This window comes from Panthera leo, chromosome A1 (genome assembly GCF_018350215.1).
Source record: "Panthera leo isolate Ple1 chromosome A1, P.leo_Ple1_pat1.1, whole genome shotgun sequence".
NCBI lineage: Eukaryota > Metazoa > Chordata > Mammalia > Carnivora > Felidae > Panthera > Panthera leo.
Genome location: NC_056679.1, coordinates 148,899,822 through 148,971,910, shown reverse-complemented (window position 1 = coordinate 148,971,910; position 72,089 = coordinate 148,899,822).

The following is a 72,089-nucleotide window of genomic DNA, read 5'->3' as shown; positions in this document are numbered from 1 at the left end:
TTACAAGGCACCATTTGCAGTTGAGAGAAATGTAAACAAATGTAAAGATGCAACATTAAGTCATAACTGCATAAAATTAGCTCTAGTAAACACTGTACTACTTTTGTAATCATTTTGTAGCCACCTCCTGTCACTATGGTGGTGAGATGAAGTTTTGCGAGTATTGCTTAAAATGCCAGGATACTAATCATCTCCATGTGAGCAGTTCATCTTTAGAGTAAATTGAATATTGCAGAAAAAAAAAAACAACTCTTGTGGTTCGAGTGTACGTTTTCATCATGTTTACTGCAATACCATAAATCTTGAATACTACCACGGGACCTATACAAAGTGCCACTAGTGATGCTGGAAGCACTCCCAAGAAGCAGAGAAAAGTCATGACATTACAAGAAAAAGTTAAATTCTTGATATGTTCCACAGATTGAGGTCTGTAGCTGCAGTTGCCTGCCATTTCAAAATAAATGAAACTAGTCTTAAGGACCATTGTAAAAAAAGAAAAGAACATTTGTGAAGTTGTTGCTTCAGCTACACCAGCAGGTATGAAATCCTTGCACTTTATGTGAAGTACCTTTTTATCTCATATTGAAAATGCAGCTTTTATTTGGGTGCAGAGTTGCTACAAGAAAGGCCTATCTACAGATTCCAATATGATTTGAGAAAAGACAAAGTCATTATACAACTTAAAGCAAAACGAAGGTGAAAGATCCAAGGCTGGAGAATTTAATGTCAGCAAAGGATGGTTTGATAATTTTAGAAAAAGGTTTGGCTTAAAATATATTAAAATAAGCCATTTCTGCTGTAAAGAGGTAGCAGATGAGTTCCCAGATGCCTTTAGGAAAACCATCGAGGAGCAAGGATATTTGCCTGAACAGGTTTATAAAGCCGATAAAAGTGACTTATTGTGGGAAAAAAAAATGCCACAACGAACATTTATTAGTAATGAACAGAAGCAAGCATCAGGATTTAAGGCAGGGAGGGATAGGCTAACTGTACAGTTTTGTACAAATGCAGTCATGTTTATGATCAGGACTGTCTCTATCTATAAAGCTACTAAACCCTGAGCACTGAAGGTCTAAAACAAACACAAGCTACTACTCTTTTGGTTGTACATCAAGAAGGCCTGGACAACAAGAACCTTTTCTCTGGTTTGTTTCATCAATACATTTTCCCTGAAGTCAGGAAGTACCTTTCCATTAAGAGACTGCTTTCAAAGTTATTTTGAAATTCTGGCCACCCCAAATCCCATGAGTTCAACACTGAAGGCATCAATATGGTCTATACGTCCCCAAACACAACATCTGTAATTCAGTCTCTATATCAGAGAGTCATAAGACCTTTATGGCTCATTATACATGGTACACATGGTACTCTATACAAGATTGTCAACACTATGGAGGAGAACCCCAATAAAGAGAACATTATGAAAATCTGGAAGGATTACACTATTAAAGATGCCATTGTTGTTATAGAAAAAGACATGAAAGGTCTCAGTCCCAAAACTCCATAGTTTGCTGGAGTAAACTATGCCCAAATATCATGCATGACTTCTTAGGATTTATGTTGGAGCCAATCAAGAAACTCATAAAATATGGCATAAAAGGAAGGGGTTGTGTGTGTGTGTGTGTGTGTGTGTGTGTGTGTGTGTGTGTGAAGGGTTTCAAGATGTAGACCTTGGAGAAATTGAAGCACTAATGGACACCACACAGGGAATTAACAGAAGACAACTTGATGGAGATGAATAATTCCAAAACAGTGCCAGACGGTGAAGAAGTTTGACAAGAAGCAGTGCCAAAGAACAAACTGACATTAGATAATCTGGTAGAAGGGTTCTGGTTATTCAGGACTGCTTTTGACTTCCTTTACCTCATGGACCCTTCAGTGATATGGGCACTGAAGCTAAAGTGAATGGTGGAAGAAGGATTAGTACCATATACAAACATTTTTAGAGAAATAAAGAAATGAAAAAGTCAGATATACATTATGGTATATCTCTGTAAAGTGCACTGAGTATGCTTGCCTCTCTTATCTCCTCTCCTCTTCCACTTCCTCCACATCTTCTGTCTCTGTGCCCCTGAGACAGCAAGACCAACTCTCCTTTCTCATCTTCCTCAGCCCACTCAAGCTGGAGATGATGAAAATTACCTTTGTGATGATCAATTTCCACTTGACGAACAGTAAGCAATCATCATGCCATGCAGTTAATAAACTCATCTGTTGTGTATGTGCGTGTGGGTCTTCGGGTGAGAATCTAATAACTTTATGGCAAGAACTGTGTGAGACTTTTTTGTGTCACCACCACCATCACCATCGACATCATCTTCAGTATAATCATCATTGCCTGAGTGGTCATTGTGTAGAACATCATGTGTAAAACTTGTATGCAATTGGGTAGCCTACCCCTCCATAGGCATAAGGAGAGCGATATTTAAAATAAAATTAATGTTAGTTTTCTGTCTTATAATTTTGCTTTTAAAGAAGTACATACTGTATTGTATGCCTTTCTCTCATAATTAGAGAAACTATGTATCAGTCTATCATCACAGGTAAGTGGTTTTTAAAGAAAATATAACAATGTTCCAGTACTGTCTTGTGAATATTACTATAATACTGTATGCCATAAAAATTTTATGTTCATTCATTAGTGTATAGGCTAGGCTACTATGAAGCAATTCTATCCATTGCACTAAGATACCATAAAGCAATCATATTATCTTTTCATTTTTGATGTTTAGAGTTAGCTATATGTATAGTAGCATCTACAGTATTTTATATCATATAAGACAATATTGATGTAGTTACTGACAAATGGTTCCTAATGTAAACAGATGATGTAAATTTATGATATCAATAAATACAGTACAACACTGTAAATGCATTTTCTCTTCTTTATGATTTACTAATATAATTCTTATGTCTAGATACTTTATTGTAAGCATAGAGTATATAATACCATATAACAAAAGCATATGTGTTAATTGACTGTGTGTTAGTAGTAAGTCTTCCAGCCAACAGCACACTGTTAGTATTTAAGTTTGGGGGAAGTAAAAAATGACACAGGGATTTTCAACTGCTGGAGGGGAGGAGGTGGTTGGCAACCCAACTCCTGTATTGTTCAGGGGTCAACTGTACATCCAGAGATAACCTCATCTCTGTGTTTTAGTCATATTGTTTTAATTTTCAACATTAATTCTATTAAAGATTATTGGATACTCCCTAGTTGCATTAGTTTAGATAAATTTTTTGAAAATGGTCACTTCATAAAGGTCATATTTGGATTTCCTTACTTGTAAATATCTGTTGATGCTGGTTTAGCCTATCAATAACCAATGTTGTGGCTAGACCAGCCTTTGTGGTCTTGTTATAATTCCAAGATAGCCTTCAGCAATAACCATCAGAACACTTTGAAAAAAAAAATGCTTATTGCTCACAGATCTCGGAAAGCACTTGGCTCATGTGGGGCTATGCAGAGAGGTAGTGGTGGTGGGCAGGGAAAGCTCATAGGCATGGGATTATGTTTTTACGGAGGTCCAGGGTGGAGGCCTAAGTTTTCTGGGCTCACTTTACATTGGTGAATTTAAAACGTACAGCAGGAATTTAAAGCCAGGGAAGAGAAAAACAAGTGGCACAAATGGTCAGTTATTGAAATTAACCATAGTAATAATAATAACAATACAAATTTGAAAATTAAAAAAAAAGTCAACCAGATCTCTAAAACAAAAGTGCCTCAGTGAGGGGTAGGTGGCCTGGCTCTGGCTGGCAAATAGCCATCTTTGAAGTGGATGGGTGGGCAAGCAAAACCTAAGTCAAGCACTAGCATTAAAAAAAGGAGAAAAGGGGCGCCTGGGTGGCTCAGTCGGTTAAGTGGCCGACTTCGGCTCAGGTCATGATCTCGCGGTCCGTGAGTTTGAGCCCCGCGTCGGGCTCTGTGCTGACAGCTCAGAGCCTGGAGCCTGTTTCAGATTCTGTGTCTCCCTCTCTCTGACCCTCCCCTGTTCATGCTCTGTCTCTCCCTGTCTCAAAAATAAAAATAAAACGTTAAAAAAAAATTTTAAAAAAAGGAGAAAAAAAAAACCCCAACAATTGTGAGGATTTACACTACCATGTCAAAGTCTATTTTAAGTCTAATTGAATAATTTAATTATTTTTAGATTCTCTGGTTTTATCCTGCTGAGCTTTAATGTTTGTCTTCCTGAAGCACTGAGTTTTATATTCTGTTAATTAGCTGCCTTGTTTCACAACTTAAAATAGATCTGGTATAGACCAGACCAGAGCAAAAAACTTTAAACGTCATAACATTCTGCCCACTATAAGATGATCTTTTTCAGCTAATGATTTTGAGTCTTTAGTCCTCTTTTTTCTCTAAGTATTTGCTACACTTTTGTTTATAAATTAGCATTGTAGAAGAGGTTATCTAGTCATATTTTTTTTCTTAAGGTAGCAATTTTTTTTTCTAATGTGAAAATTTTTTATATATAAAGCTGTAACATTATGACATAAAAAATGTAGCTGAAAAAGTTCCTTTAAAGACTTTGCATTCCTGCAAATCATTGATATTTGCATTTGCTCTATTTGTTGTTCATTATATAAGATGGTTGTATTTTAAATGGAAAATGATGTCTCTATAAAAATATTTTAAGTTTTAGTTTTAATTTTCAGTCTGTCATTTTCCCAATGTAGAATTTTTGCCTTTCCATAGTCAGTGAAAGCACATTTTGTTATTAATTCCATTTTGCATTTATATTGCAGATTTAACATTTTTTACATTGATACGAGCGATAACTCATTAGCAAACTATAAGCCTCAAATGAAATCATGTTAAAAATTAAAAGATATTTAGCAGATAATAAGAATTCATTAGTTTCTATTTTTAAGCATTTTACTAACAATACTTATAAAACAAAGTGTTCTGTTAACTTTATGGAAGTGAGAGAAGAGTCAAGTATAAATCTTAATTATATTGACTTTATTTTTATATCAATCATCTTTCTCTCTCTTTTCTTTTCTTAATGTTTTGATCATTTCTAAAGAGAAACACTAAAAGATGCACTAACTTAATGTAAGTTAACAGCAAGGATAATATGAAATTTCCAGTATTTCCAATAAAACTAGAGATATAGTTGGCAAACTGTAGTCCCTGGATACATGGAGTCGTTGATTCCTTTTCAAGAGATCTGTGAGGTCAAAACTATTTTCATAATAATACTGGGATGTTTGCCTTTTTTCTTTTGTTGGCATTTTCACGGACACTAAAAAGGTAATGAGGGGTAAAACTACTGTCCTTTTAGGATGGATCACTACAGTGGCAACAGACTGAACTGGTAGATAGCACCGTTCACGCTCATACGTACAAAATGTTCAAAAATGGCAGTTTTATTTAAGAATGACCTTGAAGAAGCAATAAAAATATTAGTTTTACTACATCCTGACTCTTAATTCCATAGCTCTTTAATATTGTTTGTGTCAAAATGAGAAATACACATAAAGCCATGCAAAGCACTTCAGTATTTAAGTCTGTGCTTATTTACAGGATTTCAGTTTTGTGCCAAAGACAACTTATGCTAGCCCACAAGAGCAGACTGTACACATTTTTGTCTGCTGTATGTTCACAAACATAGAGGTCCATGAAATAACCTATGATAGGAGAATTCATACCACAGAAAGTGGCAAACACTACACATCATTATGGCCTTAATTAAAAAGACAACACCAACTCTTAGCAAGGATAGAGCAACTGAAACTCTTATCCTTTCCTGATGGGAATGTAAAAAAGTGCAACCATGTTGAAAAACAGTTTGTCAATTTCTCATATGGGTCTTAAAAAGGCCCCAGCAATTATACCCAAAAGGAATGAAAACAAGCTTTCATAGAAAGAATTGTTCAAGAATGTTTTTACCAGCTTTGTTCACGATAGTTAAAAACTTGAAACACTGAATTTGTCCATTGTGAAAAATAAGCTTTGGTATATTCATGTACTCATTAATACTACTGAGCAATAAAACAAAATGCATTACTGACAGACTCAACAAAAGAATGAATTTCAAAAGTATTGTAGTTGAGTGCGTAATGTATGATTCTATATGAAGTTCAAAAATAGGCAAAATTAATCTACAGTGATGGAAACAAAGCAGCAGATGCCCACAGGTAGGAGGACAACCACCTTCAATCAGAATGTCCTACTTTTACATAGTTTATTTGTGAACATTTACTTAAGATTTCACTTAAAAGAAGTATTTTACAACAAATGCAGTTGTTAAAACTATGACAGAAACATGCAATCAAAATGTTGTAAACAGAGATGTGACACAAACAGACCTCAGAGTTAAGGCAAGAATAGTGAAGATTCTGCTTTTAGAGGCAGAAATTACATTGCATCCCTCCTTACTCAAAACTTGCATTTCCTGGGGGCACCTGAGTGGCCCAATCATCTAATGGTCCCACTTCAACTCAAGTCATGATCTCAGGTTTGTGAGTTGGAGACCCACATCAAACTCTGTGCTGACAGCATGGAGCACACATTGGATCCTCTGTCCCCTTCTTTCTCTGCACCTACCCCACTTGTGCTCTCTCATGCACTGTCTCTCTCTCAAAAATAAATAAACATTAAAAAAACAACTGCATTTCTTAAACATGCTGGGTTGAGCTATTGTTGAACATTAAGAATAAAATGTTAAGAGGCACCTGGGTGACTCAGTAGGTTAAGTGTCTGGCTTCAACTCAGGTCATGATTTCCCAGTTCGTGAGTTCAAGCCCCATGTTGGGCTCTGTGCTGACAGTGCAGAGCCTGGAGCTTGCTTTGGAGTCTGTGTCTCCCTCTTTCTCTGCCCCTACCCTGCTTGTGTTCTATCTCTCTCTCAAAAATAAATATTTTAAAAAATTAAAAAAATAAAATGCAAAACTCCTCCCTACAGACAGAAGCAGATGACAACTGATTTTATTTATTTGACATATGTAAGAATATAGTTAATATAAGGGCTGAAAATGTAAAATGGGATTTGAAATACATACATAGTCAATTATACCATGTTTCATTTCAGCATCATTGCAGTAACCATTTTATTGAGCAACCCACTTGATTAGAATGGTAACAGAATGTGTTTTATCCACTTGATATTTTAAACAGATAGCATGTATTAAAAATAATACTGGGAATAGTACTTTGAAAGTATTTTAATGTGATTCAATGTTTTCCTTTATGTGATAAAATTCAAAATGGAGTTTATTTTACAACTATGTTGTATACCTAGCTAAACTTGACATACATTGTGACCACCAATGTATCCTCTTTTTGTAAGGTTATTTTGCTCTGAATTTACATGTTAATTTTTTCTGCAATTCCTTTTGCTTCTTGCTTTAATGAAAGCCATGCATCATTGCATTAAGTGAAGTAAGGCACTGGATAAAATAGAACATTGCTATTAACCTCTAACATTAGTGTGTAGGGAGGCAGAGACAAGTTTAATAACTCAGAGATAAAATACTCACAGTGCAATTACCGAAGCCTGCTTTACCCTGACACATTAACATAGGGTAATAAACTTGAGTCTATTTTCAAAGAGGAATGAAATCATCATCAATAATCAATTTTATCCATTTTATGGCTAGTGAAGTGATTGGTCCTTTAAAATGGGGTCATCACCTGATGTCTGACTTTCGTAAAATGATGCAGTGTTTTATTTTATTGCTATATAAAGCAGATTTAGATGTCTGCCCAACGTTGCATGGAATTTAGAATATGCAAACTTAAATTAAGCATTTAGCTTTTGAAAAAGTCACCTGCTATGTGTTTAAGTCCATCGCATTCCAAACATTATTTTTTGTTATATATTTACATGTAAATTTATAGGTTAAGTGAAGGTCAGCAGTAAAACACTTATACTCTAGATTGTGTATAAAAGGTGATATGCTAGAATCCAATTTTAATTGTTCAATATATCCATGTTTTATATAAGCTTAAAATGTATTTTTGACAAAATTAGTTTTGCTGTTAAGAAGGTATGAAAATTTGTTTGACTATTTATACCTCCTTGGTCCATATAATTTTCACTGTTCCTCTGTAAAGAATTTAAAATATGTTTGAAATATATATGAATTCAAGTAAGGTAATAATATCAGATACTACTACCAAGGTTTAATTTTAATAATGATAATTGAATATGACTTTTACAGAAATGCTGAAAGCCTCTAAGAAAAACATTTGAGAACCATAAAATGTTTTTTTCTATCTCAAAATGCATTTAAAATGATGAATATTTTCAGAAATCATTTAGGAAAGCAGAGATTCTAACCTTAAATAAAATTAAGCAGTAGGCCTAAAGAAACTTATGACTTAAATTGGAATTCATAAGCAAACTTTTATTGAGTTCCTCCTATGGATGCATAGCCCTGAAGCTAGAAGGCTAAAACTATGAACTGTCTGTTTAGGTCATGAGCATGACGACGTTGCCAATTAATTATTGCATTCTTCTCAGGAGTTAAAAAAAATAAAGCTATATCAAGACATTCTCATTTGCATTTTAAACCCTTTTATGATTGTTTAAGGTTTCATTATTATTATATATTACTTAATGCAATGTCAAATTTAAAAAAAAAAAAAAGAAGAAAAATGTTCTGCAATTACACACCAAAGTAGCCATTCCAAAAGTCTTGAAGTTTCCAACAGTTTGTTATGCTTTGCCCAATCATAGGGCCTTCAAACAGGTTTAAGGAACTACTTGACATGGGGTGCCTGGGTGGCTCAGTTGGTAATCCGTCCAACTTCCATTCATGTCATGATCTTCTGGCTCTTGAGTTAGAGCCCTGCATCCAGCTTTCTGCAGTCAGCATGGAGCCTGCTTCAGATCCTCTATTCCCCTCTCTCCCAGCCTCTCCCTGACTTGGTGCGCACATGTATGCTCTCTGTCTGTCTGTCTGTCTGTCTTTCTCAAAAATAAATAAACATTAGAGGCACCTTGGTGGCTCAGTCAGTTAAGCGTCTGACTTCGGCTCAGGTCATACTCTCACGGTTTGTAGGTTTGAGCCCCACGTTGGGCTCTGTGCTGACAGCTCGGAGCCTGGAGCCTGCTTTGGATTCTGTGTCTTCCTTTCTCTCTGCCCCTCCTTTGCTCATGATCTGTGTGTCTCTGTTTCTCAAAAATAAGTATACATTAAAAATAAATAGACATTAAAAAAAGACTTAGAAGAAAAAGGGACAATTTGACATAGGTATAAGTTCACATAAAAACACAGAAACATGTTTTCTTGATGGGAATATAATGGACCTTAACAAAACTTATAATAAATGTAGAAAACATGCTCTAGGAAGTAAGTTTTAGGAAGACAATGAGATTTGATATAAAGTTAGGGAGGTTCCCCATGGCCAGATATTAAATTTTAAGCCCATTCCAGAAATCTTATAAAGAACAAGCACATGTGAAGCCAGAAGAACCATAGTAAAATGAAATCTATCAGAGAAACATTGCTGACCTCCACGCTGCTTAGCTTTGCTCACCCATGAGGGTAGGGGACTATTAGGAAGGCTGTTAGATTCAAGTGCAAGGTGGATTGAAAAATAGGTTTTAGCTGTTTTATATTATAATGGCCCAAAGGTGAAGGCATGTTCCAAAACTGTGCTTGTCGTTTTGAAGTATGTATGCCACAGGGAAGAGAGTATACAAAAAAAGAAAGCAAATTTCATTAGGTCAGGAATTCCACTGATAAATCAAAAAAGGGCCAAAAGTCACACTGCAAAATTGTAGAAGAGTCATGAAAAGCAAACCCCTTCTAATTTCATGCTAGAAAGGCTAAAGTACATTTTATGTGGAGCTTGGCAGTGATTTGAAAAAAATTCCCAAATGGCAAAGGTGTTAGGTGATTTCAATGATGTTTTTTAAACTCTGTGCTTGGAATATGCTATCAAAGATGAGAACTAATAAGGCAAATGACCTTTTCTTGTTCTTATTTTTTTCCTAATATTTTTTGTAATGTTGTTAAGCAGAGACCTATATGGATGGTTTTGTAATATATTAGAGGATTAGATGAGATTGTGTAAACTAGACTTTCCTAAATCAACAAGTGACATGAAAATTAATTAAAAGCATGAAAATATAATGGCCTATCAAAAACTGCAGTTAGTTAATTTTAATGAGCTGATACTAGAGCTATTATTGGTAGTGTTTGCTCAATTAATTTAAAGATTAAGGAGAATAAGACCAAATGTAATGTCTGATTACAAATACCCTCAGAAGCCGTTGTTTATTAAGTATGTGGCTTCATAAATAATTTTTCATAAGCTTAGTCAACCTTTCAAATCAAAAAGCCATAACTGATCCAAATTTTATTACTATTTTTTGGTCATTGGAATTGTTCATTTTAATGAATATGTATTCTTGGCATTACCATATTATCAAAGAATGTAAATAAAGATTTACTCCAAAAGATCATGTAGTCTCTTCTTAAAGGTATGCAGTAGCTGTGACTTTCTTTTCTTTTTTATTATTATAATGTTTGCCTTTGTTTTTATAATAATATCTTCCATCATTATGGCTAAGGTTTGTCTATTTATTCTCCTTTAAGAATACATGATCTCCTAAGCCATATATAAATCTTAATAGCAGCTCAGTATCATCCTTCTTTAAGTACTTGGAATAGTGGTCATCTAAGAATTTCATACTTGTTTTTTATTAATGATTTATTTTTATCATCAAATACTAAAACTATAACTATTACAAATTAATTGCATTTAATAAAACCACATTTTAATATCCTATCTTTTAAAAATTTATTATTCTATGGTAGCCTGAAACTATCAATTTGAAAATAATAAGTATCTTAAAAACAGATATTCAGATGGCTAACAGACACATGAAAATATGCTGAACATCACTCATCATCAGGAAAATACAAATAAAAATCACAGCGAGGTATCACCTCACACCTGTAAGAATGGCTAAAATTAGCAACTCAGGAAACGTCCGGATGTTGGTGAGAATATGAAAAAAGGGGAACTCTTTTGTGGTGTTGGTGGGAATGCAAACTGGTGCAGCCACTCTGGAAAACAGTGTGGAGGTTCCTCAAAAAGTTAAAAATAGAACTACCCTAGGGCCCAGCAATTGCACTACTAGGTATGTATCCAAGGGATAAAAAAATGCTGATTCGAAGGGGCACATGCACCCTAATGTTTATAGAAGTGGTACCAACAATAGCCAAATTATGGAAAGAGCCCAAATGTCCATCCACTGATGAATGGATAAAGAAGAGTTTGTATAAATATATGTGGAATACTGTTCAGCAGTCAAAAAGAATGAAATCTTGCCATTTGCAACAATGTAGATGGAACTAGAGGGTATTATGCGAAGCAAAAGAAGTCAGAGAAATACAAATATATGATTTCACTCATATGTGGAATTTAAGAAACAAAACAGATGAACATTGGGGAAAGGAAGGAAATAAGATAAAAACACAGAGGGAGGCAAACCATAAGAGACTCTTAAATACAAGAAAAAAAAACTGAGGGTGACTGGAGGGGAGGTGGGAGGGAAGGGCTAAATGGGTGATGGGCATTTAGGAGGGCACTTGTGTGTTTTATCTAAGTGATGCATCACTGGGTTCTACTCTTGAAAGCAATACTACACTGTATATTAACTAAATTGAATTTAGATTTTTAAAAAATGGAAAAAAAAGCCAAAAAACCATTTTCTTCTATTTGTATGGAGATGTTACTAGTTTAATTTCTATTTATTGACACATTTCAGTGTAATAAGTCTGCATGCATACTTTTTTATAACTTTGAAATAGCTAGACTGTATTATGTTCACACTGCATGGTGACAAAATGCAGAACAGTAACTACTGTTATATAATATTGCATAAATAATGTATATCTTCAACATTTAGAAAATATAATGTTCCTTTCCCCATTACTTGGTGTAATATTAATCCAATTAAAATTTGAATTGAGCATCAATTGCTTCCATTAATAAGTGTAGCCATGTGAGAGTCTCAGAAAAATTATCTCAAAGATGGCATTTATTGGTGCTATCTTTATCCACTTACTGGGGGAAAGCTCATACTATAGCCATGTCTTTGATGGACCAGTGACATCTTCACTCTGTAACCTGATCTCCTTGACCACCTCCCATAAAGCATATACAATGCTAACATGCCCCAAAATGACCTCTTCCTTTTTTAAAGTTTATTTATTTACTTTGAGAGAGAAAGAGACAGAGAAAGAGTGAGTAGGGGAGGGGCAGAGAAAGGGAGAGACAGAATCTCAGGCAGGCTCTGTGCTAACAGAGTTCGAGATTTGTAACTCTCACTGTTTAACTGTGGGTTCGAGAGATGGACCCTTAACCGACCGAGCCACCCAGGTGCCCCTGAATTACCTCTTGATAGGTACACTAACTTGATAGGTACACACCCACCAACTCCTCCTCCAACCTCTCTCTCAATGGCAACTCCACTTGGTCAGTTGCCTGGGTGAAAAACCTTGAGATGAGCCTTTATACCAGTCCATCAGCAAATTATATTAGCTCTACCTTCAAAATATACCTGGTATTTGACTATTTTTCTCCACCTCCATCATCCTGGTGCATATTTTCTAACCTTTCATTGCAATAGCTTTAATACTAGTTTTCCTGACTATACCCCCACCCTCTGCTCTTCCTCCCCCCAACAGTCTTGGCCATTCTCAACCTTGAAGCCATAGTGATTCTAATAAAGCATCCATGTGACTCCTCTTCTAACAATCCATAATGGCTTTCCATTTCATTCATTCAAAAGTTGAAGTTCCTGCTTACCTTAAGTAAAGTAAGCCAAAGTCTTAACTACCAGTCTGTATTCCTCCTCATCTCCCCACTTCATCTCCATTAGTTGTTTACTTATTTTAGTCATACTTCTTTCCACTTCCTATTTCTTATTCTATAATGCTCTTTCTCCAATATCCCTCACTTACTTTGGATCACCATGTCTAATTTAAACTTTTCTTGCTTCTGTATCTATTTCCCTGCTTTCTCTCTCTCTCTCTCTCTCTCTTTCTCAAATATATATATATATATATATATATATATATATATATATATGTGTGTGTGTGTGTGTGTGTGTGTGTGTGTGTGTGTGTGTGTGTATTGAGTGTTTACTTATTTTTGAGAGAGAGAGAGCATGTGTGTGAGCAGGGGAGGGGCAGAGAGAGAGAAGGAAACCGAGGATCTGAAGCAGGCTTTGTATTGACAGCAGAGAGCCTGATGTGGGACTCAAACTCAAGAACTATGAGATCATGTCCTGAGCTGACAGACGCTTAACCAACTGAGCCACCGAGATGCTGTCCTATTGTATTTTTTTATTGTAAAAATTCACACTTATTTAACATATATTTTACTTATTTATCTTGTTGATTACCTTCTCCTCTAGTGTTTAAGCCTTATGGACTCGGAGTTTTGTCTAATTTGTCACTGTTCTGTCTCCAGAACCTGGGAATTGTATCTGAGACATTGTAGGTGCTCAACAAATATATCTGAATGGGAAAATACATGAAGTCACTTAAAGCTTTTGTGTTATAATTTGTGGACATATGTGGGAAGTGAAGCAAAATGAAAACTGATTTGGGAGTACTGTTACTTTTCTCCTTAAAGGCACATGAAAATATCTTCTAAGAAGTCTTCATTGTGTTTTAGAAATTTATCTGTTTCAGGAAGAGGTGTGGCTAGTAAATGTCTCCCGGCTACTGGATTTATAAAAAATTGATGTGAATTGCAAAGAAAGCCACAAATGCAAACAGAAGGCTCTTAAATAACTGCTATTGGTAGTTTGAGTACCTGCTAAGAATGGCCAGCTGAATTCAAAACAGACCTTGGAAAATGCTATCAATCCTCCCTTGACTTCCACCATTAGTTGTTCCAGGGGTCACGGGCATACAGTCATGTCACATATGGTTCATAAGATACTCTCCCTGTCCAGTGATTTAGTAAATCTCAGATGACTGTACCACATAATGCACCTATAATATGGGGTTTATATGTAAGCGGTTTTCAAGCAGTCATGGAACAGAGTGCTTGCTATCCTTCCTAGTTTTTGTTATTCCCTAAAACAGGCTGTACATAGATGCTCTGTGTGCACCATGGCCAAAGTTCCAGTGAGGAAGGGACTACCAGAGCCAGCAGCCTGGGTGTAATACCAAAAGCACACCACAGCAGAACAAAGCCCACCCCTAATACCGCACATTCTCCAGGGCCATCCAGATTTGTCTCTTATTAGTCCTATCCCTTGGCTCTTAAAGGGCTCATTAAATCTAAGTATCTCCATCAATTCTGATTAATTTCAGATCACAATGGATTTCATAGTAGTATCTGGGAGTAGCATAGTTGTGGAAGGTTATTTAGGGAAGTTGGCCAAATTCTTAGTAGAAAGAGAGAATGACTCAAAATTTGTTACATCCTCTTGAAGGAGAGAAAAGCTGTTTATCCATTTTCCAAAATGATGAGTTCCATAGGGATGGAGAGGTTGCCAGGTGGTTATCAAATGTGACCTGCAGGCAGTGGGGAGACACTGGTGTCCAGAGGCAGATACTCTGAGGCAAAGTCAGTATCCATGTTCATTTCTGATCAAATACTATATTCATCTCTGGATATGAGCATCCACTTAGGTGAAAGTAGCGCTGTATAAACTACCATTCATCCTCAGATACCAGAATACGGACATACAAGGAAAGCACAGTATTATGAAAATGAGGGGGGGATTATTTTCTTTCTTATCACCTAAGGTAAAGTAGTAGTAAAGTGCTGGGTGAGGGGCACCTGGGTGGCTCAGTCAGTTAAATGTCTGACTTCAGTTCAGATCATGATCTCACAGCTTGTGAGTTTAAGCCCCGCACCGGGCTTTGTGCTGACAGCTTAGAGCCTGGAGTCTGCTTCAGATTCTGTATCTCCCTCTCTCTCTGTTCCTCCCACACTCATGCGCTGTCTCTCAAAAATGAATAAATGTTAAAAAAATTAAAAAAACAAAAAGTGGTAAGTGAAAGGAGAAGGCTGACTTTGTAGGAATGCAATGCAGTATTCATGCATGCCTTTTCTTTTTCCTGTTCTTTTCTTTCTTTTCATTTTTTATCCCACCTCCCATTTGAGGAGGAAACAGCAATGAGCTAGTTTCCCTTCCCAAAGTGAAAATGGAAACCCCAAAAGAATAGCTTTTCTGAAGTATGGCAATGCCTGAATTGCAGCCCCATGGACCACTAAGTCAGAGACTGGTGATCATAGACAGGTGAGATGACTGGCCAGAAAACAGCCTTTATTTTCCCCCCACCTTTTTACTCTGGTATGCCCAGGTTGTGAATTTCCCATAGAAGCAGTGGATATGTAGGGAAACAGTGGAATTTGACCCGTAACTGCTGCTGTTTCATATCTATACCCAAGTAAGTTGAGGTTTTTCATCAAAAGAGTTGTAGTTTAGGTTATAAGGAATTGATCGAACACCCAGAAGTTGAAAACCTTCCACTGTGTCCAATGGATATTTGTTATTTATTTTGTTAAAAGGTTGGATGAACATGTGTCCAAATATAATATACTTAATAGCATTAAGTCAGCCAAGGTTTATTTTATGGCAACATATCATATTATACTGGTATCTGTAACCAAAAAAATACATGTCAAATAGCAAATCCATTTGGTTCTTACTGATAATTCCATTGTCAATACAACTCTAATAATGTTCAATTCGAACTAAAACATCTTTCTTTAGAATTTGCCAGTGAGTAATATGTTTTTGATTTACTAAATTATGTTAAATTCTATAATCCAAAGTGCAGTTCATTTCCAGCAACGTTTTTACTTAAAAAAAAAAAAAAAAGACAACTTCACAAAAGAACGATAAGCAGAGTTGTAATTCACCAATGTGAGCAATAGGATCAATTTGGCTTGGATGTGATAGATGTATTATCATTTGCTTAGCATTTTTCTCATATGCATTTTCAGAAAAATGAGAAAGGTGCCTGCATTTATAAACACATAAGCCAAGATCCAATTTTCTGGCCAAATATAGCTTGATCTACAAAACAGATGATCACCATTGGGGGCAAATGTCCTCTCTTGATTTGGCAGAATGTGTGACGTTGAGGAAAAGCCTCAATGGCGGGCCAAATTTATCAGAGCATGCTAAATTTGTGTCCTTTTTGATTACTTCCTAAAATGTTATATTTTAAATTTCTTTAATGTCTTTATTTCAGATTATTCTTTGTAGAATAAATACTAAGAAACCCATGAGAGAAAATATAAAAAATATTTTTCATTTATAGCAAAATAATAATAGCATGAATATATGTTTACTCATACAGATGGAGGCAAACATTTGTTTTAAATTTTTAATGTGCAAAAAATGTGTAATGCAGACAGATGACTAAATATCACCATTTATTGATTTCTGATGGATTAACTGATTTTAAACACTTATATTAAATAACCTCACCCTACCATTATTCTTACTAGGTATTTATAATGTTTCTGCATTTTTTCTAAGATGTGACAAGCACTCATTTATACAAATCTTTATTCATATGCCTGAGGTTTTTTTTTTTAAATATTCCTAAAAGTGAAAATATAGAGACAAGTTATTTTAATTTTTCAAGGCTTCTGATTTATAATAGCTAATCACCTTCTTTAAAAATTGTAATTTACACTGTCACCAGTAGCACAGGTGATAATCTTTCTGTATTGAAAGATGTTATTTTTCAGTACTTAGAATTGGATAGGTATAAAATTAACTCTCATTGCTATTATAATTTGCAACTCTTTGTTTATTAGTTAGGTTGAACTCATTTTCATTTGCATTGCTTTTGTGAAATTATCTCTTCCTATTTCAAATGTTAAAGCATTTGTATTTTGTTATATTCAACAGCTTTCTAAATTTACCTTTTGTAATTACCTTATTGTTGGGTTGTTATATACAGAAACATTTTTTTATTTGATCAAATAGAAAAATGATTTTTTGTGTGTGTGATTGATTTCACTATTTTTGTTGTTAGTTCACTTAGAAAATCTTTCTTTTGGCTGCACCCTGCCCATAAAAAATAAAAGAAAAAAACCTGCGTTCTCCACTATGCTCTGAATACCCAGAATTTGATATTTCCTGGCCAAATGGCGTTGGATTGCTCAACAAGTCTGTACTGTAAATCTTGAACTGCCTTTCAAGTCCAAGACCAAAGGCTTAAGAATCAGGAGACCTAATGGTGTAAGTCCTAGTGTGAGGGCAGTGGAAGATAGATCCTTCTCAAGTTGTCAGGCAGAAAGAGACATTTTCCCTTCCTGTGCTTTTTTGTTCTAGTCAGACCCTCAACTGATTGGGTAATGTTCAACCACACTGGGGAAAGCAGTCTTTTCTACTCAGTCTATTGATTCAAATGCTAATCTCATCTGGAAACGCCCTCACAGAAACACTCACAAACAATGTTTAGCCAAATATCTGGGCACTCTGTTATCCCAGTCAAGTTGACACATAATATTAACTATTGGTTAATATTAGTTAATCATTGGTTAGTGTGCATTAACCACTGCATCAGTGCATTAAATATTTCAACTCCTGTGGCTTACCGGAAATATAAACAGAAAAGCATAGAGAATTATTATTCCACTGTCCACTATGCCACTAGGGCCATATCAAAAGAGACCAGGACATGGATTTATCATTATAAATATTCTTACATATGTTAAGGGAATAAAGTGTCATAACATTATGTAACCATCTAGATTATTTACATTAAAAATTATATGATGTAAGGAAATAGGAACTTTGGCTTGACTTTCTCTTTTTAGCTGACTGATTAACACTTGAGTTTTCCTTTTCATGTATAAGGCAAAATGTGGCATGATTTAATTCAGTCTTCGAATATAGACCCTTCCAAATCACATTACTAATGTTTGTAAGAATTTTACAACTTCTTAATTCCTGAAGAATTAAAGTATATTTAGAGAAGTCATACTCTTTATTTTTTTAATTTTTTTAAAATGTTTATTTAGTTTTTGACAGAGCATGAGCGGGGGAGGGGCAGAGAGCGAGGGAGACCGAATCAGAAGCAGGCTCCAGGCTCTGAGCTGTCAGCACAGAGCCTGTCGCGGGGCTCAAACTCACAGACCGCGAGATCATGACTGGAGCCGAAGTCGGACACTCAACCTAGTGAGTCACCTAGGCGTCCCCAAGAGAAATCATACTCTTTAAATTAAAAAAAAAAAATTTAATGTTTATTTTACATCTGAGAAAGTGACCGAGCATAAGCAGTAGAGGGGCAGAGAGAGGGAGCCAGAATCCAAAGCAGGCTCCAGCCTCTGAGCTGTCAGCACAGAGCCTGATGCGGGGCTCAAACTCATGGACTCCATGACCTGAGCTGAAGTCAGGCACTTAACTGACTGAGCCACCCAGATGCCTGAGAAATCATACTCTCTAAAATATACTTAGAGAAATTAAAGAATATACTGCCTCACAAAATATATATTCCTAAAACATTCAGGCTATCTTTGAAGCACAAAACTTAATCTCCCCACCTCTTTCCAATGACAGCCCATGAATATTATTCGTTATTTTAAAATCAGGGTTTTCCGTTGTTACTATAGTCTTTTGTATGTGTTTCACTAAACCTTGAACCCTTAACATTCTGTTCTGGGCATTTGTGTTCACAGATTGCATATCTGAGACAATTATTTCTCATGCCAATAAAAGCTAGTTGAGGGTACCAGCTATTTTACCAATAACTCAGTATTATGAAATACAATAAAACATCATTTGCAGGAAAGGACTTCTCACCTTTTGAGCTAGTTTCTAAAAAGACAGACTATCTTCAAAGAAATATATAGTTTATCAGAATGTACTATCTTTGTGTTTTTAATCATTTTAAAAAAAAGAAATACCAGCAAGGCAGTCTGGGAGTTTTCTCTATAAAAGAACTCAAAATAGAGACTTTTGTTTTTTTAAAAAATGATTTCCTAATCCTCAGTAAAGAATTTTCAAATGTTTCTTAGCTTCAAGAACCTACTGTGCTATTTTATAGAGAATCTCTTAAGAATGAGATACAGTGTCTGAAGCAGTTGCTGGAAGGATCCAACTCATTAATTGCAACTATGTTGTCTGCTTGCACATGATAGCTGGTTACTGTGTCGACAGCTACTAGAAATGATGAGGGGAAAGATTCAAGCTTCTAACAGTTCTGTAAGTAATTCAGAACATATTGCTCTGCTGTACAGATGTTTAATACTGATGTCAACTTTGCATCTGAGAAAGTAAATGATATGTAGAAAGGTTTGTTTGGAAAAATAGTTACAAGTTTTCATTATGTGCCAGGGGGGAAATGCTGTAGTAAAATAATTCTTTGATTTTATTGCAGTGGTATAAATATACGTATGTGTTGAGGTCTTCTCTATTTTATCCAACTATTTCAAAGACTAAGAGAATGAGCTGGTCCCAGATTATCATATTCAATTGCTACAAAAATGCAACCCAAGTTTACTACACTGTACACTTGGAAGGGTGGAAAAATATGCCATCCCCAAATGTCTCTTTGGCATAAGGATTTTTGAGCTAAAGGCACTTAACAAACAATAGATGTAGGAAGGGCATTCTAATCTCCCCTTTTCTTCCTGCAAACAGGAGATAAAAACTCCCGTGTATAAGATGCACTCCCTGTACCAGAGAAAAGGAATATTCTTCCATTGGGAGTTAAAGCTGAGAGAATTAGAATTTTGTACAAATAGACATTGTTAAAATAATTCTTATCTTCCTTTAGCCTCTGTACATATTTTATTTAGTTTTTCACAGTCTCCTCTCTTTGTTTAACCTAATATGAAAGTATGTAGACTTCGTCACTTTTTTGAGCCTTCATTTCCTTATAAGGGTGCTTGTGTCACAAAAAAATATACATTTGTATGTTCTTCTCCTATTAATCTGTCAAATGTTAGTTTAACTCTCAGGTACAGGTAAAAAAACTCTAAGAAGATAAAGGCATAATTTTACCTTCTCTATGACATCATTAAGAAAAATCATATTTAGTATATTTTGTAGCAAATTTACTTAGGATTAAAAAACAGCATATCAAATCAGCTTCAACACTTTGGTAAATTTGAAAATGAGATTTATATATGTATTTATATATGTACCGAGGAAGCAAAAGATGCATGTATCCTTAGAGCATTTCAGAAACTGAGCTGCACGGAAACACTAAGAGGAAAGACATGCTCGGAGAGCAAAACAGTTGAAATATTCTTTACCTTAAGTGGAATAAATCCAGTGGGTTTCTAAAAAGACAGAGTATCTTCAAAGAAATATATTGTGGAGTTCAAGAAAGTTTTGGCTATTTATACTAGGTCTGCAGTGTTGACTGCAGACAACATACTTTAACATGTCAGCACGTCATTATTTTCTTTTTCCATGTCCTCAGAGAGACTGTAATACCTGATTTAAATGCTTATTTAAATAATGTATCATTTTCAACCTATTCTTTTGTTTTCTTAAGCTTCATGTCGGCTCCTGCTGCAGTCTATCCTGTCTGGTTTCACGGGCTTCCAGTGGTTTGCCTGACCAGGGAGCCCCCTTGTTTACACCTTAAATTCCTAGTTCCATTTACAGAATTTAGAAAAGCCACTGTGAAGTTGGAATGATGTAGTAACTAACTCCGAAATGTGCTGCATAATCAAGGTACTAGAACCGCCTCTTTATTCCAGCCAAGCCAGGATTCCAAAAAATAATTCAAGAGTCTCCAGTATATACATTATTAGGTGTTCTGAGAGAAGTGCTGAGTCGTGGATCACAGAAGGTGATAAGGGCAGGGAAGTGGAAACAGTGGTGCTTCTTGGCAAACGAATAACATATCACTTCGCTTCAGATCCTAACCTCAACAAGGAATTGTGGAATTGTGTATGTGTGTCACTATAGGTCTCTGTGTTTTAAAAATCAAAACTGTTCCTCAAATATTCTAGTACATAAACATTATACAAAGAAAGTCGTTTACAATGATCTGGTGTTTATTTCACTAATATTATCCAGGCTTTTTCTTGCTGAGTAATGCATTCTATTCTCTATCATTACCATCTCTATCAGACAAATGCTTATTGATGATTGTTAAAATATTACACAAGAAGAAATATATACTAACAAAAACTAAAATTTGAATAAAAATAGTATAAGTAGCAAATATTTAAAACATTCTAAAATTACCAGTGGACTCCTTGTGACAAGCTAAGTGTTGAACAATGATACATAGAAACAATATTTTATAAAACACTTGATTTTCTAACATTTGTAAATCTTTTAAATCCACTCAATTAATTTTACATTCATAAATAAACAATTTTACAAAGTTCTTTTTCTATTGTACTGTGTCCCTGTTGAAGTTTTTAATCTAGTGTCTAATGTAGAGTCGTAATGAGGACCCTAATACAGAATACAGGAATCTCGGCAAAGTGACCAATGCATTAGCCTAATTCGGGACTACATCACATTCCCAAAGAAGAAGCCACTTAAGAAAACTTTATAACAGTGCAGATGAGATGAGGTCTAATAAGGATCAAGGGTTCTAAAGATGATAAAGTCTAATCTTCCTAAAGACGGGCAACTGTGAAAGAGTTTATAGTACATTTATTTATTTACTTATCTATATTTAAATTCAATTTAGTTAACATATAGTGTAGTATTGGTTTCAGAAATAGAATTTAGTGATTCACCACTTACATATAACACCCAGTGCTCATCACAAGTGTCCTCCCTAATGCCCATCGCCATTTAGCCCCTACCCCCACCCACCTTTCCTCCAGTAACCCTCAGTTTGTTCTCTGTATTTAAGAGTCTTTTATGGCTTTCTTCCCTCTCTGTTTTTTATCTTGTTTTAGTTTTCCTTCCCTTTCCCCTATGTTCACCTGTTTTGTTTCTTAAATTCCACATGAGTGAAATCACATATTTGTCTTTCTCTGACTGACTTATTTTGCTTAGCATAATACAATCTAGTTCCATCCACATAGTTGCAAATGGCAAGGTTTTATTCTTTTTGATGGCTGATAAATATTGGGGTGCATGTGCCCCTTTTGAGTCAGCATTTTTGTATCCTTTGTATAAATACCTAGTAGTGCCATTGCTGGATCGTAGGGTGGTTCTATTTTTAACTTTTTGAGGAATCTCCGTTCTGTTTTCCAGAGTGGCTATACCAGTTTATATTCCCACCAACACTACCAACATGTTCCCCTTTCTCCACATCCTCGCCAATATTTGTTGTTTCCTGAGTTGTTCATGTTAGCCATTCTGACAGGTGTGAGGTGGTATCTCATTGTGGTTTTGGTTTATATTTTCTTGCTGATGAGTGATGTTGGGGTTTTTCTAGTACTTTATGATAAAACTATCAAAAATACATGAAAGTCAAAAATACAGCTTTAAAGAAAGTTTATCGTGGGAAAAGCATTTTCCAGGGAAGTTGACAGAGTAGGAGAATGCTAGGCTCACCTTGTCCCACAGATACTCCCAGAAAACATCCACATCAGTACAAATAACCTGGAAAATAACCTGAAGACTGGCAGAAAAGACTCTCCACAGTTATAGGTGGAGAAAGGGCCACATCAAAGAAGGTAGTAAGGGTGGAGACACAGTGGAGAGCCAAACTGACCCCTGGCAGGCACAGAGAAGGAAGACGAAGAGACCCCATGTGGGGCACCCAAACTGGGAAGACAAATCCACATAACATCTGGCTTTGAAAATCAAAGGGACCTAACTTCATGATTTTTTATAATCAGTGGGGCTTAACATCTGGAAGTTTTAAAAAATTGGCAGGCTCAGCTCTGACAGAGCCATAGGAAACTGAGTCCCTGCCCTTAAAGACACAGTACAATCAACAGCCCTGCTGAGATACAACATAGAAGCAGCAGTTTGAAAAATGCTTGGAGTATATAGGAGGTAGACTGTTTACTAATCTCAGAGTATGTGCTGGAGGGACAGGGATTTTTGGGAGACTTCTCCAAGAATAAAAGAGCTGGCAGTTGCCATTTCCCTCCCCTCTACCCAAGCCTAGATACATGTTCAGCTGCAGGAACCAGTGCAGAGCAAACAGTCTCCCCCCTACCTTGCTAACACTGTGCACCCCACCCCAGGGTTCTGTCTCAGACCTGTCCCCGTCCCCACCCTTTCCTGGCCTCAACAGTTTTCCAAAGCTGCTGAAAGTCCCCTATCAGAATGGACCAGTGTAGATCTTCTGGAACCATGCACCCTGTCCCTGTGACCTCCCGTATACCTGCCTTGCCAACATGCTCTTGGTAGGGGTCCATTCAAAGCAGCACCACAAGTGTGGTGGTGTGCAAGCAGCCCTGACAGGGGATAGCACCACCTCAAAATGACTCCAGCCCTGGGAAGAAGGAAAGAAAACCACAGTTACCAGTTCAACATTGGTCCCAGAAGTGGGCTGGGGCAGATAGTTGGTCGGACTATAGACTTTGACCGCCAATGAAAGCTTCTCAGAAATCAAAACAAGGAAGTGTCCTGCAGCTCAGTGCGATTACAGCTCTAGCAAATGTCTGGTCTGACAACTCAAGCCCAGTGTGGCTCCAGAGTGGCCCACTAACAACACAGGGAACAAACCCTGCCCACAACAAATAAAGAAAGCCATTTCAGATGACTGGACTGAAAGCAAACATGGCTTAGCCACAATGATAGGGTGCACATAGGAGATACCCTTGAAGTGCCAGGTGAACAGAGGACTTCACACTATAGGGCACTATAGGACCTCTTTTTCATAAGGCCAGTACTTTTAAGAGCAGGAGATATAGCAGGCCTTCCTAACACTCAGAAACAGACATAGAGCATTAGACAAAATGATGAGACAGAGGAAGATGTCTCAAATGAAAGAACAGAACAAAATCAAAGCAAGAGAGCCAAACAAAATGGAGATAAGTAATATGCCTGATAGAGAATTTAAAGTAATGTCATAACGATAGTCACTGGACTTGAGAGAAGAGTGGAGGACCTCAGTGAGACCCTCAACAAAGAAAAAGAAAACAGAAAACAGAACAAATCATAGACAACTAACACAATAACTAAAATTATAAATAGATAAATAGTGGACTAGTGGAAACAGAAGAATGTGTCAGTGACCTGTAAGACAGAGTAATGGAAAGCAATCAAGCTGAACAGGAGTGGGAAACATAAATAAATAAATAAATAAATAAATAAATAAATAAATAAAGATTAAGGAAACACAGCAGCACCATCAAATATAATAACATTTGCATTACAGTGTCTCAGAATGAGAAGTGAGACAAAGGGGAAAAGAAAATGTATTTTGAATAAATAATACCTAAAAACTTTCTAAATCTGGGGAAGGAAACAGAAAGTCAGACCCAGGAGGCACAGAGATCCTCCAAAAAAATCAACCCAAGGAGGTCCACACCAAGACACATTGTAATTAAAATGGCAAAAACTAGTGATAAAGAATTTTTAAAGCAGCAAGAGAAAAGAAAACAGTTACATACAAGAGAAACTCCAAAAGGCTATCAGCCGGTTTTTCAGCAGAAATTTTACAGGCCAGAAGGCAGTGGCACGGTATATTCAAAGTGCTGAAAGAATAAAACCTGCAACCAAAAATATCTAGTGAGGATATTATTCTGAATTGAAGAGATAAAGAGTTTCTGAGACAAACAAAATTGAAAAGAATTCATCATCACTAAGACAGCCTTATAAGAAATATTAAAGGGGATTCTTTGAGTGGAAAGAATATAAGCAGGAGTTAGAATAGTAGGAGGCACCAAAGCAGTAAAATTAAGAATACTATAAAAAGCAGTCAAGAGATTTATAAAATAGAAGGATGTAAAGTATGACACCATATACCTAAAATGTGGGAGGAGAGAAATAAAAATTTAGTGCTTTTATAATGAGTTCAAACTTAAGTGACCATCAACTTAATATAGACTGCTATATGCATAAGATGTTATATATAAACCTAATGGTAACCACAAATCAACACCTGGTAATAGATATGTAAAATAAACAGAAAGGAACTGAAGTATATCAAAGAAAGCCAGAAAACCATGAGAGGAAAACAAGAAAAGAAAAGAACAGAGAAGAACTATAAAATAAGTGACAAAATGGCAATAAGTACACAGTTATCAATAACCACTTTGAATGTAAATGGCCTAAACACTCCAGTCAAAAAATGTAGAGTGATAGACTGGATAAAAAAGCAAGACCCAGTGGTATCTGGGTGACATAGTTGGTTAAGCGTACCACTTAGGCTTGGGTTATGATCTCGCGGTTTGTGGGTTCAAGCCCCGTGCGGGCTCTGTGCTGACACTGTGGAGGATCCTGCTTTGGATTCTCTCTCTCTCTCTCTCTCTCTCTCTCTCTTTCTGCCCCTTGTTGATTCGTGCTTTCTCTCTCTCTCAAAATAAATGAATAAACATAAAAAAAAAGGAAGACCCATCTATACACTGCCTACAAGAGACTCATTTCAGACCTAAAGACACATGCAGATTAAAAGTGAAGGTACGGAAAAGTATTTAGAATGCAAAGGAAGTGCAAAGAAAGCCAGGGTAGTAACATTTATATTGGACAAAATATAATTTAAAGCAGAGTGTAGCAAGAGACAACGAAGAACACTACAAAATCATAAAAGGAACGTTCTAACAAGAAGATACAGCAATTGCAAATATTTATGCACCTAACTTGGAACACGCAAATACATAATGAGCTAATAACAAACATAACGGAAGTAACTGATAATAACACAATAAGAGTAGGGGACTTTAACAATGCACTTACATTAATGGGTAGATATATTATCCAAAAAGAAAATCAACAAGAAAACAATGGGTTTTCATGACACATTGGAACTATATGTTGAACATATACATTCAGAACATTTCATCCTATAACAGTAGAATACACATTCTTTTCAAGCACGCATGGAACATTCTCCAGAATGCATCACATGTTAGGCCACAAAAACAAGTCTCAACAAATTCAAAAAGAATTAGGTTATACCATGCATCTTTTCTGACACAATGCTATGAAATTATAAATCAACCACAAGAAAAACTCTGCAAAGAGTACAAATACATGGAGGTTAAATAACATGCTACTAAATAATGAATGGGCAAACCAAGAAATCCAAACAATAAACGGAGACAGATGAAAATAAAAAACACAATGGCCCAAAATCTTTGGGATGCAGAAAAAATGGTTCTAACAGGGAAATTTATAGCAATACAGGTCTCCCTTAAGAAGCAAGAAAAATTTCAAATAACAACTTAACCTTAAATCTAAAGGAGCTAGAAAAAGAAAAATAAACAGAGACACGTGGGTGGCTCAGTCAGTTAAGCGTCCAACTCTTGATTGCAGCTCAGCTCATGATCTCACAGTCTGTGGGTTTGAGCCTTGCATTAGGCTCTGTGCTGCCAGTATTGAGCCTGCTTGAGATTCTCTGTCTCCACCCCTCCCCCCACCTGTGGTTTTTCTCTCTCTCTCAAAAATAAATAAATAATCACCACCAATGAAATGTTCTCAGGAGACAAAATAAGCAAAGTATCCTGTGGCTCAGTGCTGTCATAGCTCTAGCAAATGTCTGGTCTGATTCAACTCAAGCCCAGTGTGTCCCCTTGAGGGGTCTACCAACACCACAGGGACCAAACGCTGCCCACGACCAATAAAGAGAGCTATTTCAGCTGACTGGACTGAAGGCACACATGGATGAACCATGACAGGAGGGTGCACACAACATATAGGAGACACCCCTGAAGTGCCAGGTTCTAGTGAACAGGGCACATTGCACTGCAGGGCACTACAGGACCTATTCTTCACGTGGCCACTAGTGCTTCCGGACGTAAACTTTGTTTTATAGCAGTTTTTAATTTCTGTCATATACATGACATAAATACTCTGGCTATGACTCATTTCAAACTATCAATGTGGTGACATTGAACAGAGTTGGGAAAAGAAGCATACAACTGGCTCTTGTGAGCTAGTGGTAGCCAACTCTAGCATATCTCTAGCTTAAGTATATATTTTATTTATTTTGAGAGAGGGTGAGTGGGGGGGGCAGGGGCCAAGAGAGAAGGACAAAGAGAATCCCAAGCAGTCTCAATGCTGTAGTGCAGTCCAATGGAGGGCTCAGTCTCACAAACCTCAAGGCCATGACCTGAGCGAAAATCAAGAGTCAGACACTTAACTGACTGAGCCATGCAGGAGCCTTCTACTTTTTTTTTAAAGAAAATTCTGTATTGTACTTTTTGTTCCTCTCTCCTGTAAACTATTAACATGCAAATAAGGTGTACTTCATAGAATATTCATAGAAGATTAATATCTTTTTATTAATTAGTGTGAAATGTCAAGTTTTATGAATATTGTCAAAATAACTTTCCATGTTAGTAAAAGTATATAAAATGATGGTTCTATATAGTCATAGAAATACAGAAATTGATTCTAAAAGAAAATATACAAAACTCCAAAACTGAAAGTAGGCAACATCAAGGCTACAATATTTGTTGATCTTTTGTACCCAGCACTATACAAGATATAACCAGGTAGAAACCCTTATTTGTTGCTTTAATATGTCAGAAATTTATCATAAACTTACACCATGTAACCACCTCAAAAATATTTGATGAAAATGTTCTCATTTTACAGGTGATGGAACTGAAGCATAGCAGTGTTCCTAATTTGTCCAAGATTATAAAATAATCAGTTGTAACCTGAAACCAAATTTCAATGGTGTTAAAATCTATTCTTTTCCCACTGTGTTTGTATGATTAGTTGCCCTCAATAAATACTTTTGAAGGTTGTATAAAGCTGCACATATTTAGAGATGGACGAAAACACACTAAACATTCTTTATAAACTTAAAATACAGAAGAGAAGAGACACATGTGGACAGAAAACTGAACTTTATCTTGGTGGCTTGGGTTTCTCAAGCTTAAATAATATATTTAGAACCCAATGATGGACAATCTAGTCTGAGAGAACAAAATCTTTGGACAATGGGAAACATGGAATTTTAAGGAGAGAAAAGAGTCCATGTTCTATGCAGATAACTGACCGCAGTGTGAAAGGCTTAGTGAGAGGAGTTAGGAGACTATGGCAGTTGTCCAAGAGAGAGACTAATATAAGGCACAACCATGGAAAAGATGAGGTTAGATCAAGAAGTATTTGGAAGGTATAAATGATAGGGTTTGCCCTGATTTGTTGTAAAGGACAAGACAGAGTTGTAGATAGTATTGTCTTCTCTAGCTGGGAAGTACAAACGCTGGAAGCTGTTACGGTTTTCCTGCCTGACAGCTGTCTTCTTTCTCTAGAGATGGCTGTTGGCTGAGGATAAGAAAAGGCTGATTCTCACTTTAAAGAAGGAAAACTGAAATTCAGTTTATGCTTCTGTACCAGGCCAATGCTTTATTTGAGGACACATTCTAGTCTTTCCCTTTTTTTTCTCTACTTTATTTTCCCCTTATACTCTCCCAAGAAATATTCATATCTGATTTCTTATTCCATACTCTGTTCCAAGGGGACATGACCCAAGACAGGCATTAAGGGTATATTAATTTCATTACTGAGAAGTGAAGGTATTATTTACACATTGATAGCTGTATTTTGTTCCCAACATTTCAGTTGTGATCTTAGTCTCCAATCTTTCCTGCAGGATAGAGCGAGACTTTAGAAGAGAGTTACCCCTGTTAATGGGTTTGTGATTGGGTTTCTCAAACTCTTTGTGTTTTAATTAAAGATGATTAAATACTTTATTATCCACAAATGTAGATACTTAACATGTAAATAAATGAAGTATTCTTGCATGTGTCCCTCTTGTATGATTTAGCTTGAAACGACATGATAGTCTAAGCATTTTTCATATGTCTAATGCAAGAGTTTCCTTATCAGGAATCAACACAAAATAGATAGCCTAGTTGTCTAGTTTCTTCTCCTACCTCTTCCCTCCAAAAATAAGATGACACAGATAATACAGATTATTTTGTTTTTAATGGAAAAGATGTAAGTCTTTCATAAGCATTCATAGATAGTGACTTTATAGAGAATATTCTCATACTTGTTTAAATTTTCTGTATTTTGAAAATTTTATTTCATAATACCTCTTTTTTAGTTTTAAAGAAAATAAGATGTTTACAAATACATAGGAGTATGATTAGTGAAAGATTACTGAAAGTATATCTTTAGTTTTCATGGCTTCATTACTGTGTTGAGAGCAGGAATTTTCATATGCTTAATCATTTGCCTTGGTTGCAACTTATCTGTGAATTTGTATTTATTATCTGCATGGAAGGTTTGTAAAACCCACTATGATTGCCTTATGTATAGAACATTAACTTCCTCAAAACATTAAACATCACTAGGACTTGAAAATTTTGTTATGATCTAAGAGGAAGAACCCACTTTTCTTTCTGAATTAATAATGCAAACAATGGAATTAAAAGTGATTGCCATTTTGTCCAGCCCCCATTTGTCACTTAGAAACTTTATGCTATTTTAATGCTAATATCAATGGAGTTCTATATTTTAAAGAAAATTTACATATTACTCAAGTAGAAAATATAATCTTATTTGGTCAGATATTTAGTTAATTTGTTCCAGTAAATAAAATTATATTAATTTTGCATTCTACTATTAACTGAAAAGTAAAATCTCTTGGAAAAGACATTCTTGGCAACAAGATAACCCTGTTTTCTCCATCTGTTAATGGTATTCACTGAGATGTTCATGGGAATCATCTTTTTTTCTCCCTTCTCCTTTACCTTGAAACATGGAATATAGCATACATTGCTAAGTACTAATTATTTTACCTTCAAAAATTATCTTGAATCTATATACCTTCTCTTTATGTTACTGCTAATACTCTAGCTTGAGCCACTATCATTGCTCATTTAAAATGTGAAAACAGAACTCTAAATAATTAGCTTCTTCGGGGAGCCTGGGTGGCTCAGTTGGTTGGGTGTCGACTTTGGCTCAGGTCATGATATCACGGTTCATGGGTTTAAGCCTGGCATTGACCTCTGTGCTGACAACTCAGAGCCTGGAGCCTGCTTCTAATTTTGTGTCTCCCTCTCTCTCTGCCCCTCCCCCTCACACTCTCTGTCTCTCTCTCTCTCAAAAATAAATAAACATTAAAAAAAATTAAAAGAAAATAATAATTAGCTTCCTCTCTTGCATTTTCTGGTGCCATTTTTCTAGCAGCCAAGGGGTTACTTTTACTAACTTATATTGAGAATTTTTTAGTTTTTTGCTTATGAATTTTCAACTTAAACTACTCATACTACTTTGAATAGTTTGGAAACCTTACTGTCATGGGTTGAATTGTGCCCCCAAAAGATATATCCAACTCCTAACTCCCTGTGCCAGTGAATATGAACTTACTAAGAAATACGTTTTTGTAGATGTAATTAAGCTAAAGATCCACAAATAAGATCATTATGCATTCAGAGTGGAACCTAAATCCAATGATTGGGGTCATAAGAAGAAATTCACGACAAAGGGAAACAGAGAAGAAAATGATAAAATGATAGAGGCAGAGATTAGACAATCAGAAGACAAAGAATACCAAGAATCTCTTCAATAGTCACTAGAAGCTAGGAACAAGGAATGGAATGGATGTTTCCTGGGCACCTTTAGTGGGAGCAAGGTCCTGCAGTCACCTTGATTTCAGACTTCTGTTAATCAGGATTGTCAGAGAAAATTTCTGTTGTTTTAGTCACCAAGTTTGTAGTTATCTGTACCAGCTACCCTAGGAAATGAATACATTCTTATCAGCCTACAAATTTCAGTGAACTCTGGCCCTTGGTATACAAACCCAAACCTCATCTTATACCACTCTCCCTTTTCATTTATTACACTCCAGCCACACTGGCTGTCTCTGTTCTTATAATGCACCAGAATATTTTCACTGGCTATTCACCTTGCCCAGAATGCTCTTTCCCCAAATCTTTTCGTGTACCGTTTGCCATACTTCAGGTCCTAGCTTAAATTTAGTCATCTCCCAAGTAAGAATACCTTCATCAATATAAACGTTTCCTTTTTTTTTCATTTTTAAATGTTTATTTATTTTTGAGAGAGAGAGAGAGAGAGAGACAGAGACAGAGCATGAGTGGGGAAGGGGGAGAGAGAGAGGGAGACACAGAATCCAAAGCAGGTTCCAGGCTCTGAGCTGTCAGCACAGAGCCCCATGTGGGGCTTGAAGACCTGAGCTGAAATCACTTAACTGACTGAGCCACACAGGCACCCCTAAAATTTTGCTTTTTATGTCATCATCAACTGTCATAGCACCTAGTTGATGTCCTTCTAGCAGTTTCAACTTTTGGAATTTTTGTTATTTGTTTATTGGTTATGTTTCTGATCATCCTGTACAATTCTTGAGAGTAGGAAATGTGTATTTTCACACACTACTCTATTTCCAATGCCTGGCAGAGGGCCCAGCATAAAATACCCAACAAATGTATGCTAAATGAATGAATGGCTGAAAGAATGAAGTTTCTCAGTTATTGAGGAAAGGATTTAATATGTCTTAAGGACAAATGTGCATTTATTTTCGGACATACTAACTGCAAGTGGAAATTTACTTGAAACATTTTATTAAGTTAACAAAGCAGCTTTCATCACTGCTCTCACAATAGCTTTTTCCAGTTCTTAGTTAAAAACATAAACCTAGGAAAACTTGGACTTGAAATATTTATATCTTAGAACTCATATAACTCTTCTGCTGCCAGAAAATTTCCTCTGTCTCACAAAGTTGTGCTGCAATGTCGCATTTCAAAAATAGGTGTTGCAATTTTGCATATTGCATAATTCAATCTGAAATCAACCTTAAGGGATATCAAAAAAATTGAGAATCCAGCTTTATCAATACTTACACATTGCTATTTGTCTTAGAAAATAATAAGCCTCTTAGAAGAATAGTACTTCATCAGGAAGGAAAACTAGAGCCATTTCATGACAATAGATAATCTTACCTAGTTGTGTTAAATTAACTTATGTCAATCATTTAAAGTTATTTGCTGAGGTATAAACTAAAACATTCTTTGACTTATGTTAATGATAGTTAATGCGAGAATAAGAGGTTTGATAAAAATGTAGTTAAACAATCACAGGAGTAAAACAAATGCTATACTGAGGGAAAGAGTGTTAAGGCCAAATGTCTACATTTTGTGACATTTCTTTGGGTATATAAAGCCTCTTGTTTGAAAGAGTTAAACTTATTTTTCTTTTTAAATTGAGCTAGATTAATATAAACAATAGGTGTTTAAAGAATCACACAGGGTAAAGCTAAGTAGGTGAAACTTTCATACCTAAGAGACATGTAATTTATAATTTATACATTTTTAATGTCAAAATTTTAAGGTCTTACTGATTTATTTATTTAATATTTTACTCAGATGGACTTGGTGCCATTTCTGTAGAATGATGATGTAAGCAAATGTACTGTTTTGCCTTTTCTCTAGAATCAGCATATTCTCAGAACTAACCATCCCTGTAAATATCACTTGAGACTAAAAAGAAGCAGCACAGAATACAAGGTAGCTTCAACCATCTAAGTGAATTTCATTGTCTGTATAATTATGTATTGTATCATGGGATTTTTTGTGCCATTATCATGGAACTAACTGCAAACTCAAATAGCAATGTGTTTCATTATTCTTTGACCATTTCCTGACCTGGAAACTATTGGTATTTACATTACTTGATGTCTGGTGAAATATATACTGATTTAAAAATTGCATGAGGTGCTAGCCAATCTCCAAGAGGCAAAAGATCTCTACCTCCTGAAATTCATTCCTTTGTGTTGTCCTCTCTTACACAATGTCAGTATTGGCCTGTGTGACCAATAAATATGGTAGAAGGAATTGTATGTTACCTCTCACATTATGGCTTCCCTGTCCCACTTTTCTTTTTTTTTTTTTTTTTTTTTAATTTTTGTTTTATGTTTATTTATTTTTGATAGACAGAGACAGACAGAGCACAAGAGGAGGAGGGGCAGAGAGAGAAGGAGACACAGAATCTGAAGCCAGCTCCAGGCTCGAGCTGTCAGCACAGAGCCCCACACGGGGGCTCCAACTCACAAACCATGAGATCATGACCTGGGCAAGCCTGAGGCCCAACCGACTGAGCCACTCAGGCGCCCTCCCCCACCCCCCCTTTTCTTTTTATCTCCTTAATCCCTTGCTCTAGGAAGCTTCAAAGTGCAGTCAGCTGCCATGTTCTGGGGAGAGGTCCATGTAGTAAGGCGCTGAGACCTCTTGGTAATAGGCAAGATGAAAATGTAAGCTTGGAAGAAATCCTTTAGCACAGGTTGGGCCTTCAGATGACTGCAGCCTTGAACAACATCTAGACTTCAACTTCATGAGAGACTCTGAACTAAAGCCGTTCAACTAAGCCACTTTAAAATTCCTAAGTCACAGAAATGATGAGATAATAAATATTTGTTATTTTAAGATGATAAATTTTGGGGTATTTCATACACAATAGATAACAAATACATATACCATGTACATAGCCATCTATACCAGATTTTGTTTAAAAACAAAATTATCATGATTTGGAATAAGAAGCAATTGCAAAAAGTACATGAACTAACTATATAAATGTTGAAGATTTAGAGGAAACGCGACCTAACCTCAATTAACTTGATCCAATTAATTTGCCAGTCAAATAGAGTTAAATAAAATGGCTTTTATTATGTTAAAAACTTTAAATATGAGAATGTATGGATAACTATCAAAGGAGATTTCATTAATGCTTAGCTATAAATAGATTTCTAATTATGAACCATAATTTATAATATTCCAATTTTTGAATTAATACCTTTAATTTTAAAACTATGCCTATTAAGAGAAAGAGAAAATATTCCTTAAGATGTTTCACTTATTTTACATTTCAGTTATTCTAAAACATTGTATACAGGACCTAACTTTCCTGCTTATGGGTGTCCAATAGCAATTTGTAAATATTTCAAAAATACAAGTATTATATGTAGGTAAAAACAAGCTGACAAACATATAAAAACTAATAATAATTTGTATTTTGATTATATCACAAATATTAATATGCTTTTTAAAAGTTTATTTATTTATTTATTTATTTATTTATTAGAGAGAGAGAATGTGTACATAAGTGAGGCAATGGCAGAGAGAGGGAGAGACAGAATTCCAAGCAAGCTCCATGTTGCCAGGGCAGAGCCTGCTGAAGAGCTTGCACTCAGGAACCATGAGATCATGACCTGAACTGAGATCAAGAGTTGTATGCTTAACCATTGAATTACTCAGGGGCCCCAATATGCTTTTTTACTTAGTTTGGTGTAAGTAAAATTATGCCATAACGTGTAAGTTAAGTAATGATTATGTTTCTATATAAAATAAATATGAGTGTGGTGGGGTGCTATCTTTGTTGCTGGTTTATATAATGAAACTACAGTTTGAAGAAAATGTAATATTTGGGGAAATCCCAGTAAATACTGTTCATATGAAGGATCATTGCAATATTTTGTAGTAGAAAAAGAATGCATGATGTGTCTCTCCTATTCCTTATCACATTCCAAAGTTGCATTGTTTAATGAGAACTAGGAAAGTTCTGGATAAACAGAAAAAGAAATACAATCAGACAGTTATTTAAAAAGAAGCTCTAGAGTGTAAACTAAAATTTATTAAGTTTTTAAAGGCTCCAGTGTTTTCTGTATCTATACAATACTGATACTAAGTCACTGCAAGAAAAAAAAATCAGGAAAGAGTACGAGAAGTCAAAGGACGAGTGAAGCACTCAGGCCAAGGAATGACTAAGAAACTATTTCCATCACTAAGTGTGAAGTGACCAGCCTAGGGAGTAGTTAATTAATCCAAAACAAATGACTCTAAGTGTGGGGGGAGGAGCATACCCACAGGGAAAACAGAAGAACACACCAACTTCCTGTTCACTCAGGTGGGAGAGAGCCAGCCTCTTCCTTTGCCCTTTGCCCTTTGCCCCCTCTCCTCCAAGTGTATGCCTTTGGCCACAAATGCAAGAGCAATCCAGAAGTCAAGAAGCCCACTGGCACAGTTTGTGAAGACCCTGTCTCCCAGGGCCAGGGAAGTGTGAAGAATGAAGATTGGATCTGGACGGAGCAACTAGAAATAAGCAGCACATATGCAGTCACTGGTAAAAGTTTGTGATATTCAATAAGCTTTCTTTCTCTTTCAATAAGCAGGAAAATTTTCTATTCTTTTGTGAATGGTGACAGTTAATAGCAATGTTTAAAGCATGAGGGTCTCTGTAGTTTGTCTTCAGTAAGTGACAAAATCCAACTGACTACATTCTGCATTCCTTAGTAATCGTAACCTTTCCTTTGCACCCCTTTTTTTAGTTTTCTACCATAATACTGTGTGCAATTAAACACAATCCTTTACTGAATATGTTATTATTCTGTTCTTAGTAATTATACTGAATACCCTGTCATTAGGCAAAAAGGTAGGATGTTAATGATCTAATTTTAACATTATCATTCTAATTATTCAGTATGCTGGTCATGTCACTGATTAATTCTGTCACCCTGCTACGTATGCAATTAATAAAATTATACCGAATAAATACACCAGATGTTGAGTTGTGATGTTGAATATCTACATATTACCGAAGTATTTGAAACACTCCTAAATTCTGAAAAAAAAATAGATTTTTTTTAACTCTTACTTAACTCTACTAGTAAATATTTCAAATATTTTATGTCATTTTCTACTTATGCTAAGTCCAAAAATAATATTTCAAATTATTAGAATTTTATTTTATACTACCACATTCTTTATAACCTTAGTTCCCTTATTTCCTATTAAGATGCCAGTTACTTGAAGGCAAGACCTGTTTTTAGTTTTTTTATTTGTTTTAGATCTCCTCAACCTAAAACAGTTGCCTGGCACATAGTAATATCTTAATAAATATTTTTATGAATGAACGTATTACATTTCATGTAACATTTATTTCTCTTCTTAAGAGTTGAAATATCCCGAGTAATTCTAGCTATCATGTTGTAACAAAAACATGATCTTTGATTAGCTACAATGAAATTCAGGGGAGATAGGGATCAAAACATACATAATTATTGAGATATACTTACTATGTATTAACTACTATCTATTAAAAGATTAAAATAATCCCTTAATCATTTCTAAAATCCATGTTTCTGTACAGTATTTGTCACACATATTAATACCTACCTAACATAAAACTTCATTAAACAATACTGTTTTACTTCATTAACCACATATGCATTCTTGTATTGCTTTTCACATGGTAATTTTTTTTTAAGTAAAAGAAGTATCTGGAAGGTATGGATTCCTGGCGTCAATTGTTTAGGGAAGAATTTTTTGGCACAACGCTGAAAATAAAAATTTCAACTTTTAGCATTTGAGAGAGAAATCCAACTACTCTTGCTTGGGATCATGATTTATCAGGTGCAGACATTTGAGGATTTAGTAAGTAACGCTGGAGTGGTTTCAGGTAGTAAAGATTAAGATGAAAAGTTCTCTAACAAGGCAACTCAGAAGTTGAGTGAGCCAGGCACCCGATCCTCTGAAAGTTAATCTAAATCTATACTGCTTTCCCTGCCTTTTGGGCGCCAAAATGAAATGAAAGTCCTGTTTAAATATGCATCCTTACCCCAGCTACGAAAGGACGGGACCCTATGGACAAAATGTTACTCATTTTCTTAGAAGATCACATGACCGAAATAGTTAATAAAAGGTAAGAAATCACACAGGAAAAGAGAAATTTAGGGGAAATGATGGTGCTTTCACTTACATTCTCCTTATATTGCTGATCTGGGAAAATCAGGGCTTGACTGCATCAAGGAAAGTGCACAAAGAAAATTAATTAATTGATTAGCTTAATTTTTTTCTAATATTCTCATGGAAGTCAAACCTGGAAAGAAAGGAGGAGGATGACCCTCAATGAGTAGCCCACACTGCAGAAATCTATAAACATAGTTATTTTAAAAATTCTCTCTAGATACCTGCTTGTCCTTCTGTTTCTGACTCTAGCCCTAACCTTCTTCTGATGGATTATTTCCCATTGGATTAAGGATTCGGACATTGAGTTTATAATCTGACTTCTTTATCTCTCAGACTCAGGATCCATATCTGTAAAATTAACAAATTTGATTATCTGGAATTTCTGCCCAAGTGAACCAACTTTGCTCGAAGTGTTTAGTTCATCCAAAGATACAGGAGGATGACCTCTCAAGAGTGCTTGGATTAAAAACTGAGGCCAATGGGGGCACCTGGGTGGCTCAGTAGATTGAGCAACTGACTCTTGATTTCAGCTCACCTTGGATCATGGTCCCAAGGGTTGTGAGACTGAGCCCCATGCTGAGCTCCATGCTGAGCATGAAGCCTGCTGAAGATTCTCTCTCTCTCTATCTCTATCCCTCTGCCTGTCTCCCCAGCCCTCTGTCTCTCTCTCTCTAACATAAAAAAAATAATGAAAATAATTAAAGAACTCCTTCCACAAAAAATTTGTCAATAGTAATTTATTCTAGCAACCAACTTAAGTGTTTCCAGTGAACTTTTAAACTGCCTTTAGTAACCTGGAACTATTGTAATCTCAAAGAATAACTAAACACTGAAGTTTAATTTCTGGTTCACTGGACATGAGCTCAGCAAAAGATGCTCTTTGAGTATACATAATTACACCTTATGTTCATTATAGATTAAACTGAACATCTGACATTACTAGCAAGGGAAATGAATAACCCTGAGAGTTTATCTCTTAGTCCTCTTGGTTCAAAATTCAAATTTCTAGAAATACACCTCTTTTCTATTGCATGTATTACTTTTTTCCTGGTAGAACCTAATAATAATTCCACTAATTTTGTTGATGTCAAGACCACTAATAAATATAAGAAAGAAATGAACAAACTAAATAAATCAGTTTTAACTTTTAAATGTTGCTCTGCTCTTAAAGTTTTATTTAAATTTAGTTCCATCCCATTCCATAGAGACCTCTTCTAATACATGAGACCTATGTCTCTGACTTGTTTGGAAATGTGTCTTTTGAACTAATCTTATTTTTCAAGCATTAATTTGGGCAGCTAACAGAAAAATACGTTTCAAGATCTACTATAGCATCCTATCTGATGCAAATTATTTTCTTCCATACTATGTCTGATGTCTATAATTGGGTTTCTATGAATTTTCTAGAAAAGAAAAAAGTCTTTCACTTATTTGGAGAAATGTAGAATTTGTGGTGATGATAGCATATGTCTTTCTCTTTGGTCTGGTGTGACTCTGTAAAGATAAGGGTCCAAGAAACACTACACTTAAATTAGGATGAGTTTTTGATTTAAAAATTGCAGTATAAAATATTTGGCTCTGTTAAAGTTTGCATATTCAAAACATCATAAAAATAAATAACGGTATATATAGTGGGCAAGATAACACAATGGGAGCTGGGACTCCTGGGTTTTAATATTGGTTTTGCATATAAACAATTATATCACCTCATATATATTTCAAAGCTTTCTGGATTTTTTACTCAGTGTAGCAATAAAAAATTGGGACTGATTCCTCATGAATGGATTTACTGCCCTTCTAAAAGAATTCTCAAAGAGAATGCCTCTTCCCCCATGTAAGAACATGGAGAAAAGACAGCTGTCTATAAACCAGAAAGATAGACAAATCTATAGGCACCTTGATATCTGATTTTCCAGACTCCAGAACTGTAAGAAATAACTGTTTGTTCATAAAACAGTCTATGGTATTTTGTTACAGCACTCTGAATGGACTAAGAGAGAAATTATATGCAACTTAATTAAAAAATAGTATGTTAATTGTAGAATTTTTTTTAATTAAGAAGAAAAGGTGAAAATAAAAATCATTACTTGTCCTAAACAGAAAACCACTGCCTCCAGATTGATTTTGGGGATTGCAGTTTATCTGTCTGCATTTCTCTCTTTCTCTCTAAAAGAATGGAATTCTCTCTATATCTCATGGTAACCTAATATATTATAAATTTAACTGTAAATAGTAGACAATAAATCTACCTCTACATCTAAGTGTTTGAAAGTATAATTTTATGATTAGCTCATTGTTAGCATTTAGGTAACATCCACTATTTTTATACACTAAATCGATGCTCTTAATCAATGCTCCGTTGTTGTTGTTGTTGTTGTTGTTGTTGTTGTTGTTGTTGCTGTTGTTTTGAAGTAGTATAAACTTATTTTTTATTTTTTTATTTAATTAAAAAAAATTAATATTTATTTGTTTTTAAGAGAGAGAAAGAGACAGAGTGTGAGCTGGAGAGGAGGGACACAGAGAGGGAGACACAGAATCTGAAGCAGGCTTCAGGCTCTGAGCTGTCAGTACAGAGCCCCATGTGGGGCTCGAACTCACGAATCACAAAACCATGACCTGAGCTGAAGTAGGCAGCTTAACTGACTGAGGCACCCAGGCGCCCCTGTTTATTGTTTTCTTTTTTAAACTAAATCCAAGTTAGTTAACATACAGTGTAAAGATGATTTTAGGAATAGAATATAGTAACTCATCACTTACATGTAACACCCTGTCCTCATCCCCAAAACTGCCCTCCTTATTTAATGTCTACTGACCATTTAGCCCAACTCCCACCCAACTCTGACAATATAGTTTTATAGCTAAACATATTCTTATGTCTCATTTTTTTTAATTTGCAAAATCTGGAAGAAAATGTTCATAAGTATTACACCATGTGATATATATTTTTCAAGTACTTTTCAGAAAGGTCCTTCATCAGGGTATTGGAAGAATATTTCATAATATTTTGCTATTTGTACATAGAGGAATATTTTTAATTTCAATCAATATTTTATATTTTTAATTTTGAAATCATTTTATGTTCACAAATGTTTGCAAAGACAGAACAGAGAGGTCCCAATGTACTCTTCAATGGTTTCCCCAATGGTTACAACTTATATAATTCCCGGATAATATAAAATCTGAGAAACTAATTTTATTATCATATGTGCATACAGCTTTATGGCTTTTTATAACATACGTAAATTTGTGTAATCATGATCAAAAACAAGATACAGAATTACTCCATCAGAAGATCTCTCTAGTGTTACTCACCTACAGTCATGCCCATTCCCCACCTCTTCCCTATCTAGCAGCCACTAATCTGTTTCTCAACTCTATAATTTTTTTCACTTAGATAATATTCATATAGCATGTGTCCTTTGAGACTGGCTTTTCTCACATGGCATAATTTACTTAAGAGCCATCCAAGTTTTGCATGTATAAATAATACCTGCCCTGCCTTTTTAAAAATATTCTCAGTAGTATCCTCATTGTATTGATAGCATTTTGATTATTACAGCTTTTGGCTATTACAAATTTGTTATGAAGAATCACATAGAGGTTTTCTATAGATACAAGATTTGACTACAAAGTTTGAGTATATGTGTTTATTATTCAAACAAGCCTTTTCTAATACTTCAATGTAAAAAACTTTCTCTGAAATAGAAACCCAAGAGTACATTTGCTGGATCATATAGTAGTTACATGAGTAGTTTTTTTTTTGTTTGTTTGTTTGTTTTGTTTTCTTGTTTTTTTTTAATTTTAATTTTAATTTTAAAAAAAAATTACATCCAAATTAGTTAGCATATAGTGAAACAATGATTTCAGGAGTAGATTCCTTAATACCCTTACCCATTTAGCCCATTCCCCCTTCCCACATCCCCTCCCATAACCCTCAGTTTGTTCTTCATATTTATGAGTCTCTTCTGTTTTGTCCCCCTCCCCGTTTTTATATTATTTTTGTTTCCTTTCCCTTATGTCCATCTGTTTTGTCTCTTAAAGTCCTCATATGAGTGAAGTCATATGGTATTTGTCTTTCCATGACTAATTTCACTTAGCATAATACCCTCCAGTTCCAACCACATAGTTGCAAATGGCAAGATTTCATTATTTTTGATTGCTGAGTAATACTCCATTGTATGTATGTATATATATATATATATATATATATATATATATATATATATATATATACCACCTTTTCTTTATCCATTCATCCATCAATGGGCATTTGGGCTCTTTCCATACTTTGGCTATTTTGATAGTGCTGCTATAAACATGGGGGTGCATGTGTCCCTTCGAAACAGCACACCTGTATCCCTTGGATAAATGCCTAGTAGTGCAATTGCTGGGTCATAGGGTAGTTCTATTTTTAGCTTTTTGAGGAGCCTCCATACTGTTTTCAAGAGTGGCTGCACCAGCTTGCATTCCCACCAACAATGCAAAAGAGATCCTCTTTCTCTGCATCCTCGCCAACATCTGTTGTTGCCTGAGTTGTTAATGTTAGCCATTCTGACAGATGTAAGGTGGTATCTGATTGTGGTTTTGATATGTATTTCCCTGATGATGAGTGATGTGGAGCATTTTTTCATGTGTCAGTTGGCCATCTGGATGTGTTCCTTGGAGAAGTGTCTATTCATGTCTTTTCCCCATTTCTTCACTGGATTATTTGTTTTTTGGGTATTGAGTTTGATAAGTTCTTTACAGATTTTTGGATAATAACCCTTTATCTGATATGTCATTTGCAAATATCTTCTCCATTCTGTCGGTTGCCTTTTAGTTTTACTGATTGTTTCCTTTGCTATGCAGAAGTGTTTTATTTTGATGAGGTCCCAGTAGTTCATTTTTGCTTTTGTTACCGTTGCCTCTGGAGACGTGTTGAGTAAGAAGTGGCTGTGGCCAAAATCAAAGAGGTTTTTGCCTGCTTTCTCCTCAAGGATTTTGATGGCTTCCTGTCTTACATTTAGGTCTTACATCCATTTTGAGTGTATTTTTGTGTATGGTGTAAGAAAGTGAGGTCCAGGCTCATTCTTCTGCATGTTGCTGTCCAGTTTTCCCAGCTCCACTTGCTGAAGAGACTGTCTTTATTCCATTGGATGTTCTTTCCTGCTTTGTCAAAGATTAGTTGGCCATACGTTTGTGGGTCCATTTCTGAGTTTTCTATTCTGTTCCATTGATCTGAGTGTCTGTTCTTGTGCCAGTACCATACTGTCTTGATGATTACAGCTTTGTAGTATAGCTTGAATCTGGGACTGCGATGCCTCCTGCTTTGGTTTTCTTTTTCAAGATTGCTTTGGCTATTCGGGGTCTTTTCTGGTTCCATACAAATTTTAAGATTATTTGTTCTAGCTTTGTGAAGAATGCTGGTGTTACTTTGATAGGGATTGCATTGAATATGCAAAAGATTGCTTTGGGTAGTATTGACATTTTAACAACATTTGTTCTTCCTACCCAGGAGCATGGAATCTTTTTCCATTTTTTTTTTGTCTTCTTCAATTTCTTCCATAAGCTTTCTATAATTTTCAGTGTATAGATTTTTCACCTCTTTGGTTAGATTTATTCCTAGGTATTTTATGGGTTTTGTTGCAACTGTAAATGGGATCGATCCCTTGATTTCTCTTTCTGTCACTTCATTGTTGGTGTATAGGAATGCAACCGATTTCTGTGCATTGATTTTATATCCTACAACTTTGCCAAATTCATGAATCAGTTCTAGCAGTCTTTTTGTGGAATCTTTTGGGTTTTCCATATAGAGTATCATGTCATCTGAGAAGAGTAAAAGTTTGACCTCCTCCTGGCCCATTTGAATGCCTCTTATTTCTTTGTGTTGTCTGATTGCAGAGGTTAAGACTTCCAATACTATGTTGAATAACAGTGGCAAGAGTGGACATCCCTGTCTTGTTCCTGACCTTAGGGGGAAAGCTCTTAGTTTTTCCCCATTGAGGATGATATTAGTATTGGGTCATTCATATGTGGCTCTTATGATCTCGAGGTATGCTCCTTCTATCCCGACTTTCTTGAGGGTTTTTATCAAGAAAGGATGCTGTATTTTGTCAAATGCTTTCTCTGCATCTATTGAGAGGATTATATGGTTCTTGTCCTTTCTTTTATTGATGTGATGAATCACGTTAATTGTTTTGTGGATATTGAGCCAGCCCTGCATCCCAGGTATAAATCCCGCTTGGTTGTGGTGAATAATATTTTTAATGTATTGTTGGATCTGGTTGACTAATATCTTGTTGAGGATTTTTGGATCCATGTTCATCAGGGAAATTGGGTCTATAGGACTCCTTTTTCATGGGGTCTCTGTCTGGTTTTGGAATCAAGTTAATGCTGACTTCATAGAAAGAGTTTGGAAGTGTTCCTTCTACATGAGTAGTTTTTAAAGAAAATTCCAAGTTATTTTCCCAGAGTGAATGTACCAGTTTACATTCCCATAAGCAATGGGAAGGTATTCCAGTTTCTCTGCATCTTCATCCATTTACTACTGTTGTTGTTATTATTATTATTATTATTATTATTATTTTAGCCATTTGTAACAGCACTGCAGGCAGTCTTAAGGGTTAACTTGTCTCAAGTAACACACTCCTTGCTTACTGACTTAAGACCCTTAATCTGTAACAGAACTAATTTGCTTTCTTTGAGATTTGCGGACCATTGGCATTAGGAAATGTGAGACCAAAACTTTCCCAGGTCACAGAGGCCAGTAAGTCTGCTCGAAGCCACTTCAACTTTCTGATTAGCCCAGCAATATGTCAGCAAAATGTTTTTTTTTCAAGATCACACAAATGACTTTACTGACCTCCCTTTGTGCATCTGTAGACCTTGCCCTCCTTTGCAGAAAGAACAGAGTACTCTTGCACAACCACCCCCAGGTACAAAGGAACCAGACTTTCTTGTACAACCACTGAGTACCAAAATAACTCTGTAGCTGGTATCTTCAAGTCTGCATGAAATGTCATAAACCATTGTACTCTCTTAACTGATTCAACCCCTTTAAAGTCTCTGGGCCAGGCAGAGAACTCAGAGCTGGCTTTGGACAAGAATCTTCCTTCTCCCCAGATGGCTGGCCTCCTGAATATAGTTCATATTCCTTGCCAATCAAAACTCATCTCTTGGGGCTCCTGGGTGTCTCAGTCCATTAAGTGTCTGACTCTTGATATTGACTCAGATTCTGATTTCATGGTTCATGGGATTGAACCTCACATTGGGCTCTGTGCTGACAGTGTGGAGCCTGCTTGGGATTCTCTCACTCTTTTTTGTCTGCTCTTCCCTTGCTCTCTCTCTCTCTCTCTCTCTCTCTGTCTCTCAAATAAATGAAAAACATTAAAAATAAAATTTATATAGAGAAGCAAAAAAAACAGTATAGCCACTACAATACTGTAGAATAACAATGTTGGAGGACTGACAATTACCAACTTCAAAACTTACTATAAAGCTACAATAATCAAGACAGTGGTATCAGCAAGAGAATAGATAAATTGATTATTGGAACAGAACAGAGCCCATAAATAGACCCACATAAGTATAGTGAACTGATTTATGGCAAAGGACCAAAGGCAATGAAATGGAACAAAGATAGTCTTTTCAGCAGATGGTGCTAAAATAAGTGGATAGCTACATGCAAAAAAAAAAAAAATTAATATAGACACAACCTTACACCCTTCACAAAAATTAACTCAAAATTGATCATAGACATAACTGTAAAATGCAAAACTATAAAAAACATCCCAGAAGATAGAATAGGAGAAAACCTAGAGGACCTTGATTATGGCAAAGATATTTTAGATACAACAGTAGAAGCATGATCCATGAAACAACAATTTGATAACCTGGACTACATTAAAATTGTAAACTTCTGTTCTGTGAAAGACCATGTCAAGAGAATAAGAAGACAAATTACATCCAGAAAGAAAATATTTGCAAAAGATACATATTATAAAGGTTTGTTATCAAAACTATACAAAAAATTCTTAAAACTCAATACAAGAGGGGCGCCTGGTGACTCAGTCATTTAAGCGGCTGACTTTGGCTCATGATGTCACGGTTTGTGAATTCAAGCTCCGCATCAGGCTCTGTGCAGTTAGCTCAGAGCCTGGAGCCTGCTTAAGATTCTGTGTCTCCCTCTCTCTCTGCTCTTCGCCCACTCACACTGTCTCTTTCTCTTTCTCTCAAAAATAAATAAATATTTTAAAAATTAAAAAGAAAAAAAGCCTCAATACAAGAAAATAAACCATTTGACAAATGGACCAAAGATCTTAACTGACACCTTACTAAAGAAGATACACAGTTGGGGCGCCTGGGTGGCTTAGTCGGTTGAGCATCTGACTTCAGCTTAGGTCATGAACTTGGGGTTTGTGGGTTCAAGCCCCACTTTGGGCTCTGTGCTGACAGCTCGGAGCCTGGAGCCTGCTTTGGATTCTGTGTCTCCCTCTCTCTCTGCCCCTCCCTTGTTCATGCTCTGTCTCTCTCTGTCTCTCAAAAATAAATAAATGTTAAAAAAAATTTTAGAAAAGATACACAGTTGACAAAATAAGCATATAAAAGGATGTTCCGCACAAATGTTTTTAGAAATTAGCAAATTAAAACAGCAATGACACTACTACACACCTATTAGAATGTCTAAAATTTGGAACACTGGCAAGGAAAAATGCTTTTGAGGTTGTGGAGTAATTAGAACACTCTTACATTAATTGTGGGACTACAAAATGGTACAGCCTCTTTGGAAGGCAGTTTGGCTGTTCCTTACAAAACAAAACATACTCCTACCATATGATTCAACAGTCATGCTCCTTGATAGTTACATGAAGGAGTTTGAAACTTATGTCCACACAAAAGCTTGCACACAGATGTTTTTAGCAGTTTGATTCATAATTTCGCAAACTTGTAAGCAACCAAGATGTTCTTTGGTCGGTGAAGAGATAAATTGTAATACAACCAATCAATGAATGCTATTTGGCAATAAGAAAAAAAATGAACTACCAAGTCATGAAAAGATATGGAGCAAAATTAAATGCATATTTCTAAGTGAAAGAAGTCAATTTAAAAGACTACATATTATATGATTCCAATGATATGACATTCTGGAAAAGATAATAAACTATACAGACAATAAAATGATCAATGATTGTCAAAGGTTGGGAGAGGGGGAAAAGAGAATGAGTAAATGGAGCACAGAGGATATTTAAGTGAAAATATTATTTATGTTTACATAATGATGGAAACATGTCATTATACATTTGCCTAAAGCCACAGAATGTACAACAATGAAAGTGAATCCTAATATAAACTATGGATTTTGGATAATTAAGAAGTGTCATTAATTGTAACAAATGTACCATTCTGGTAAAGGATGTTGATAATGGGTGAGTCTATCCATGTGTGAGGGCAAGGAATATACGCAACCTTATTCTCAGTTTTGCTGTGAACTGAAAACTGCTCTCAAAAAAAGAAAATCTTTATAAAAATGATGTTAATTTTTTTCTGCCCATCAAATTTACAGTTTATTCAAGCCTACCATATTAGGTATTTCTCAAGTACTTGAAAGAGTCAATGTTCTAAATATATGTAATGCAGATTCTAATTGAGATACTGAATAAATTTGAAATTTCAGGTATTTCTCTGAATCATGTCTTGCCCTATTGCATATAGTACATATTCATTGAATATTTCTAATTTGTTAGAACAAACTATAAACTTGATAGAAGTTTTTGGAATAGGAAAGAGTCTTAACTATTTTAAATGTTGCCATTCCTCATTCATGTTGGTTATCTTAGAGATGAGTCTATCATATCGCTTATTAGATTTGAATAATCGAAATTATTTTAGTGTTAGCAGTCCTTATATTGAATGGATGAATGAATGAATAATTCTATGAAGAATTCATTCTCTATGAATGAAGAATTCTATGCTTCCTAACTTCACTATATACAATTGAAATAGTGGTATTTAGATTTTTTGGGAGGGAAAAAGACCACTTTGGAAGATATAAAGGCTCCAGTTAGATAGTAAAGAATTAATTTGGTTGTGAGGTAGAGATGAAGAAGAAAGAAAGATATTCTAGGCTGGATAAGAGGAATAGGCAAACCTTTGCTTGAGTTGATTGAAATTTAAATGTAAAAAAAATATGAAAAATAATGACAGACTTATTGTGGCATAATTTGAAATAAATATGTGGTTCCTGTTCCATCCTATTTTTTTCTTGCCTCATAGCCCCTAAAAGCCTTGGAATCTTTGACGAATGTCTCTGTAGGCTCCTGAGAGGACTATGGCTGGGTGCTCCTGTATAGCCACAGGGGAACCAACCAAGTGATAATGAGTAGAGTCTAGAAACTTTCAGCTCCACCCCCTTAATCTCCAGGGAGGGGAGAGGGGCTAAAGAAAGAGGAACACCTATGGCCAAGGATTTAAGAAATCATGCCTCAACTACTGGTTTTGAGGGAGATTCTGCATTGTAAATGCATGAAGGTTCTGTGAGGATGGCCCATACAGTGAGGGCATGGAAACTCTAACCCTTCCCTCCATACCTTGACCTATACATCTCTTCCATCTGCCTATTCTTGAGTTGTATCCTTTTATAATAAACTAGTAATCTAAAAAGTAAACCATTTTCCTGAGCTCTGTGTGCTGTTCTAGAAGATGATCAAACCTGAGGAGGGGGTCATGGGAATCTCACATTTATAGCCAGTCAGATGCACAGGTGACAGTCTTGACTTTCAACTGGCATCTGAAATGAGGTGGTGTAGTCTTGCAGGGCTGAACCTTCAACTTGTGAGATCTGGCACTAACTCCAGGTAGATAATGTCAGAATTAAATTAAAACATGTAAATGTAAGACATCCAACTGGTGTCCACAGAGAGGTGGAGAATTGCTTGATGTGGAAATGTTATCCCCACACTTACAGTGAGAAGTATTAGAGTAGAAGTATGAAGAAGAAACAACAGCTTTTCACCTGTGGGTTGGAATCATGAATCATTTTCAAATTCAAGTAGAAAAGTACTGATTTGTTGCAGTGGGCTATCATTTTAAGTTATAGAGTAGTCATTTATAATTTCTGTCAATTCTGCTATAAGCCAGCATTTCAAATATATATATCTATATATATCTATATATCTATATATGTATATCTATATATCTATATATCTTTGGATTTGATGGATTTGAGATATATATATATATATATATATATATATATATATATATATATCTTCACCAAATCCATATTACCTTCCGCCTAGACTTCTCCCAATATTCTAAATTTTATCTCATCCTTCTGGCTACCACCTACTGTATTCTTTACACTGATTCTCAAGAGCTTTTGTTATCCTCCCATTGCACTTAGTATAAAACCGGTCATCTCTAACATGGCCTCCCAGATCCTACACGATCAAGTATCTGCTCATGTCCCCAGGTGATATCTCGTGACATCTTCTCACTCTATGATCTAGGAGTCTAGTCATTGTTGACTTTAGAATTCGCCAGCAATTTCCCTCTAAGTTCCTATACATATAATGATCTACCATTCATTTCATTTACTAGATTTTCTTTCCTCATTCTTCAAGTTTCAGTATGAATGCTGGTTTGTCAAACAAGCCTTTTCTATAGCCCCAATCCAAGATGGGCCCCTTTCTTTCATGGCACTCTGTTCATTTTCTTCATAACAGTTATCGGAGCTCATATTTGCATATTTGTTTGGGTAATTATTTGTTAACTGTTTCTTTCCAGTGAACTTGAAATGTCAGTGAGGCCAAGATCATTATGCTTCATGCAGCATGGAGCACAGAAGTCAAAAACTAATTGATGAATAAAACAACGAATATGTGAAATAGCACTTTATGAGGATTAGCCTGAGATAATTGTGCAGGATGTATTGGAAAAGAGGAATCACCAGGTAAGAAACCAGTTGAAAGGCTCTGGTGAAAGGCCTGGTATGTCCTTAGAGAAGAGAGTAATATGATGGTAGAGAGACTAGAGAAACAAAGAATTTGAGAAATATATAGAAGGGAAATGAGGATTTTTTTTTACATTAGATATTAGGGTGCCAGAAAATATCAGTTATTTCTAAATGTTGTAATACTATTTAGGCATTTTAAGGTATTTTATTATTATCTGTAATTTGTTTTTATTTTCTAAGTTCTCATATTTGTACATTTATTTTTTATTCTCTATTCTGCATTTGTCTCTGTGTAGCTTAATCAAAATCAGTGACTTGGCAAATTAGACTGTTATTAATAATCCTACAAGACATCAAAAATATAAATTATATAAGCAGTTGCATTAGAAGTTTTAGAAATACTGATTATGAATCATTTGCTACAAAAGCAATTTGAATATATTGTGCTTTATCTCTAGGAAAGGATAGATTTAAGTTTCCATCCTAGTTTATGCCTAATTTCCTAGAATTGTTTTAATAGCATCCACTCTTCAGTCTTCCCATCAAAAGTGAGACTGTCCAGAATTGTGTGTATGTGTGTATATGTATCTGTGTGTGTGTGTGTGTGTGTGTGTAAAATTACTAAATTTTCCTAATTACCTTAAGTACATTTTCAGAAATAGACTGAATAGGTGTGGATTTTAGATAGTAGAATAAATCTAAAGTTTATACCCCACCCCCAGAAGAAACATTGTTAAATTAAGGCCCTTATGTGAAATATAAAATTATTGCTGAATGAAGTTATTTTATATAAATAAAATACATTTATGTTTACATAATTATGAAATATTTGCAGAGGTATGAATGATGCATCATGATATTTAATATAGTAACAATAGTGATATTTGTTTAACAGTATTCTTTTGTGATGGAAACATAAGTTATTTATGTTTTAAGTTTTAAGATTCTTACAAAATATTAAATCTAAATTCTATCTCAGTGCATACTATATTCAAATGTGATGAGTTTCCTCATGAATAAGGTCAACAGGAAAATCTACAGTCAGCCCACAGATGATAGTATTAAGTTACTGTCAGTGTAAGAAGCTAAAATTTGTTTCATGTTGAGCTACTGGCTAACATAATCTGTTTTTAGGTATTTTAATGTCCAGTGGAATAAAATATGCCTAGTATACTATTCCAAACACATCCACCATTTTGATTATATTTCCTCAGAATCATAATGTATGTGGCTTTATTGAAGTCATCATGAATGTTTTATATCAAAGAAGTTTTTTAAAATGTTTGTATTTAGAGAGAGAGAGAGAAAGAGAGAGAGAGAGAGAGAGCAGGTGGAGGAAGGGCAGAGAGTGACGGAGAGAAAGAATCCTAAGCAGACTCCACACTGACAGGGCAGAGCCTGATGCAGGGCTCAAACTCAGGAACTATGAAATCATGACCTGAACCAAATTAAGAGTTGAATGTTTTACTGACTGAGCCACTCAGGCACCCTTCAAATTTTTTGATTTGTGTGCTACCTTCAGCTTTCTCTTTATATAATAAAGCAAAGCATGTCAACATTGTTTCTAACCCAAATCTTCTCCTCTTCTGATAACCAGGTCTGATCTATGTTTCCATAGTAGAATAAGGAGCATGATCTGTTTCTTTGTCTCACCTTGCCTTTCTACCTCTCTTCTCCCATTCACCCAGTTGCTTCTGTTTCCTCCTGGGTTAAAAAGAAGTAATGTTTAGAGGTAAAAGGAGAAAAGCCACTATACTTAGCAGTTTTTTGTGGTCCTCTCTTAACCGCTGAAAGCTATTCAACGCCTTCTGCCACAGTAGGAGTCCAACCAGTGGTTCTTTCTCAGGTTCTTTCTGTAGAATCTTTGGATACCCATCTGCCCCTTCCCTACTCCCTCCACCCACCTTGGGCCCCTGAAGGACACCTGGATCCTGCCTTGTCTGGCCACCTTTCCATGACACAACCTCAGTTCCTTAGCTCCATTATCATACTTCAGGGGTCTCTTCATCCTGACAAGCAGCCATTTTGTGAATGATCTTTGCAAGATGAGACAAGTCTAGCTATACTCAACCGTGTACATTTGAACTTGGAAAACCTTCACTCTTGCCAAATTGTTGGTGAAATGCAGCTCACACTAATGCAGGCTTTTTTTTTTTTTTTCACCCAATTGGCTGGGGCGGCTTCATCATCTATAATTCAACTCTAAAAAACCCATGTGTGTTCCGCTCTGATAGTAGTCAGCAAGTTTCTGCAGTTTACAAGAATCTATCTAGAAATAAGATGTATCCTTTCTGACAAGCACCTCCTATGACTCAGAGGAAGCCTTTGCTGTTCTCTTACTTAGTTTGAGGAGGAGAGTGCAATTTGTCTTTCCCCACACAGAGGAATGGAGAAACAACAGAATTGTATTCCCTGTAAAAGACAGGAAATTCCTGTTTAAGACTGCATCTTTTTTTTCCAACAAATCCCTTTCTATTATCCCAAAGTCAATTTCTCTTCTTTTCTTATATAGATCAGTTAAAATTTGGTAATGGGCTTAACTGTTCCAAGCCACATTTTATCATGCTCTAGGAAAAGGATCTACACTACTATTTATCATATTTTCATACTTAACAATCACTCCTTGTCCTTATACAAATGAATGCAGACAAAACACTGAAACGCTCATAAAAATATTCCATTTATCTATTTGTTATACATGCTCCTTATTGATAAGCAATTTGGGGCCTAAATATTTAAAATTAATATTTTCAATGTAGGTAAATGATTCAAAATATAACTTGCTAATACTGAAGAAATCATTACCTTGAATATGTATCTCCACTCTGAATGCTGAATGCCCTTAGGTAAAAACATAAACAGTTTTCTCTAGGTTTCTCCATTCTGACTGAGAGCTGTATTTTGAAAAAAATTTTATTATATTTAATAATGCCTTGATAAGTTATTTCTTTCTATTTGATGTCATCTACAGTCTCCAAAGGAGTAATATACATAGACATAATGTTTTAAAAATATTCTGAGCTATATTAATTTACACAAAAGAACATAGTCATTACAAAATATCTGTAACCTAATAAATTATGTTGTTTTCTTGCATGTGATTTATAGCAATTGATATAATATAGTTGAGATGGTTACATTTTCTGTGTCAACGTGAATAGGCTATAGTATCCAACCGTTTAGTCAAATACTAATCTAGTAGTTGCTGTGAAGGTATTTTTTAGATGTGGCTAACATTTATAATCAGGTGACTAAGTAATAGAGTTTACCCTTAATAATATGGACTGGTCTCAATCAGTTGAAGGCTTAAAGAGTTCTAGCTGAGGCTTCCCAGATTAGAAGGAATTCTGCTTCAAGTCAGTCACATAAAAATCTTGCCTGAGTTTCCAGACTGCCTTTGGATTTTGGACTTGTCAGACCCCACAACTGCATAAGTCATTTCTTAAAATAAATTTCTCTGTATATTTGTATCTATCTATATCTAATTTATATCTCTCTCCTATTAGTTCTATTCTCTGGAGGACATTGTCTGATATGACACTTATATCCATTATAAAAGGCTATTATTCCTTTTATTTATTCCTTTTTTAAATTCTGCAATGATCTGAGGTGATGGAAACAATATGTAGTTCACTAACAGCATGATCATTCTTGTTTTGTTATTGTGGCCCAGTATAAGAGTTTTTTTTCTTTTATATTTTTTTTCTTTTTATGAGGATTTTATGATTCATGTTAAAATCTAGACAAATGTGTGAACTAGAAAATCTATTTTGTATAACACTTATAAAGATATTATTGTATCTGCCAACTGTATACACTAGTGAAAAAGAAAACTTTATGGACATCTTGAAAAGTGAATTCTGTGAAATAAATGTGATTATTGAGATTCAAATGTGCAATACATGATATGGATAAAGATGACCTTTTCTATGTAGTTCAGAATGAAGTAAGAGTACTCATTTTGCCTGAATGAAATTTGAAATCAATGAAAGAAAAAGAAACAATCGTTGCAACTGTCCCATTATGAATTACCCAGTTAGAAGCACTATTTCAGATATAAGGGCTGTGTATGACCTGCTGGAAGACATGTGGGGTCAACTCTGTCAAATATACAACCATTACCTGTGTGAACTGTTGGTGGGAGAATGAATGGGTATAATCTTGGAAATATGTACCACAAGACTTAAAAATGTTCAGACCTTTACCAAGTATGAATTACATTTCTAGAAATGTAGCCTGTGAAAATAGGGGGGAAATAGGAGGTAAAATGTGCTTAGTGATGTTTAGTAAATGTAATACTAAAAATGTTGAAGCCACATTAATTCTCACTTTGAAGGAGAATTATTATATTTAGAGCCAATCTTACTGAACTACAACAACTGCATTGAGGTACCCATTTATGACCATTAGATAGATTTAATAATTTACTTGAACATGAGTTTTTCAGAGTTTTTGGACAATTTATGAAAGAATGCTTCAGATTATCATATAATTAAACTGAATTTATGAATAATTGTGGCTACAGGTACATTTGGCTGGCTACCAAATGACTGAAAGTTAAACTCAACATTTGGTTAAAACTGGAGCTACAGTTAAATATCAGCATCATAGAATAAATTTATTGGCATATAAGAGTTAACTGGATGATATAAGTAAATATAATAAATTATGATACTTAAAATAATTTAAAATAGTCAAAATTTAATGTAATGGAGAAATGATAATTTCTTGATTTTTTAAAGTCTGAAAATATTAAATTGCTACTGTGATTTATTAAAAAGGACATTCATGTTTCTAAAAGGGACTCTTAACTCTAAGCTGATGGGTAGGTGAATAAGAGCAAGGCTTTTACTTTGGTTTTAAATCTACCCATAGACAGAATTGGCAATGGTAATGCTTCCACCAAGTCATTAAGCTTTAATTCTTATTCTCTTCAAAAGCGATTGAATAAGGCAAGGATTTATCTCCTGGACTACAAGTTTTGTTTGAAAGTGATTATGCACATTTACTAATGTAATCCTAAAAAGTAAAGTTTATGCATACCACTTGAAAAGATGATTTAGCACTATAGTCAGGAGTAGACTGTTGCCATCAAGAGTGGGTGTGTGTATACATATATACATATATTTATATATATGTACATACATTGTTTTTGCATTCACTTGCTTATGTACATTATCACTTTAGAAAAGCTCCAAGTAAAATATTTTCTTGAGTTCCTTGGGATATAAATGTATTTGCATAAATATTTTCAAAGTTATTTTTTTACTTTTTAAATTAATTTATTTGTTTTAAGTTTTGAGAGAGCCAAAGAGGGGCAGAGAGAGATAATCCCAAGCAGGCTCCATGCTGTCAGCACAAAGCCTGACGTGGGGCTCAAACTCCTGAAGGGAAATACGACCTGAGGCAAAACTAAGAGTAAGAAGCTTAACTGACTGAGCTACCCAGAAGTCCTACAAACTTTATTTTTTTGATATTATGAATATTAGTTGCTCAGAAAGATTAGGATTAATGTATAATTTAATATCCACTATTGTGATTTGTATTATATTTTCAACTGTGTAATCATTTTGGTTCAAAGGAGATAAACAATAAATGAGATGACATGTCTATGCTATATTTTTCACATTTTTACACTGACTGGTTATGATGATGGTGACTTACTTGATCATGAATTGTTTGATCATGTACAGTTTGAGGAATGCCAGATATGACATTCAATTAGCCTTCTAAAGGCTAAGACCAAAATGAAGGCCAAATAGGAATTTTTGGCTAATTAACAAAACCAAAGCCAAACATTGATGTTTCCTTAGCCAGAAGTATCACATGGAGGCCAGGGGCATTTGATGGATCAACACTAAGCCTTGGAAAGAGAATGATATTGTCCTTTCACCACTGTGTGCTCTTATATCAACTTTTTTTCCAGAAAATATAGTGTTTATATAATATAAACATATAAAAGTGTTTATATAATATAACATACAAACATATAAAAGAATGGCACACATTCTTTTGCTTGTGTGTCTTAAATAAGTTGTGCCAAATATCTTCTGGTATGCAGTGTTACGTTAAGAAGTGAGTTGGTCTGTTTTCCTGGATGGCCAAATTTCTTTACTTTTTTAAAACTTTGTTTCTAAGGCATAATATAGACTTTTTATTCTTTGAATCAGCATTGACTTATTTTAGAACCCAAACATATAACATAGAAAGTTTGAAAATTTTTGAATTTTAAAATACGAATTTGTACAACATAAAATTTCAAATATACATGCAATATTCAAGTGAACAAAATTAAAATGATAAACTGTAAATTTTCAAACCTTTTTGAAATTAGTACATAATAGTTCTAACAATTTTAGCAGAACTCTTAGTATTCTTTCCTTCTTCCTTCTCCTTCTTCTTTTTCTTCTTGTTTTTCTTGTGGTTGTCATCATCCTCCTTCTCCTTCCTCCTCCTCCTCCTTCTTCCTCCTCATCCTCCCTTCTCCTTCTCCTTCTATCTCTTCTTCTGTTTCTTCTTCTTCTTCTCCTCCTCTTCCCTTTCTTCTCCCCCTCCTCCTCCTTCTTCCCCTTCTTCGCCTTCTCCTTTCTTCTTCTCCTTATTCTTCTCCCCTTTCTTCTCCTTCTTCTCCTTCCCCTTCTTCTTATCCTTCTTCTTTTTGTTTATTTAAAGTTCATGTCTATAGGATAAATCCAAAGCATGCTACAGTTCATTTTACACTTTGGTTCCAAACAACCTTTTAGATCTCATCTCTTGTCATACCTTCGGAGCACTCTTGTACTCTGCCAGGGTCTTTTAATTCTATTAACACCAGACTACTTTCTATTCTCCAGATTAAATATATGCTTTCTGATATATTTGGAATTTCTGATCTCTGATATTTTGGAATTTCCTCTGCTAGAAAGTTGTTCCTTTAGGCTTCATTCCCCTGAAGTATTTGTCAAAACTCTAGTCTTCAGATTCCATTCAGATGTTGATTTTTCCATCCCCATATATGTGGTCCAACACTCTGGTCAGAATTTATTATCTTTCACTCTGTGTTTCCATAGTCTGTTATTTATACCTCTCTTCTAGCTTTGAAATCCTTTGACTGCCTTTTAGTTCACTGATAACTTTTCATTTATTCACCATTTATTCATTAATTCAAAAGATATTTATTGAATGCCTGTTATATTCCAGGTGTTGGTAATACCAGTCAAAAAAAGTATATAGACTCAAAAATGAACAAACAAACGACAATCCCAAAGTTATCTAAGTCCTCATGGCACTTAGGTTCTAATCATGAATAACTTCTGAGTTCTTTGAGTGTTAGTGTCACTTTTTCCATCATGAAATAAAATGTCCTTCCTACATAGAACAGGTACTCAAAAGCTATGCCTGCCTGGTCCCCTTTCCCATAGATAACTATTTCTCTGAAGTTAACAAAAAGTTTTGTTAAACATGCCAATGGAGTGTAGAGATTGTCTAACTATTATGAAGGAATCTAAATAATTAAATAATAAATACTACTGTTCTAACAAATAGCCGTTAATCCATGCATGCTAGAAGTCATATATATATATATATATTTATATTTATATATATATATATTTATATATATATATTTATATTTATGTATTTATTTATTTATCATTTGGATATTTTTTTAACACCTGTTAGTTTTTTTTAATCACTTTTCCTAACCTGGGGAAAGAACCAAATATCCAGATCCAGAGAGTTCCGAATAATGTAAACCCAAAGAGACCCACATCAAGATACGTTATAATTAAAATGTCAAAAGTTAAAGACAAGGAGAGAATCTTAAAAGCAGCAAGGGAAAAACAATTTATACAAGGAAACTCCCATAAGATTATCAGCAGATTTTTTTCAGCAGAAACTTTGCAGGCCAGAAGAGCGTGGCATGATATATTCCAAGTGCTGAAAGAAAAAAACTTCCTAAAATACTCTACCAGGCAAAGTTGTCATTGAGAATTGAAAGAGTGGTACAGAGTTTTCCAGAGAAGCAGAAGCTAAAGGAGTTCACTCAATCAGCCTCACACAAAATGTTAAAAGGATTTTATGTGCTTATATCCAACGTATGCTTCTCTAAGTTAACCATGGCCTCAGGCATGTTATAACATCAGTATACATATTATACATGTAAACATTATCTAGTTTATATTTTTATGATGCAAAAAGGGTCCTGGGTAAGATCAGGGGCCTTTAAGACTTATGGAAGAAAGTAACATATTGGTTATAAAAAGACTTGCCCAATTTCAAAGAAAGATGGATAGCATGTGTAAACCTTTATAGCCAGCTCCTTTATTAGCACTGATTTAGGTAGTAAAAATAGACTGACCAGATAAACCTTGGAAGCAATTCCATCTAATCATATTGTGGAAACCTGTGAAAGTCATCAGTAACTTCAGAGAAGTTCCTTAAACTAACAAAACCCCTGTTCTCTTTGTACCACACCATGCTGAAACCATGCTACATTCTGGCCACACTATTCACTGTGTTTTACTTCTCCTGCCCCTGCATGCTGTTTCTCTCTTTTTGAATTCTTCTTAGCCATTATGAATTCTGAATATTTCATCTGCAGCCTAGACTTTACTATGCTTACAACCCTCAAGGTACAACCAACACTTAAACTATCTAAACCAACCTCTGTGTATCTAATCTCTCTCTTTATACCACTTTGAATATCCACCTACATGATCAAGAATCAAATCAATTTTGCAGAAGCTAAATTTTCATAACTGATGTCACTATAAAATCCATTGTTCATCTTCGATGTGAGTTAATAACCTTATTTACTCAGGCCCCTGAGTTTGGAATTCACATCTTCATAATCCCTTGCTTGAATGTAATGATCTTCCTATTGTCATCTATGTATAATGTTCCTCTCAACCATTTTCCACATTGCTAGAAATACCTTCCAGTTGCTTTCTTGCTAAAAATCCTTCAATGGCCTCCATTTTCTAGAAAAGAATATATTTATATTCCTTAGTATGAAATGCAATTCCTGGTCTCATATTCGTCTCTTTCTCTAATCTTGTTTTCTCCATTACTCAGCATTACTATTATTCTCAAGGTACAAGTATAACAGGATAATCTTTCACATCTATTAAGACTCAGTTCAGGTGACACCTACACTATGAAGGTTTTGACAGTCTCCCGTATTGAGGCAAAACTAATACATGGTGAAAAACTATTTAAAAATCTTCAAGTTATATCAGAATAGAATATTAATTGAACTATTTCTCACCTAGACTGAAACTCCCTGTTGTATATGCAAATGTATTCTCTCTCTCTCTCTCTCTCTCACTCTCACTCTCTCTCTCTCTCTCTCTCTCACACACACACACACACGCACACACACACACAGTTTTAAAAAGTGAGTATAGTACATGATGGCACTATACTATGGTATACCATAGTCTTATGGTACATATTAAAGTTGTATTTGTTGAAACAATAAATAAAAGTTTAGAATAGAAGAGCTTTCACTTTTCCATATTAAAAGGGTTTAGTAAGAAATTCACTTTGGGAAATGTTTCATATTATACTCAGTGAATAATTAAACCCTGAATTTATGGAACTCCCTTCCTTTGAACATAGATGTATGATATTATATTATATTTGTTTGTCCTTGTGTGTTTTTGAAATTATAAAAAAATGAACCTAGAATTTTAAAAGTACTTATGAAGAAAAAATATGTTTATAGACTGAGGAAATACCTTGGAAATGCATTAATCCATGTTATTGATGGGAGTATAGTAAATTGTATAATGTAATAACACTAACTTTTCTTTAAGGATAGAACTGGAGTGTTTTTAACCAAATTCTGTATGTTTACTGATTTCATATCCCTTTGAGATTGAAAGCTTAAGAATGATTTGACTTTAATTCTGAGTCTCACAGTGGAAATCATAAATAAATGTCTTGACAGTACCAAATAATGCTAAATTTGAGGGTCAGGTTTAAAATACATGTTTCTGTATGTCCCTTTTATGTGTGTTTTTTATATTTCTGAAGTCTTTTCCCTCCTATGATTTTGTGTGCATATAGAAAAAGACCATAATCTTGAGTACTTATGTTTACTTCAGTATTACTTATACTGTCATCTGCCCTTTCATTGATGTAGTAATCAATTGATCGAATATTTGCCCATTATTTAATATAGTCAGAGCTGAGACATATTCTAAATGCTGAGAACTGGAAATACAACAATGAACAGCATAATGATGATATGAAACCTTATATATAGTAAGGCGGTTAATAGTAACTGTTTATGCTAATGTGCGCTTGACTGCACTTGTGATAAATGCTACAAAAGGAAGGAAAGGGAACTCTGAGAGCATAGACTTATCCTAGTCTGCAGAGTCAAGGATGGATTTTTTGATAAAGTTACATTTCAGCTGAGAACTAAGCAGATTTAAATCTAAGAGGTTGGTGAGGTATTTCTAGGGAGTGGCAGGAGGTGTTTAAAGAGTTAACAGAAGTAAAAGATGTCTCCAGAGACATTAATACAAGTCAAATTAGGTATATAATTTTACTGACAATTAAAATTGTTGCTTAAGTTTCATTAATAGGTTAGAGATATTTCGCATTAAGATAAGTCATGCAAGGACAAGATTTATCAGGTAAATTTAATGTAATCTTTGTTTAGTTTTAGATACAGATACTTTGGTATAATCACAAGGTCTCTGGAAAAATTACAAATAATGGATAGGTCAAATAACAACTGAAATGTTATTTAGACCAGACTTATTGAGTTACACAGTCAATCATAATAATGGCTCAGCACAAAGGATATTTTTATTTTATTGAAACATAATCAAATTTAACGTTTACTTTTATCAAAATGTTTATCCTCAATTCTTAAGTTTAGCTTTCTAATACAGACTTATGTGGCTATACAAATTAAAGGGAACTAAAATGGATATTAAATGACAAAAAAACTGTTTCACTTAAAATTGGTTCCAGTAGAAAGAATTCCAAATTTATGAATTGTGTATAACGGGAAAGTAGGTAAAAGCATGAGTGGGAAAAAAAAAAAAAAAAAAAAGATTTGTTGCTTTACCTTCAGTTATTTGGATCTCTTGTTTGTAAGCTATCTATCTTTATGCCACCCTCCTTAATTTAGTTCTATAATGACGAAATTCACAGAGTATCAAGTGTTTCCCAATGAATATTATACAAAAGTACCTACTGTCTATGGGAAAGAAAACATGAAGAATTAGGGACCCTCAGAGCCATAAGAATGGGGGCAAACCCATTAAAAATGACCGATAACACCTTTCTCCTAGGTTTCTCTTGTGACAGAATATTCATGTGAGAGTATATTTGCTCATTGAATTTTTCAGGAAATAAAGTAAAAGAGCAGAGAAATGAAAAGCAAGTCATTTCTTCCCAAGGAGTATCTATAATGATAGTAGTGAGGTCTCAGTAGTTGAGAGAAACATAAGAAAAATGGAATGAATAAAATATAGGACAAACAGAGGTCTAAAGAAAAGTAAATGAGGTGTGAAAAACAAGAAGAGGGCATGAAACATAGAAACAGAAAAGAACAGGGGCGCCTGGGTGGCGCAGTCGGTTAAGCGTCCGACTTCAGCCAGGTCACGATCTCGCGGTCCGTGAGTTCGAGCCCCGCGTCAGGCTCTGGGCTGATGGCTCGGAGCCTGGAGCCTGTTTCCGATTCTGTGTCTCCCTCTCTCTCTGCCCCTCCCCCGTTCATGCTCTGTCTCTCTCTGTCCCAAAAATAAATTAAAAAAAAAAAAAAAAAAGAAACAGAAAAGAACACAAAGGAAAATAAAATTCTTACTTACAATTTAAATAATAATGAATTTTCATCTATTCATAAATCATCAAACTATTTTGATTATTCATATTACTATGTAGCAGTTTCATAGCTAGTGTGGTTTTTGAACTGCTTGGAATCCAAGGCCATCAGTTTTTTTTCTAATATAAAAGGTACACTATATAAAGCAAATGTAGTTATTTTCTATTTGAACACACTATATTACTTAATCATTGAGAAGAGATTATATCATCTGGACTAACTGAAAACCTTTCCCTGGGAAGGGGATATGCCACTGAAATGTCGGCCAACTTAATACCCAAACCCAGTCAAGTGCAGTCAAGACTCATATACAGCCTGGTGAGTATAGGGCAGTAGGTGTTTCTGTGTGTAGCTTCATTTAAGCTTAACCAAGAGAGATAATGGCCATATGAAACAGTAGTCACATAAATGGTTGTAGGAAGTGAGATCTAGTGCAGGCGAAAGATGACTGAGCTATGTATCAACTTAGGACAGTCTGAGGTGATAGAAGTTCACTGGGGCAGACCCATGATGGAATAATTAAGGTAGAATTTTAATTTCAGAGAACTAGGCTGTCAAAGGTGTGTGTGTATGTAGAGAGAGAGAGAGAGAGGTGAAGGTGGTTTATTACTCATAGCCATAAGTTCTCAGAAATTGCCCACAGAGCACAGGAAACCAGATGTGCTGACAGAAAAGGAGACTGGCAGTTCTGATTTTGTTATATTTCAAGTTGTGGAATTCCAGGCAAAACTCCATTTCCATGTCTAATCAGATGTTACATGTGTGGTTGGAAGGGCCTGGAGTTGCTGGTAATTTGTTTGTTTCAGTCAGAAGTAGAAGTAGGATTTTAGGAGCTAGGACAGAGCAGATTAGGTAAGGAATGGAGATTTAGCTGTGTGAAGATAGAAAGTGGAACTCTGGAGGCTAGGGCTTACAGTAATAAAAATAATAATACATATTGAGCACTCATACCATCCCCTCTGCTGATTAATTTATATGAATTGTTTTTCTTAATTTTCATGAGCATGCTATAGGGTAGGTAGCATTATTGTTCTCATCCAAATCATAAGAAAAACAGAATAAATGTCATGCTGAACATCACATAACTAGTAAGTGGTTAAGACATTATACAAATTATCTTTATTAGACTACAGAGCTTATATCTCCATAAGAACTGAAAAGAAAGTACTGGGGCGCCTGGGTGGCTCAGCCAGTTAAGTGTCCAACTTCAGCTCAGGTTGTGATCTCATGGTCCTGAGTTCTAGCCCCGCGTCGGGGCCTGTGCTGACGGTTCAGAGCCTGGAGCCTGTTTCAGATTCTGTGTCTCCCTCTCTCTGACCCTGCCCCATTCATGCTCTGTCTCTCTCTGTCTCAAAAATAAATAAACATTAAAAAAATTTTTTTTAATTAAAAAAAAAGAAAGTGCTGAGGAAGACCGATTAGAAAACAACAAAAAAATAAATAAAAATAATACCACATTAACAACATCAAGGTCGACAAAATAAACAAATTATTTGGAAACAGCTAAATACACCCAAAGGACACACATAATTGACTACAGTTTTCCCTAAGGGATTGGGAAAGATACAAAAGACTGTTCCATTTACTTTGGGGTTTTAGTACTTCATAGCAGTTTTTCATGGCTAATATCGTTATCCTCACTTTGCTGATATGGAAACTGAGACTTAAAGATAAGATCCTTGTCCGAGGTCATGAATTTAGTAGGAGGTAGATACAGTATTCAAACCAGACCAGTTTGTTTATTCTGTTTCAGAGCCAGTATTCTGAATGACTATACCATACAAAGTGTAGATATAAAAAATAATGAGGCTCAACATCCAAAGAAAATACACAGAAAAGATCATGTCACTTTCAAAAACAAGAATGTTTTTAGTGAAAAAGGCAAGCAATGTACTGAGAAAAAAAATCATTTTCAACTATATATCTTTTTTCCTCGCATGCCATTTCTCATGGCTTATTAAAAAAAAACTACTAAATTTGACATCTATATTTCTGGTACATGATTAATTTTACTTCAATACAATAAATGTGCAAATCATACCTTTGACTTTCCAAATGACATTGTGTGAATTTTGTTTTCAATTATGTTTTCAATTATGAACACAGTCTACCTCCTGAGGTTTCCAGTTAAGATAAAAGGATATGTCACAGTGAGGAACAGTCAACTCATCAAGAGTCATGGTGCGAAGTGGGTTCTACGAATCCCTGCCAGATGGAATTATTTGTAATGATGAACGATCTCAATTTCTGTACAAGTAATTTAAAACTTATTCTCAGTTGTGAATGAATTTTGTATCATATAACAAAAATTAATTGTATCTGTTTTTAAATGTATCTATTTTTAATCGGAACACTTGAGATGGCATTTACTATCATTGGATGCATCACTGTTCCAAAATATTTAATAAAAAACAAACAATAAATGTCTACTAGATGACGAAACAATAAAGCTGAACCATTTGAGTAAAACACAATATATGCAATGCCAGTATCTCTAAAAAGAACTTTGTTTTTTACATAACTAGCTATGTTTGATGGAAAAAATGATTTATGGAGAAAACACAAAACAAGATCAGTTTAGCTTTTTCTACTTTTTCTGCCACTATGTCTCATTATAGTATCAAAAATAATTGGGCTGAACTGTTTTTTAAGGTATTTTTATTGTCCAGTTACTTGCATTAGGTCAGGGAAGATATCAGACGATGGTAATAGTTATTTAAAAAAAAAAAAAAAACAAAAAACAACAGAGTGGCCAGTACAGTCTAAAGGAAGTAACATAAAAAGGAAAATAATTAGTATGTCAAGTAGATAGGGTATCAAAGGATACTGTCAGAGTAAATAGGAGAAAAAAAAAAGCTTCACCTACAAGAAATTTCATGTGGATAGGTCAGAGGATACAAATAATCACAATTGTAAAAAAAAGGTTTTTCCCCTTTATTTTTTTTTCTTTGATAAATAAGTGAATACATGAGAAAATATTGTATTGCTGTTTATATATACTATGAGAGAACTGGCTTTTTAAAATTGGGACATGACAGCATTGCCTTAATTATTTGCTTTGCTTTAAATAAGTTATTTGGATAAAAATTAATTATTTTTTTCTGGCATTTAACATTTCCTTTAACAAATGGACGAGTACTTTCATTTCCTACATCTAACAAAACATAGGTCATAAAAATGCAAAAAGAGATTATTTGACTAGGTGAATATATGCATGAAAAAAAATCATTGAATAAGTAATTGGTCAGAGTTGATGTGAAGCTTAAGAAAAAGTTAAAAAAAAAAAAAGAAAGAAAAGAAAAAATTCAAAAAGAGAAGGGAAGTTACCCTTTGTCCCTAGCACTCTGGCCAGTGTTCTACTAGAATGCAAAGTCCAGTCTATTGCACTCTTGCCAGTGCTGAAGAGCTCTGAGGGGAGGCTGAGAGCTATTACTGCTATGAAAATGTCTTGTTCCAGCCATCTCCTTCTGCAGGGTACTTTTTAGTATCATTAAAATCAAGTTAAAAAGAACTACGTAAAATGCGGAAATGATGGGGGGGGGGGGGAAAGTCGGTAAAGGAAATTACAATCCTTTGAGCATTCATATATGCTATAAGGTGGTGATCAGGGAAGATAAAATATATATATATATATATATATATATATTTACAGAAAAGATAACTTAAAAAACATGGTAGACAATTAATGTTACTATTAACTATTGGCATGTAAAGAAGTTACTGTACTTCAGATACCTAAAAAAAAGAAAATACTGAATTCGATTCTAATCAGAAAATGGAAAAGAAAATATGTTAAATTTAAAAAATCATTTTAGGGGCGCTGGGATGGCTCAGTCGGTTAAGTGTCCGACTTCGGCTCAGCTCATGATCTCACGGTTTGTGAGTTCTAGCTCGGCATTAGGATCTGTGCTGACAGCTCAGAGCCTGGAGCCTGCTTTGGATTCTGTGTCTCCCTCTCTCTCTGCCCCTCCCCCGCTCACCCTCTGTCTCTCTCTGTCTGTCTGTCTCTCTCAAAAATAAGTAAATGCTAAACATTCATTTTAGACCTTTCTTCTTTTCCTAAGTACTTAAGGCTATAAATCTATCTGAAAGCTCTGCTTTATCTACAGACCACAAGTTTGATATGTTTTAAAAATTTTTATTTCACTCAAAGTATTTTCTAATTCCCTGTATGCATATATTTTAATTTAGAAGTGTATTGGACAATTTATGCAAGCATTTGGAGAATTTCTTGTGTTTCAACAGCTTCTAATTTAATTTTCTTTTGGTCGGAGAACATAATTTATGTAATTGTAATTCTTTAAAATTAGCATAAATTTCTTTACCACTAACTCTTATTATCTCTTTAATATCTGTAGTATTCATATGAGGTTCTCTTCTTATATATTATCTTCTGGGGATTGCTTAATTTTATAAATCTCTTCAAAGAATAAACTTTTGGCTGTTTATGATTGATTGTCACTTACTTTATTTTATTAACGTTTCTGCTGCTATCAACTTATTTTCTTTCTCCTACTTCTTTTAAATTAATTTTCATCCTTCCAGAGCTTGAAGGTTAGTTTAGATTTGCAACTACTCTTCATTTGAAGCTATATTTTTTCTGTAAGCACTTCTTTAATAACAACTTCTAGTGAGTCATATTTTGTATTATTATTCAGCACATAAATTACCAATATCATGAATGAAAGAATGAATAAGGCCATCGATTGGATGCCACAATAATTGAATAAATAATGACAATTTTATACAGACATATTTGATAATTTAGATGAAATGGAAATTGTCCTTTAAAGATACAAACTAATAGAGTCCACCAAAAACAGATAATTTGAGTATCTTCATATTTACTAATGAGATTCAATTTGTAGTTTAAAAAGGTTCCAACATTAGAAAACCCTGGGTCCTAAAAGCCTCAGCGGTTAATTCTACCAAATGCTAAAATCAATTATTCATGAACTTTCAGGAAGTGGAACAGGAAGAAATAATATTTCTCTTATTTTATGAAGCCAGAAATATCATGATAACAAAACCAAAGATATTATGAGGAAAAATAAACAAAACACTATGGAGGACTATTGTCATGGACATTGAAGCAAAAATCCTTTTAAAAATATTAGCAAATTGAATCAGTGATATGTAAAAAGAATAAAATACTACAATCAAATGTCAGTTATTCCAGGAATGCAGGTTTGTTTGACATTGGAAATCAATCACTGTAAACCACCATATTAACTGACAAAACATTTTAAAAAACAATTTGATCATCTTAATAGATGTAGAATACAACATTAGATAAAATTCAACATCATTTATGATAAAAACTTTAGGAACTGGGAATAGAAGCAAACTCCTTCACATAGTAGAGAATATCTACAAAAATGCATACTTAATGGTGATGGTTGAAAGCTATTGTCTAAGATCAGGTAAGTGCAAGGATATCCAATCTCACTTATCTATTCAGCATTGTACTAGAAGTCTTAGCCAATGCAATAAACTTGAGAAACCATCAAAATACATACAGACTGGAAGAGAAGAAGCACAGATTTTTTGAGTTAGCACTTTTTTTTTTAAATTATAAATGGATTGCCAAATTATCCATTTCCCCAGTAAGTCCTTCTTCGTATAATGTGTTAGAAGTCTTTGACACTAGATTTTAGTGTATTTTCTTATTCTCTCTTCATCTCCCCTTTCTCCATGATTTTGTATTCTAATTATTTTCTTGCTATTTATTAATTCCAGTGTCCTCTTTAATTTTTGTGTTGTACATCTGTCTCCTTTCTCATGCTGAACATTTGCCTGCTCCTTAAAGCCCATTATACTCTCAATTGCTATCTAATAGTTCTATATTAATATTCTAACTTTTAATGACAGATCCTTGATATAGCACCAAATTGCAAAGAATTGAGTTTCATAATGAGAATTTCTGTTAGCATGAAATATCTCTACAGGAGACATTTGAAATCTCCGAGTTCTTTCAGGGCATTTTACTTTAAAATTAACAACACTTTTAGCTGGTATTTTTTACTACTTGGTGTTTAGTCATTGCCTTCTCCTGGCTAGAGGAAGCATCCTTCTAGATTGAAATTATGTCATGAGGTAAATGAAGTAAGAGGGTTTATTTAAAGAATATTATTCTTATGATGAACCTGGTTTTTGAATTAACATCCTACACTTAGCTCATGTATATACATAGCTAAGTCTTACATAGAAAATTTGTATTACCTATCTAACATTACATTAAAAAAATAAATTTATGGACTGCATATTGCCTGTTGGGTATAGGCACTCATAGAGACAAATAAATTTGCTTTCCCCACTTATCCTTTTTAAAAAACTGTATCTCACATTATCTCTCTTACATTTAGAAATATTATATACATAGTCCATGAATATTCATAAGGTGGAAAGCTCTCCTTTTAACCACTTTACTTAGGCCTGATTTTATTGATATCTGTGTTAGAGGATTCGGTGGACTTAGGAAAAAAAGAAAAAAAGACCTGACTTCTAATTAAGCTCCTCCCAGTTTTCTAATAAAAATATTTATTTTAATAATCATAGTAGCAGCATGATATCAACAACAGCTACCACATATGGGGCATTTACTATATGACTGTGTTGTGTTTTTTTTTAACTTTTAAAAGTTTTTAAAGTGTTTATTTTTTTAATGTTTATTTATTTTTCAGACAGAGAGAGAGAGAGAGAGAGAGAGCGCCAGGAGGGCCAGAGAGAGAAGCAGGCTGCAGGCTCCCAGCTGTCAGCACAGACCCCGATGTGGGGCTCAAACCCATGAACTGTGAGATCATTACCTGAGCTGCAGCCAGACAATTAACCAACTGAGCCACCCATGCACCCCATGGCTGTGTGAAGTGTTCACAATTACATTCACAACGATCCTATGAGATTGGTAAATTATTATCCTCATGTTTAAATACAGGCATAGGGAGACAAGATACTTTTCCTAACTTCACATAGCTACTATGTTCCATGTCTGTCAGCCTGAACTCAAAATCACTCTAACAGGAAGTTTATTTACTTGCCATTACTTCCATTCCAGTACAGGACATTAAATTGAGGGTTTCAGAAAGAGGATAGTGTGGAAACCGTGCACAATGGTTTCATTCCCTGCTGGACTCAGAAGAATCCAAGAGATGGAAATACGTGTTTATAAATTTAATTTGTAGCATAGTTCTATGGAAAGACACCTCTGTTCCTAAGTCAGATAAATATTGTTAACGTTTTTAAAGTGTCCAACCTCATAAAATCCATGACAGGGGTGCAATCAACTTGCATAATGACTGAAATTTAGTGTGTAAAAAAGACAGATTAGGACTTAGAAATATTGAGAATATCTTCATCTAATGTACTATCCCAGGAAATGAAGCTTCAGCACTTATGTGCTCATAAACTTAAGCAATCCATATAAGGCAGTTAAATATTCCAGTTCACCAGGGTCCTTATCAATGGCATAGTCAGAGTTGGTAAGAAATGGAAAGACCTTAGAGTTCATCTCACTTAACAGAAAGGAAGCTGACAGATTAAGCAATTTATGTAAGTCTTACAAGTAAGCTATTGACCCAGCATTAGAAACAGAATGTATGACAACGACTGATGTCTTGCTTACTATCGGCAGACAGCATGTTTGCTGCAGCAGAAACTGGCTTACACCCAGCTTCCATCCCTCTCCCCTGCACTGGCAGCCATTATTCTTGCACATTTTCATTTGAGAAGGTTCCATATCATCACTGATAAGAAATAATTGTCACCCTCAGCAAAAACACAAGAGAGTGCACAGGGTTGATAGTCTCATCCTCAAAATAATTTTTCCCCAAATCAGGGTTAAGTCACATTGATTCACAGGCATGAGCTTCAATCTGATATTGCCATTGATTGCCCTGAACTTGCCTGTGCTTTAGGAAAGGATTTCAATTTCTAGGATCTGTGCTCCACTTTTCACAAGTTGAAAACTTGCTCCAATTGGTGAAATAAAAATGACAACAAGGACTTTCCTCATTTCAATCCCTGATGTGACCTCGAATCTACTACTGTGCTTTCTTAAATAGCCAACTGCATCATCTCATTTCAACTGTGGCAGCTAGTCCTGCTGATATAGTCTCACTCTGTCCTTTAAATTGAAAGCATTGCAGCTGTCCACCATGTTCTTGCCTTTCTAATCCGTCATGGCACTTTTTTAAATGTAGTTTTATTTTACTCAAGTATAAGCATGATTTAAAGAAAAGATGCATATATTAAATATTCCCATAGGATAAGCTATTACTTATTCAATAAACAGTGAATATGTGCACATAAGACATTCAGAAATTACAATTCTAAAATGTACTTAGAAATCATAGTTGTGTGTACCATACTTTCTGGTTAAAGTATCTAGTGGCTATTGTGATGCCTAAGTTAAAAAAAAAAAAAGGTAAAAATTATTTCTAGTACTCTCAATCTGTTAGCCAAACATTTATTTAGTCTGCAATGTAAGCAAGATAATTAGTAAACTTATTTTATAGTTCTATCTCAAATTTCCTTATAATATTGTTTCCAGATTTAGCAAATAAAACTATCAGATTACCTAGTTAAATATGAATTTCAGGTAAGCAGCAAATATTTTTAGTATAGATCTGTCCTAAATATTGCATAGGACATGTTCACACTAAAATTGTTTGTTGTTTATCGGAAATTAAATTTAACCAGGAGATCCATACTTTATCTCTGGCAATCTTAGACTCAAGGCAATTAATGGAATTTGCCATATATGTGGTAATCCTTAACTTTGCACTGGACCATCTCATCATCATCTTCTATAATAATAATTATTCTAAGTTTATATTTAAAGATGAATTAACTTGAATTGAAAATACATTTTCTTTTGTGGCTTTTGGAAATCAATCTTACTTAACTCTTGTCTTAACTCTTACTTAACAATTGTCTGAGTGAATTGATTGCATTACCCATCTTTTCAATTAAATTAAATTAAATTAAATTTTTAAGTTTTATTTATTTATTTTGACAGAGAGAGAGAGAGAGAGAGAGAGAGAGAGAGAGAACGTGCACAAGTGGGGGAGGGGCAGAGAGAAGGAGAGACAGAATCCCAAGCAAGCTCTACACCATCAGCACAGAGCCTGATGTGGGGCTCAAACCCACAAACTAGGAGATCTTGACCTGAGCCAAAATCAAGAGTTGGACACTTAACCGACTGAGCCACCCAGGTGCCTTGCATTAACCCATCTTTAAAAGAAACCAGGAAGTGGTATTATTATCTCTAAATTGCAAACCATCTGATTCTTTGATTTCTGTTTTTGTTGTTCTGGGTATTTTTTTTTTTTATAAATGGAGGTTTGATATTTTTGAACTTCAATATAAGTTCTTGATTACTTAAGAAAATTGCCTAACTAAATTTCTAACAAGGAGGAAAGACCTACTAGCAGCATTCTTTGGAATTTGAGAGGGTGACATCACTTTGAAATTATTCAGAGAACACTATTAAAAAAGGTCTTGCAATTTGCAGTTGCTAGGCTACTGTATAGAAAAGAAGTGTGAATGACACCTGCCTGTGTATGTAGGAGAGAATTAGAGCAATCAAATGGTTTATAAGACAGAAAGATAAAAGCTTTAATTTGCAAGCATAGGATTACCATTAATAATTATTTTTATGAATTAAGAAAACAGGGATGACTATGAAAGTTAGAGTTTTACAATTTTATTGGATAGAAGTGACTTAGGAAATTTGTGAATTAATGCTGATTTGAGGTAAGATTAAGTATAATGTGAAACAATTAAACATTTGTTCTGCTTTGTTTTATCTTCCAAAATAGTATGACAATCTGCATAAACTTTTGTTAGACCCAAACTGCAATACAGTTTAAGTGCAGCAAGCTAAAGGGAATATTTAGTAGAGAACAAAATGAATCTTTGATGGGAAAAAATTACAAAGAGAGTGTAGACTAGTCAAAGGATAATCTCTTAGCCTTACTTTCTGCTACACTTGTTTTTGTTTTGTTTTGTTTTGTTTTTGTTTTTTGATAATTTCAGTTTATCTGCTCCAATTCCTACTAATGTTTTATCGCTGTCTTTATAAGGTTACATTGAACACTATTTCCCCAGATATTTATCTGCCATTCTGATAAATCTGGTTATTTCTTCTCAACAATCCATAGCTCAAGTTTTTCAATTACATATTTTGGCAGTAATGTTGTCTTTTTTAATTTTTTTTATTTTTGAGACAGAGAGAGACAGAGCATGAATGGGGGAGGGTCAGAGAGAGAGAGGGAGACACAGAATCTGAAACAGGCTCCAGGCTCTGAGCTGTTAGCACAGAGCTCGACGGGGGGCTCGAACTCACGGACCGTGAGATCATGACCTGAGCCGAAGACGGCTGCTTAACCACCCAGGCGCCCCAGCAGTAATGTTGTCTTTCAAGCAATTCTAAATTTACAGATATTGATGGTGTGTAATATATTCTTGCTCACCTTGTTAGTTCATCTAAAAGCACAGCTACTGTTCAAAATTCAGACATTATGCTAGTCTCACAGAATTATAGTATCTGTAGAAGTTATCCCAAAGGATCTAGCTGGTCACTGGAATTTCGGTTTTTGATTTTCTCTCAAATATAGCTAGCAACTAAAACCAAAGTCATATATATACAATAAATACATAATCCATTAATGCTTTTCAAAAAAGTAATCTGTTATATGTAATTCCAAGAATAAAGAATCCTTATTGCTGTTAATAGTCTTTTAGTTATTGTTAGAGACTAAGTGTTTGCATCCCTCCCAAATTCATATGTTGAAGTTTTAATCCTTAGTGTGGCTATATTTGTAAATAGGGCCTGTGAGGAAGTGATGAATGTTAAATGAGCTCATAAGGTGGGGCCCTAATCCAATACGGTTAATACCCTTACAAAAAGAGGAATAAACACCAGAGCTCCCTCCATCATGTTGAGAACATAGTGAGAAGGCCATAGTCTGCAAGCGAGGAAGAGACCTCTTGCCATAAGCTGACTGTGCTGGCACCTTGATCTTTGACTTTCCAGCCTCCAGACTGTGAGAAATAAATTTATGTTGTTTAAGCCCCTCATCTATGCTATTTGTTAGGAAGCCCAAGCTGATGAAGACACTTATTACATTTTTTTCTAATAAATATTTTAATAAATATTTTCCTAGAGATTTTCCAAAACATGCCCTGAGTTGCTATTATGGCATAATTATCACAATGCACCCCAAACAAGTTGGTCATAATCTTCCAACCCCCTTACTCTTCCCATTCCTTCCCTTACAAATATACTTCTTATGTTATTATGTGCTTTAAATATAATTAAAGTGTGATTTCTTGAGAACTAAACACTCTATCCCAAGAAACTTCAGCTATAGAGTTACTCAATTCACTCTAATCACATGCCATTTAGAATAGGAATAGTTGTGAATGTTTTAACAAAAGAAACTTTGTAGGCTGCTCACATAATTCTGAGCAAGGTCTGTTGCTGATAAAAACAAAACAAACAAAAACTTGAAACACACAAAATTCAGTGATTTCCTAAAGTTTGTGCATAGAAGAATGGGCAGATTGGAGTAAAGACATGTCACAATCTGCGGCAAGAAATGAAGCTAAATAAGACG